This window comes from Benincasa hispida, chromosome 5, assembly GCF_027475165.1.
Source record: "Benincasa hispida cultivar pf3 chromosome 5, pf3_genome.v1.1, whole genome shotgun sequence".
Classification (NCBI taxonomy): domain Eukaryota; kingdom Viridiplantae; phylum Streptophyta; class Magnoliopsida; order Cucurbitales; family Cucurbitaceae; genus Benincasa; species Benincasa hispida.
Genome location: NC_143482.1, coordinates 13,477,669 through 13,549,757, shown reverse-complemented (window position 1 = coordinate 13,549,757; position 72,089 = coordinate 13,477,669). Strand labels below are relative to the sequence as shown.

The 72,089-nt window shown below is 33.9% G+C and overlaps 2 protein-coding genes and 1 pseudogene across 3 annotated transcripts; 1 reads left to right on the top strand and 2 right to left on the bottom strand.

Moving 5' to 3' along the window:
* The first annotated feature begins 32,489 nt into the window (after window positions 1-32,489).
* On the top strand, window positions 32,490-54,531 carry PKP3 (plastidial pyruvate kinase 3). 2 transcript variants are annotated; one of them, XM_039021891.2, is made up of 12 exons: window positions 32,490-33,002; window positions 33,327-33,614; window positions 33,989-34,154; window positions 34,427-34,561; window positions 40,306-40,416; window positions 40,519-40,607; window positions 42,934-42,996; window positions 52,206-52,381; window positions 52,878-52,980; window positions 53,214-53,362; window positions 54,057-54,165; window positions 54,261-54,531. In XM_039021891.2, the coding sequence occupies exons 1-12, from the start codon at window positions 32,784-32,786 to the stop codon at window positions 54,372-54,374; spliced, it is 1,722 nt and encodes a 573-aa protein (XP_038877819.2). In that variant the 5' UTR covers window positions 32,490-32,783; the 3' UTR covers window positions 54,375-54,531. The 2 variants fall into 2 exon arrangements, with proteins under 2 accessions (XP_038877819.2, XP_038877820.1); XM_039021892.2 differs by having other exon boundaries at window positions 32,533-33,002; window positions 33,386-33,614.
* On the bottom strand, window positions 38,208-39,450 carry LOC150035917 (uncharacterized; annotated as a pseudogene).
* A 38-nt stretch (window positions 54,532-54,569) lies between the features above and the next one.
* Window positions 54,570-59,411, bottom strand: LOC120070032 (protein NRT1/ PTR FAMILY 7.3-like). Its single transcript, XM_039021890.2, has 5 exons — window positions 59,251-59,411; window positions 59,003-59,129; window positions 56,939-57,156; window positions 56,275-56,840; window positions 54,570-56,000 (listed from the first exon to the last, which is right to left on the bottom strand). Exons 1-5 carry the CDS (start codon window positions 59,275-59,277, stop codon window positions 55,130-55,132), a joined length of 1,809 nt encoding a protein of 602 aa, XP_038877818.2. The 5' UTR covers window positions 59,278-59,411; the 3' UTR covers window positions 54,570-55,129.
* Between the last annotated feature and the right edge of the window lie 12,678 nt (window positions 59,412-72,089).

Here is a 72,089-nt window from a genome sequence, read left to right as displayed (position 1 = left end):
GACGAGTCTACAAATGTTCGTAGAGATTTCTCCATGTTGTAATTTATGTATTGGTTGCATAACTATTTGTTCTGTTTACGGCTGTAATTGTAATGTTCATACATGATTGTAATTTGGAATGGTCTATTCCGCTGCTCATGGAAATCCTCGGATTTGATTTTCTTCAGTGGGAGGGTTGTAAACCTGCCTATCTGTTATATGGATTTAACAGAAATCCTAGCTATGGTAGCCGACGGAGATGTTGATGATCCATTGTCTTACAAGAAGGCAATGGAGGATGTTGACAAATATGAGTGGATCAAAGTTATGGATCTCGATATGGAGTATATGTACTTCAATTCAGTTTTGGATCTTGTAGATCAACCTGATAGGTAAAACATATAGGTTACAAATGGATCTACAAAAGGAAACAAGGGTGCTTATGAGAAGTTACAAAACTTTAAAGGTTAGACTTGTGGCAAAGGGTTATACCCAAGTTGAGGGAGTCGACTATGAGGAGACTTTCTCACTGTTGCCATGTTAAAATCTATTCGAATCTTTCTGTCCATTGCCCCATATTATGACTATGAAATTTGACAAATGGATGTCAAGACGGCCTTTCTGAATGACAATCTTGAGGAGACCATTTATATGAAACAACCTGAGGGATTCATGACCCAAGGTGAAAAGGAAAAAGTTTGCAAGCTTAATCGGTCATTCTACAGATTAAATCAAGCATCTCAATCTTGGAATATAAGATTTGATACTACGATCAAATTTTATGGCTTTGATCAAAATGTTGATGACCCTTGTGTATACATAGGAACATCAACAGTTCAGTAGCTTTTCTAGTGTTGTATGTAGACGATATCCTACTCTTTGGGAATGATGTAGGACTACTGACTGAAATTAAAAATTGACTAGCGACCCAATTCCAAATGAAAGATTTGAGAGAGGTACAATTTGTTTGGGGCATTCAAATCTTTAGAGATAAAAAAAAAAAACACTAGCCCTGTCTCAGACATCGTACATTGACAAAATGCTTGTCAAGTTTTCAATGCAGAACTCCAAGAGAGGTTTATTGTCTTTCAGGCATGGAGTTATATTGTCTAAAGAACAATGTCCTAAAACTGTTGGGTTTTATATCCTAAAACTCGTGGTTTGTAAACATTATAATTTATTCTGAGAATTCAATAAAGTTGTTAAATATATTATTTTTTAAAAATCCAATAAACCTAAGTCCCTTGACTATTATATGAGTACTTGAACTTTATGTGGAGACATACAAGTGGATCAGTTTCGAGTAAATAGTCAAAATGATCTATAGTATATGAATAAGGTTGGGTACCTTATTCTGGTAACACTATTGGATGCGGCCTACTCTGTAGTTGTTACAAAGCGTTGTAAAGTGCTACATACGAAGTGATCCTAATTCGTGCATGTTGAGACATGAGGAGTGGGGGTGTCTTGTGCAAATGAGTTTTGTACAAAATCGAACCAGGAAACCTGTCACTCTTACTTTATAACATTGTTTACTGTTTAAGACTGACTATTTCAAAGCGATGACCAAGGTAACTTAACCTTAATCCTGAGCTAACTATGAACTCCTATTTGTTCGGGATTATCTTTTGATCTACAAACGGTGAGAGTAGACCAATTGCCTCTGCTCAATAAACTTACCATTTTGGGGATAATACCGGATGAATAGTTGGGAACATAGGGTGCAAAGGGAATTCATTCCTACCCGATTAGGGTTAGTAGAGAGGTTGTTCCTTTCAAGTGCTGATTTTGGGTCTTGAACAAGAGGCCTCACCCTCTCATTGGCCTGAGAGGGATTCAATTTGTTGATTGGATCACAAATCAATTGTTCATTAGGGGATCAGTGGAACTTAAGGAACAAGAGGTAATTTCGGGGGTAAAATAGAGATTCGACCCAGTCATTAGTACGAGCAACCTGTGAAGGGTTAACTTACTAATCATGGTTATATTGAGTGGACATAATATATTTACAGTGAGGGGAGTTCAGTTATGGGCTTTAGTGGAATCACCCATTAGTTAACGAATGGGGGTTAGATCGGTCTAATGAGTTTAGCCAATTAATCTCGGATCATTGGAGCCCATGATCTGTAGGTCCGCGAGGTCCCCCTACTAGCTCGTAAATGGGTAAGCTTTAGGGTAGCTTGAGAAATTAATTTAAAACGTTCAAATTAAATGGAACAAGAGAATAAATATTTAAATATAAGAAGATGATTATTGTGCAAAAATTAATTTAATATTTGATATTAAATTAATTAATTTTTAAAATTAATTTATGAAATTAATTGAAGAAAATCAATTTTTGAATTAAAATGATTTAAAAGTCATTTTGTATTTTAAAAAGAAAATGGAAAAACATTTTGTATGGTTGCACAAAATGGAAAAAGAGTTTTCTCCATTATCATCATCTTTATGCTCACACACAAACCATTATCTTCTTTACTTTGATTCTCTAAGCATGAGCTAAAAGTCATGCACTCCATCTCTTTGCATGTTCATCTAAATATATAAAGAAGATTGGAGTTGTTGGAGAATAAGAGAATATAGAATTCGGAGAGAAAAACTACGGTGAAGAAGAAACTGTCTTCTTCAATTTGCTACTGTGAGCTTTTCTTGTTTCTTCACATCTTCAAGTTGTTCTTGAGTCCCACAACTCTGCCTAAAGCTCCAAGAGCATAGTAAGGAAGACTTTGAAGTGGTTTACGTTGATATCAAGTGAAGACAGCAATTGAACAAACGTTTTCTTGGAGAGTTCATCAAAAGTATGTTCTGAAAACCCATTTTTATGAAGAACATGCTTTAGTTTTTGCCAAAATTAGTGAATTAAAATGCTTATGGGTCCTTGATACTTCTGCTGCATTTTGTTAAACTCTTACAAAAATGCCTCAAGATGTTGAGGAAATGAGATAGGTCCCCTATGCATTGATTGTTGGCAGCCTGATGTATGCGATGTTATGTACTACACCTGACATATGCTATGCAGTGGGGATAGTCAGTAGATATTAACCTAATCCAGGATTTGATTACTGGACCGTCGTTAAAAACATCCTCAAGTATCTACGGAGAACAAGGGACTACATGCTCGTTATGGTTCTACAAGATACATGGACTCTGATTTCCAGACTGATGAGGATTCTAGGAAATCCATATCAAGATCAATGTTCACTCTTAAAGAAGAGGTAGTAGTCTGGAGAAGCACCAAACAAGGGTGCATTGTTGACTCCACCATAGAGGCTGAGTACGTAGCAACTTGTAAAGCTGCTAAGGAAGTTGTATGGCTCAGGAAATTCTTGACTGGTCTAGAAGTAGTTCTAGACATGTCAAAACCCATCACCCTTTATTGTAATAATAGTGGTGTTATGGCTAATTCTCAAGAGTCTCGGAGTCACAAACGCGGGAAGCACATAGAGAGGAAGTATCATTTCATCTGAGAGATTGTGCATCTAAGGGACGTAATCGTCATGCAGATAGCTTCGGAGCACATCGTCGTTGATCCATTTATAAAGGCTCTCACGGCTAAGGTGTTTGACAGTCACTTGCAGAGTATGGGCCTATAGGACAAGCCACGTTCAGTCCAGGGCAAGTAAGAGATTTTGTATTGGGTGTATAAATCCTAAAAACCAATAAACTAACATTCAAGGTTATCTTTTGTAGCTTAAATATGTATGTAGAGACATACAGATGGATCATGTTTAAGTGATAACCTAAATAGTCTGTAGTAGATGAATAAGACTGGATACCTTATCCTGGTGACACTACAAGTACGACTCGCTTTGTAGATGTTACAATTGTTGTAAAGTGCTACAAATGATCTGATCCTGATCATTCATGTGGATACATGTGATCGGGAGTATTTTATACAAAGGAGTTTGTATAAGACCGAACCACAAAATGAATAGTCTCAAGTTCATAATAGAGACTTACATTTCACCAGGATGACCATAGGTGACATAACTTGAATCCTGAGTTAGTTGTGAACTCTTGCCTATGAAGGTGGACCTTTGATTTGTAAGGGTGAGAGTGGCCAGATCGCCGACTTAACAAGCCTACTATTTTGGAGATTCGTTTGATTGGGGAGCTCGGAACACAACTACACAAGATGGAATTCACTCCTTTCTCAAGGCCGGGGTAAGTAGATAACTTGCTCCCCTAAAGGCTGATTCGGGGGCTTGAACAATGTGATGCCATACCCTCTTCTGGCTCGAGAGGGGTTTGGTCATAGTCTGGGGAGCTAGAAACATAGCTACACAAAACGAAATTCTCTCCTTCCCCGAGGTTAGGGTAAGTAGATAAATTGCTCCCCTAAGGGCTGATTTCGGGGCTTGAAAAATGTGGTGTCACACCCTCTTTTGGCTCGATAGGGGTTTAGTCGTAGTTAAACTGTGATTTATTGTTTATTAGAGGGATCGGTGGTACTTAATGAGTTAGATGTAACTATAAGGGCAAAACGATAATTTTGGCCTAGTTGTACTTTCGAGCAATTTGTGAAGGGTCATCGAACTGTTGATTGGTTATGTCCAATGAACACAAAAATATTTGTAGTGCAAAGAGTACAACTGTCAGTCTTTAGTGGAGTGCCCGACAGTTAATGGATGTTGAATAAACTAATTAAAGAGTTTAATTAATTATTCAATTACCATTGGAGCTTCAAATTACAGGTCCATGAGGTTCCCTCTATAGCTTAATGGGGATTTATGAGAATCAGTATTGGTTTAATTTGAAAATTTTAAATTAATTGAGGGAATTAATTATATGTAATATAATTAATTTAATTTAATTATATATGATATAATTACTATAATGTATTTGATATATGATAATATAAAGTTTATCTGAAATGAAATAAATATTTGAATATAACTCAAATATTAATTATATGAATTAGATTCATATAACTAAATTTAATATAAATGAGATTTATATTAAATGCCATTAATGAGATAATTAAAACTATAGGGCATATCGTATTTGATACAATATAGAAACTATAGGTTATATGTCACACCCTGTTCTAGATTACCTTCTTAACCTGGCTAGAGTGGTGACTACAGTAGTTACCAACCCTTTTGTTGGCACTTACCGCCTATCTAACTTGTTAAATTTGCTCAAACCCTGAATATGTACATTTCATCAATATACTGAACAAATTAACTCAGAACTTAATACATTTACATTACAGGGTTTCATAGCATTGTTTATACATGAATATTACAACTTAGTGAGCCTCATCAAGAATACTAGTCCCTATCTGACAGACACATATGTACTAACTAATACAGGTCTTCGATTAAGCTTCCTTCAACCTGACTCTTCGAGTGGCAGAGCAGCAGCAAAGAAGTCATTTGGGAACTGACCGCTACCTGGAAGGAAAACATTTGAAAACATGAGGTAGAAGCCCAGTGAGTAACTAACATTTAAAGCATAACTTTCATACATAAATATGATATTAGAACTGAAAGCTTTAACTAAAAACATAAACTTAGCAACTATTATTCACGTCATCATTACATCACATAGCACTATTTCATGCTTTGTTGGACTATGCCTTGGTCTATTAGTCTAGAGTGGCTCTTTTGCTCACTCTTTATCTTGCTTAACTACATTACTACTTAACTGGGAAGGAACCCTTTTGTTCACTTCCTAAAAACATAATTTGCATCCTTAGTTGAGTCTACTCAATTCCTGAACGTCAATCCATAGTTAGTGTGGAGTGATCTCAACACTACCAATAACAACTTTTCTTACATTCGTATGATTCTAGTTTAAGTAGCGTCATACCTTAGGTACTACTACTCAGATACCTTCTCCGTGTCCTTCAGTATCGAGCTGCTCGGATACCTTCTTCGTATCCTTCAGTATCGAGCTATTCAAATCTAAGACTAAGCTTCAGTACCTTTTCATCTAGTTCTTCAATACTGAGCTATTCAAATCTAGGACTGAGCTTCAGTACCTTCTCATCTAGTCCTTCAATACTGAGCTACTCATACTGAACTTGCATATTCTTTATCTCTTAATGACTTAATTGCCCAAAAGCATTCTATACTAACACATCCTCATGTTCATTGAAAAGCATAGCATAAACATAACATTAATGTGAGATGCGTTACTTGGAAACTATTTGAGAATAGTTGTCATAAATAGCTTTCAGTAACATGCATTGCTAGACATTCATAAGCATTAGCAATTTACTTAAAATATTTAAAGTATTTAGAGTCACTCATAGTCTTTGGCAATCCTCTTAACGTATATGCTCACTATGCATTGAACACTTAGCCAAATTCTTAGGCCTTAACTTGACTAGGAAGCAACTTCATTACCATGCATCCATGGCTTGCATCCATACCTTGCTTTAGGCATTTAAGCCTCGTATGCGACCAAGCTTTTAGCCCACGCCTACTGCTCATCGCATAGCAACCTTTACGCCCATCGTTTAGCTCATGTGCCCGTCTTGTGGCACATCAACGCATGCCCCATGCGTTCGTCTGGTCGTGCCCATGGCCCATCGCATAGCAAACTTTGCACTCATCGGTTAGCTCATGCGCCCGTCTTATGGCATATCAACGCATGCCCCATGCATTCGTCTGGTTGCGCCCATAAACTCCAATGCAACCTTGCGCCTAATACCTTGTGCGCTTGCCTGCAGGATCCAATGCCTACACAGCACTTATGCTTATGGCTTCAATATGCGTTGCATGGTCTAATGCTTCTCAGCGCATCCTTGCGCCAATTCGTCCTTCAACGCATGCGCTCAGCATCATCGTCAAGCCCTTCAAGTTGTTTGCTTATTCAACCTAAGCAGCTGCCTACTTGTTCAAGATTCCATATTTAACTTACAATTTTAATAACTAATTTTTCAGGCCTTTTCTCAAGAAATTTCCTTTTACAAACATTCTCTAAAATGTCTTAGCAAGCTTGCATTAAAATTTCAATTCCGAATTTCTCGTGGTTGAGCCGGAATCCTCAGATCATCTAGACTTGCCCAAACTTACCTGAGAATTTGATCTTCAGCCGGATTCTTCACTTTCCAGCTTAATTCCACTAGAATTTCCTTCTGGCATTTTAACCTCAGCAACTAGACATACTTAAGGTTTGAATGGCTCTGAAATTACTCCATTTGGTCGAGTAAATTTCTCCCAACCTCTCTTTGAAGTCAAACTTCCCCATTTAAACTAGCAGTTGCATGTTCTCCTTTTAAGATCAAGTTGCCACCTCATCCTTATGGGATAATATCAAACCTGAGTATGACAATTGGCTTAGCTGATCAATCACTAAGATGATTCTTTCCTCATGATTATCAATGCAAGGGTCAGCTCCCAAGCCAACGCTTGTAGCCACATGTTTGCATGCCTCCTTCACAATGCATCGCCCAATCTGACTAACACATAACTTACTTAGAGGCTATTGCATCCCTCCTTTGGTTGCATACTCCTAAGCCAACGCATGTCCTAGCCCACGCATAGCTTAGTCTTATCATATCAACTAATCGTTAGGCCTTCGCTTCATAGCATAACTTTAGCGTGCATCGAGTTTCAACGCCTTGCGCGCATCGCATACTCCATCGTCTAGTACCCAACGCCTATCGTCTAGCGCTTGTCGTGCAGCTCATCGTCTAGCGCTGATTCCGATCGTGTAGTGCCAATGCCCCATCACTTCACTCTATTGTCCAACGCATAGCGCTATCGTTTAGCGCGACCATTTGTATCGTCTAACGCTGCACTTTACCGCACGATCGCCTCTGCATCGCTTAGCTCCGTGCATTTGCTACAGGATCGCCTACTTCATCGTGTAGTGCCACTCATCTGCTAGACAATCACCTACCTCATCGTGTAGCACCACTTATTTGCTACACGATCGTCCAACGCGCACATTTCCAACGCCCAAATACCCTCGCAAGCCCCTTGGTTGTCACAAGCCTTATCAACGCATCATGCCTTTCAACTCATGCTTCGTCCTTAGTACCAACGCATAATTTATCCTTGCCTTCAACACTTAGCCTCTACAAGTCTTGGTTGCTACACACGCAACCTCATGCGTCCACACTTCTCCATCAATGTATGCCTACACTTGGCTTCCATACTTAGCCAATTCTCACTTGTTATACTATCTAAAACTCACCCATGACTAAGTATTTCTAACACTTAGAATTTTCTTCCTCCATCATCCTACTTTCTTTACCTCCTTTCACAGCTTTACTTAGCACGCCTTTACTCACTTATGTACGAAAAATGGAGTACGGGGTTTACATTATATCTTATATATGATATAACATATAGTTATGTATATATGTATGACAAATTAGTTATATAATCTATTCATTTATTAAAATTAAATTATTTTATTTTATTTTATTTTATTTTAAATTAAATTAAAGGGAGGGAAATAACTTCCTTCCCCTAATTTTCTCTTGCTCCCATGTTTCAGAGAATGTGGTTTTCTAGGATTGTAGTGGTTTTTCTTCATACAGAAGATTTGAGAGAAGAGTACTCTCAATATGTTTTGAGTTGTTCGGAAAATCTCCCCACACAAATTTTATCTCCTCTCCTCTCATCTATAAAACGTTTTCCTCACCAAAATTCCAAAAGCCCACAACTACTTGGATTCTCATCTCAGAGAATACAGAGGACTCCAATTGGTGGTGTCCTATTGGTTTAATTTTGTTCGTGACTTCGGTTCGAGGGATTTTGAAGAAAAGTTCTTCAAAGGTAAGGGTTTCATGAAACCCTAAATAATTTCTCTCTTATTTTTGTTTATAAGCATGTTGTAATTTCTTGATTAAATGCATAAATATTTTGTACTTTTCTATAGACTTTTTTAACCTGTAAAATTTGGGATTTGGGTCTGATTCCAGTTTTCGTTCAAGGACCTTAATCTGTTCCTTCAATGTTATCACGAGGAAGCCTGATACTAAAGGTATGAAGGTATCTAGGACCCCTGGTACCTAAGGTATGACGATATTCAAGATACTCCACATGCACGTAGGTGCATTATTATCGATGCTGATTGTAATGAAATTACTCTACATCAGCTAAGGGTTGACATTGAGGGATCGAGAAAAAGGGTTCTCTCTCAACTAAGGTTTAGTAAAGAGAATTTTGAATGAAATGTTGATACTTGAGTTCCATGGTTTGACTGTTTTACATGTTTTCGTATGCTTGAGAATAATTGTTTTAAATCTTGATGTTTAAAGGAAGTTGATGTTTTAATGATGCTTAATAAATATGTTTTAAAGTAGTCACTCACTGGGCTAGTAGCTCATTCTTTTCAATGTTTTCTTTTCCTCAGGTAGTGGTCCACATCCCAGAGGATAGTCGTTTTGCGAGTTTGCCACTCAGCATTCAAGGGTTGAAGAAAAGTTAACTTAGGTTGTTAATGATTGTCCTTCATGTACATATTAGGGACCTGGAGTAGTATTGAGGTAGGAAAACAATATGTTATTGAACATGTTAATTTTTTTTTTTAATAGATTTGGCATTTGTTAAATCTACTTTGGATAGTTGTTAAAGTAATTAAATTTCATAACTATTATCAGGTGTTTAAGTTTCTGTTGACAAGGTAGAGAGATGAGGTTTCGCAGTTGGTGCCATAAGAGGGTTGACATCAACTGTCTTCACATCTTTTCCTAGGATAAAAAGGGTTTTTGGGAGGGGGTGTGACATATCTTGCCCTTTATTACTGCTTTTACGCGAGAGTTGACTTACGAGAAACTATCATTAGGTTCTCTACAATTCAACCTCGCCTTCTGCTAAAATTACAAATATTTAGTCTTAGATCGGTACTATAAATTTCATTTCGTAGTTGAAGGCTTTGACAACCTTCGACACACCAAATTTTATTGCTTTCTCTTATTTGCTCTTTTTTTCTTCTAGTTTATTATTATTATTATTATTATTTTATCTTTTGTAAGTTGTCCTTTACCTAAGGGGGAAAGAAGTATTTGGAAAACCGAGAGTGAAACCACCACCCATGACCCCATAAAAAATAATCTTTTTAGAGGAAGTTTTTTGTTTCTTTGGGAACAATGTATCATTTTAGGTTCGAGGTGGATATATGTTTGTTAAGTCCTTAAGCACCTAAGCTCAATGTTAGCTCTAAAAAAGAGCTAATATTCCTAGCTTAATTCGGCTTTTTTAGGGGATTTTATGTGTTTATTTCCCTATTTTGTAAGAATCGAGCAATCAAGAGGTAGAATTAACCATTTGGTGAAAAACAGGGTTAATTTGAAGCAAAACGGAGTTACTTTGAACATTCGGACTTCGAAAGAGTTGAAAAGACCAAAATGTCATCGAATTTCACCAAGTATGAAGCACCATCGAGTAAAAGACCGTCGAGTAATCAAGAAAATGCTATTGGGTGTCCGAGGATCGAGTATCGAGTAGCGAGTTTCTGGCAGTGGGCACAACGCTGCAACGCTATTCCAAGCGTTGCGACGCTTCGAGCTGAATCAACGCCAACGTCCCAACGCATCTCAACGCTAAACTTCAATGCTTGAAGGCAGAAGCATCAGTATTGCAACGCAGCGAAGAATGACAGACACGGAGTTGAGCGCGCGTGCAACCCAGGGTTACAACGTCATTCCAAGCATTGCAACGCTGTGATGAATCCTATAAATATATCTTCTCAGCCCCATGTCAGAGGAGACTAAATATTGGAGGGTTTAGGCCGACTCTTAGAGCTAAAGCATGGAGGCTAAAGTCAGGCTTCCTTTCTTCTTCTATTCCCTTTGATTTTTAGTGTCTTTAGGTTAGATTTATTTTATTTTCGGATTATGATCTTGTATTAGATTGTATCTCGTTGGTTTGTCCATGAATCAATGAGGTCATCTTTCATTTAGTTCTTGGATTAAGCATTCTTGTATTTCGACGAGTTTCCAGTTCAAATTTTATGCTTTAATCTAGAGTTATATTTTTCTTAAATATTGTTTAATTTAGATTTGCTTTTATGTGTGGATTGACGCCCCTATCATGAATGCACATCTTTGCTAGTTAAGTTCAAGCTTGCACGCGTCCATGCTTTGAATTTACCCTTGTAGCACAGAATAGATTAGGGGTGAGCATTTTAGACTAAAAAACCGACACAGTCGGCCGGAATAGGGTCGGCCGATCGAAAATCTGAACATAACGATCGGGGTCGATTTTCAATTTTTTGAACCAAATAAACAGTCGGTTAAGCGCACAAGGGGTCGGGACGAGATCCAACCCGATCGAAATATTAAAAAAATTATATAAAATATAAAATATAAAATATTCTTTCACTCCGCACGGTGCACAAGGACACGAGTTAGGGTTGACTGCCGAGACTCCGTTTTTCTTCCTAGCCGCAGACTGTAGAGGACGTTTTTCTTCCGAAGAGGAAGTTTTTCTTCCTAGCCGGCAGCCGTAGAGGACATTTTTCTTCGTATAGAGGACATCGCCTCAGAGGACGTTTTTCTTCCGAAGTTCGTATTGGCCTTTTGACCCTTAATCTCAAATTAATTAATTAATCAATGTTTTGATGATAATAAACTCAATTTTGAATTACTGAAAATCTTAGTGTTTTAATATATCCATAGCGTAGAGCTTGGAACAACGATTCCAATACCTCTTGAATCACTCAAATTGGAGCTAAAACGAAGATGATATGACCGAAACAAGTCTATAGAGAAAATACCGTGGTGGATGATGTGGCATAACCAAACTATCTGCATGTAGACATGTGGCAGTATATTGGTTGAATGGTGGATCATTAGGAGATTAACATATGATGGACTTTTGATTTTTGGATTGATTTAAAAATAAAAAAAATTTGAAATTTAAAAGAAATTTAAAAGGAAAATAAATTTAATATTATTTTATGTTTATGTCTGACGGCTAGTATTTTACTCATGGTATGTTTTTTATTTTTGGATTGACTTTAAAGAGAATGAATTTAAAAAGAAAATGAATTAAAAGGAAAATGAATTTAATATTATTTTATGTTTGTGTCTAAGACTCTAACGGCTAGTTTTTGACACATGGTATGTTTTTTTTTTTTTTTTTGGATTAATTTTAAAAAGAAAATGAATTTCAAAAGAAAAAGAATTTAATATTATATTTTGTTTGTATCTAACTACTAGTTTAGTTTAAAATCTTCACCATTGATTTTTCCTTTCCAAAATCCAGTCCAAATTAATTGTGGTTTCTAAAAAATTTTCAATCTCTATATAAACCATATTTCTCTCCAAATTTTAAATAAACAAATTTTTCATTTCATAATTCTCCAAAACTCAAAAGTTCCATTGTTGCTCTCTCTAAGTTCCCAATTTTTTTTTTCTTTTCATCTTATTCTTGAGAGAGTGTTATTGTATTGTGAGGATAAACTTGTTGAGTGCTTAAACTTGTAAATCCACTCTAGTGAGAGTTGTATTGTGTCCTTCAAAAATTCCAATATTTGTAACGGTTTGATCCTAAACTGTGGAAAGGATCGGGTTTGCTCTTGAACCCGTAAAAAGAGCGGTGGTGTAACGGTTGGGCTCTAATCCGTGGAAAGAGTCGGAAAGATTTTATTCAAATTCCCAAGAGGCGCTTGTGGAGTGGAGTAAGTCGAGTTTGACCGAACCACTATAAAAATTATGGTGTCTTATTCTCTAACTTTTTCTTTTTTATTTTTGCAATTAATTTAAGCAATTTATTGTATGTTTTAGTTTGTTCTTATTTATTTGTTAAAATTTGATAGAATTAAATTATCACATTTTTGTCATCTTATTTGTTGCATAAATTGAATATTTCTTATTATTTATAAAAAGTGTATTAATTAGTTTAATTTGGTTAATTTAAAAAAATAATAATTAAACCCTATTCACCCCCCTCTAGGTTGCCATATCGATCCAAAAATTGGTATCAGAGTAGGTTGCTCTTCCTGAAATATTTATTTCTTGATAAACTTAATTGTTTTTTAGCTATGGCAACTTTAGGTTTTATCCCTTTTACTGATAGTCAATCTATTATAAAGCCTCTTTTCTTTAATAGTACTAATTATAGTGTCACACCCCGCCCTAGATCACCCTCTTAGCTAGAGAAGAGCGTGACTGCAACAGTTATCAACCCTTGGGCTGACACTTACTGCCTAAAAACTCTTGCGGAATAACTCTGATACCAAATATAAATTATATGCAACGGAACGTCTTTAGGCCCACAATTTATTAACTTAGAAACTTAATATGTCTAGAGTATTTATAACATTAGATTTACAAGTCCCAAAACCCACAAACCCTAGTCCCTATATGAACAGTAGTAACATGTGTTCAATATTAACCGTAACCACCTAGCAAACGGTTACAAGTCTTTTAGTCCTTTAGTGGCAGAGCAGATACTGAGCTGTCTTTAGAGGATTTGACCGCTACTTATGTGTGTGTGTGGGGGGGGGACAAAAACATTTGAAAATGGGGTGAGCTTATGCCCAGTGAGTGACCAAGAAAACATAGTAAATTCTCATGCATAATTTCAGAAAATAGTTTTATCTGAAATATAAACTTTTGCAACATAAATATTTTCCAAGCGTAAATTATATAAAGTTGTTTTAAACATAAAACAGTAAAATCATTTCTTAAATCAAAGTATTGTATAACTGGTAAAATAATCCCAACACCAACTACTAGTCCAGAGAGAACCCTTTTGCTCAATCTCTGACTTTATTCACCTGTGGCCACACTAAGTACCTTCACACGTTAGGTACTACTGCTCAGATACTTTCTTCTTGTACTTCAGTATCGAGCTACTAGGATACCTTCTCCAACGTACTTCAGTATCCCGTTGGCTTGGTACCTTCTCAAACGTACTTCAGTACCAATAGATACCTTCTCCTTGTACTTCAGTATTTAGTTGGGTGGATGCCTTCTCCTTGTACTTCGGCATCGCATTTTACCAAAACTATTATAAACAACTTTTCTCTTTAAAGCATGTATAGTATAACACATATAAAACATGGCTTTAAAGATGGTAACGTATGCTAGATAAAATCAATACATATACCTATGTAAATAGTTTTTCAACAATATGCATGCGTTCAAATCACAATTCAAACTTATTTGGAAATCACTTTAGAAAACTAGTAGGTATGAGCATTATTTTCGTAAAAATGCTTTCTGTAAAACGTTTGTAATCAAAACAGTTTAAAAACGTTTTAGTTCGAAAATATTTTAGCCACTCACCTTGAACTCTTAGGAACTTTTCACTCTAGTAGCTCCTCGGGTCCCTTTTTCATCCTTAAAATCCAAATTCAACATACAACTTAGATTACTTATTATTCCGAACCTTATTTGGAAATACTTTCTTCTACAAACTTATTCTAAAATGTCTTATAAATCTTACCCTAAACTTTCAGCTTAGAATTCCTCGTGGTTTGGCCGGAATCTCAAAATCTTTAAGACTGGCCCAGACTGATCCTACAGTCTGACCCTTTTGCTTTCTTCTCAACCTTCAGCCCAGTTCCTTTGAGCTTTTCCTCCGGCAACCCTATTCTGAAAACTAGACTTCTAGATCTTTCAGATGGCTTTAGAATCACTCCAAACGCACGATTAAATTAGAAGATCTTCTCGTCCAAAGTTGACACATTCCTCTGAACCCTCACTGCCCTCTACTTTCTCTACGAAATTTATGATTTTTGTGTGATTTGAAAATGAAATCCCAACTCCCTATTTATAGGCGTTCAAATTGCTCGTGGGATTGACAGCATCTACTTGGCTGCATGGCCAAATGTTTAATCCTCCCTTTATCAACGTAAGCTGACTTCACCTTGATTCAATGTGTTCTTCCCAAACGCATCCAACACAATTTCTTAGGGTTTAAGAATTTCTCTTAATCGGACACCTAGATTTTAATTGACGTTTTCCCTTACGTCTTTAAGCTTTGTTTGTATTCAAATTAGGGTTTTTAAATGCATAATCCACCCCAACGCGTCCAAATACATTGCCCAGAAGCTTGCTCAACCGTTCAATGCATAGGCGAGGCGTGGGCGTGACGTTCGAATCAAACAAAACAAGGCTAACGCATAGGCACTCTCGCTCTTTCTACTCTCAGTAGTGTCACTCTCTCCACTCTCGGCAGTGTCGCTTTCTCCCACTTTCTCGCTAGTCTCGCTCTCTCCAGCAATCTCGCTGGTCAGCTCTCTCCAATCTCGCTCTCTCCAGCTTTCTCTCCAACTTTTCTCTCCACTCTCGTTCTCTCCAACTTTCTCGCTGGTCTCGCTCTCTTCTATCTTCTATCCAATCTCGCTCTCTCCCATTTCCTCTCCAATCTCACTGGTCTCGATCTCAATGATCTCGCTCTCAACGATCTCGCTGATCTCACTCTCAAAGATCTCGCTCTTAGCTATTGCAAAGATTGTTCTCCGTACACGTTTGCTTACCACTTTGTGATATTTTTACACGGATTTTCCAAATTTTTCCAAAATAATTACCCATATTTTTCGCATTTCACATAAATTCCATATTTTTCTCAGTCCTTCAGCCATAACGCATTTCACATAACTTCTCTATACTTAGCCGAAATTTCACAAACTCAATTTCCATATTATTCCACACTAGCTCAACCTACTTATTATTTTTCCCCAACTTTCCCAGCTCAATTCCATATTTTTCTTTTCAAATTCCCATCCCTTCTTCACTATTTCATACTAAATTTCTCATCAACCTACTCAACTTATTTATACAAATTTAAATAGAGATACACAATTAAGTGGAAAATTAAGACAATTTAAATAAAAAACACACTTAAGTGTAAAATTGGGATTTGGGGTTCACATATAGTTATTGAAAAAATAGAATGAGATTTTTCTTGCTTTCTATTGATTATGATTTATGGGATATTGTTGAGGAAGGTTTTAAAATTCCAACAAAAGATGTTGATGGAGTTAGCACTATAAAACCTAAGGAAGAATGGTCAATAAATGAAAAGAAAGCATGCTCTTTAAATGCCAAAGCTATTAATTGCTTATTTTGTGCTTTGAATGAAGTTGAGTATAATAGAGTGTCTATTTGCAAAACCGCTAAAGAGATATGGGATAAATTAGAAATTACTCATGAAGGAACTAGTCAAGTAAAAGAAACAAAGATTGACATGTTAGTTCATCAATATGAAATATTTAAAATTGATGAAAATGAAGCTATTTCCGATATGTTTATTAGATTTACTAACATTGTCAATGCTTTAGAAGGACTTGGGAAAAAGTACTCAAATCTTGAGAAGATAAAGAAGCTATTGTAGTCTTTGCCTAAATAATGGGAGCCTAAAGTCACCACCATTCAAGAGGCAAAGGATCTCAAATCTCTCTCCATTGATGAACTCATGGGCTCGTTGTTGATGCATGAGATAAAGATCAAGAAAAACATGGAGGATGAGAAGAAAAAGAAAGAAAAGAATATAGCTTTAAAGACCATCTCTTTAGAAGTTGACTCTCAAGATGAAGATGACTTTGATGAAGATGATATTGCCTATCTTTCACATAAGTATAAAAACTTCATCAAGAGAAAGAAGCAATTCAAGAAGCATCTCTCCAACCAAAAAGAGTCAAAAGGTGAAAAGAGCAAAAATGATGAGGTAATATGCTATGAATGCAAGAAGTCGGGTCATATTAGAACCGATTGTTCTTTTCTCAAATCATCCAAGAAATCCAAGAAGAAAGCAATGAAAGCTACTTGGGATGATAGAGATGAAAGCGAAAGTGAGAGTGATAATGAAGAAGTGGCCAATTTTTGCTTCATGGCTCATAGTGACAAAGATGATGAACAAAATGATGAGGTAACTCTAGAACCTCTTTCTTATAATGAATTGTTCGAAGCTTTTGAAAATATGCAAAATGATTTAGAAAAACTTAGTTCTAAGTATGTTGTGCTTAAAAAGAAATACAATGTTTTATCTAGTAAAAATAAGTCTTTACTTGAAGAAATTGCTTGCTTAAAAGAGAATGAGCATGATGCTATGCATATTGATGAAATGAATATCTCTTGTGACAAGCATGCTTTTGATTATGATGAGAAAAATGCCTTGCTTGACAAAGTTAAATTTCTTGAGCATGATAGTTGTGAAAAAGATAATTTGATTAAATTACTCAAAGAAAAGTAATTTAGTGCTTTGCAAGAACTTGATAAGGCTAAAGAATCTATTAAAAAGTTGACAATACGTGCTCAAATATTAGACAAGATAATTTAAGTAGGCAAGCCTTTTGGTAATAAAAGAGGTTTAGGCTATATTGATGAATGTTCTACTCCTTCAAGTTCTAAAACTATCTTTGTTAAAGCATCTCATGATATGCCTAAGCTTAATATGCCTAAGGTTGTGTTAAGCATGTTAAATCTAATTTTGTGCCTATATGTCATTATTGTGGTGTTGAAGGCCATATTAGACCTAAGTATTTTAAATTGAAATATGCTCATACTACTTCTCTAAGAAGAAATTTTTCTCAAAGGGTAAAGTTTCACAATGCTCCAAGGAATAATTTCTCCAAGAAAAGTAAAGTGCATAAATTTGTTGTAAGAGATAAATCTTTGCATAATGTTGTTTGTTTCTCATGTGGCAAGTTTGAACACACAACTTATTCTTGTTACTTGTCTAAATCCAATGCCTTAAATGTCTATGCAAAAATAAATGGATTCCCAAGTTTATCAATGCTAACCATCTAGGACCCAAACAAGTGTGGGTACCAAAGAATCAAACTTGAACATTTGTGTTTGTAGGTTTGTTTGAAAGCCTCTAAGAAAAACAAGTGGTACTTGGATAGTGGTTGTTCGAGGCACATGACGGGAGATCCATCCAAGTTTGTCTCTCTCTCCAAAAAGGATGGAGGTCTTGTAACATTTGGTGACAACAAGAAAGGTAAAATAATTGGTAAAGGTAGTATAGGTAATGAATCTTCTATTTTAATTGAAAATGTACATTTGGTTGATGGTTTGAAGCATGATTTACTTAGTATTAGTCAATTGTGTGATAAAGGCTTTAGAGTTGTGTTTGATAAAAAGAATTGCATCATTGAAAATGCTAGTGATAGAAAAGGTATATTTGTTGGAAATAGAGATGAAAATGTTTATACTATTGATTTGAAAGATTGTCCTATTAATGATAAATGTTTATCGACTTTGCATAATGATTCTTGGTTTTGGCATAGAAGACTAGGACATACTAGCATGCACTTAATTTCAAATATTTCCAAGAATTCTTTGATTAGAGGTCTTCCCAAATTTAAATTTGAAAAAGACAAAGTTTGTGATGCTTGTCAAATGAGTAAGCAAACAAGTCCTCTTTCAAATCTAAAAATGTAATCTCTACAACTAGACCCCTTCAACTATTACACATGGACTTATTTGGCCCTTGTGATAGTTGATAATTTTTCAAGATTTGGAGGGAACTTATGCCTTTGTGATAGTTGATAATTTTTCAAGATTTACTTGGGTTTTGATGCTAAAACATAAGGATGATGCTTTGAAAAGCTTTTCTAGTTTTGCAAAAAGAGTTCAAAATGAAAAAAGTTTTTTGATTTCTAAAATTAGGAGTGATCATGGAGGAGAATTTGATAGCAATGCTTTTGAAACTTTTGGTGAAGAAAATGGTTTTTCTCATAATTTCTCCGCTCCAAGAACTCCTCAACAAAACGGTATAGTTGAAAGGAAAAATTGTACTTTGCAAGAATTTGCTAGATCAATGTTACATGAGTATGGTTTACCTACATACTTTTGGGCAGAAGCCGTTAACACCGCTTGTTATGTTTTAAATAAAGTTTTAATTAGACCTTCTTTGGATAAAACTCCTTATGAATTTTGGCATAACAAAATTCCAAATATTGGGTTTTCAAAGTTTTTGGTTGTAAATGTTTTATTTTGAATAATAAAGAAAAACTTGGAAAATTTGATTCTAAGATGGATGATGGTATTTTCCTTGGCTATTCCTCTACTAGTAAAGCTTATAGAGTTTTCAATAAAAGAACTTTAGTAATTGAGGAATCTATGCATGTAATATTTGATGAATCTTGCAATGTTATTTCTAATGAGCCTATTTATAGTGATGTTTTAGAAGGAAATTTTGGAGATTTACTTGTTAGTGACGAAGGCAAGGAAATTGTTTCAAGTAAGCAAGAGGAGAGCTTAATCGAAAAGATTGAAGTTGGTTCTTCATCCATGCTTAAAGAGTGGAGGTATGCTCCTTCCCATCCCAAAGAATTAATTCTTGGTGATCCCGATCAAGGTGTGAAAACTCGTTCCTCTCTTAATATGTTTAATAATCTTGCTTTTGTTTCTCAAATTGAACCAAAAAGTTTCAAAGAGGCCGAAAATGATGAATTTTAGATTTTAGCTATGAAAGAAGAATTAAATCAATTTGAAAGAAATAAAGTTTGGGAGTTAGTCCCTAGGCCCTCTCATGCTTCTATAATTGGAACTAAATGGGTCTTTAGAAATAAAATGGATGAAAATGGAAATATCATTAGAGATAAAGCTAGACTTGTAGCTCAAGGCTATTGTCAAGAGGAAGGAATAGATTATGAAGAAACTTTTGCACCCGTTGCTAGATTAGAAGATATTAAAATGTTGCTTGCTTTTGCTTCTTATAAGAATTTCATTTTGTATCAAATGGATGTGAAAATTGCATTTTTAAATGGTTATATCATGGATGAAGTTTATGTAGAATAACCTCTGGGGTTTGAAAGTTTTGATTTTCCTAATCATGTCTAGAAGTTGAAAAAGGCTCTTTATGGCTTAAAACAAGCCCCAAGAGCTTGGTATGATAGACTTAGTACTTTCTTGCTTGAGAATGGATTTAAAATGGGTAAAATTGATAATACTCTTTTTATTAAGACTAAAGAAAATGATATGCTTTTAGTACAAATATATGTGGATGATATTATTTTTAGTTCTACTAATCCATATTTGTGTGAAGAATTTTCTAAGTGTATGCATAGTGAATTTGAGATGAGTATGATGGGAGAACTTAGCTTCTTCCTTGGACTCCAAATCAAACAACTCAAGGATGGTATTTTCATAAGTCAAGAAAAATACACAAGGGATTTGCTCAAAAGGTTCAAATTCAATGAAGATAAAATTGCAAAAACTCCTATGAGCACATCTACTAAGCTTGACAAGGATGAAAAAGGTAAGTGTGTAGATATAAAAACTTATAGAGGTATGATTGGATCTTTACTTTATTTAACCGCTAGTAGACCCGATATTATGTTTAGTGTATGTCTTTGTGCTAGATTTCAATCTTGTCCTAAGGAATCACATTTACATGCCGTTAAAAGAATTTTTAAATATTTGCTTGGTACTATTGATTTAGGCTTATGTTATCCTAGAAATGTTGAATTTAATTTTGTAGGATATTCCGATGCGGATTTTGCGGGTAGTTTACTTGACCGTAAGAGTACTAGTGGGACTTGTCAATTTCTTGGTAGTTCCTTAGTTTCTTGGTTTAGTAAAAAGCAAAATTCGGTTGCCTTATCCATTACCGAAGTGGAATATATTGCAGTTGCTAATTGTTGTGCTCAAATTCTTTGGATAAAACAAACTCTTTGTGATTTTGGATTAAAGTTTGATAATGTGCCTATATTTTGTGATAATACTAGTGCTATTAATTTGACTAAAAATCCTACACATCATTATAGGACTAAGCATATTGATATTAGACATCACTTTATTAGAGAGCATATGCAAAATGATAGTATTACTCTTGAATTTGTAGGCTCTAATAATCAATTAGCGGATATTCTTACCAAGCCTTTGAATGAAGAAAACTTTTGCAAAAATAGGTTTGAGCTCGGTATTATTCGTTGTGATGCCTCTTGATTTTATAATTTTACTTGTTAAATCTTTTAGAAGACATTTTGATAGGGGGAGATATGGAAAGCATGTGTTAATATTCTTAGGGGGATTTGTGCTAAATTTATGTTCGTGTTTTTAAAGGAAACATTTATGTAGTTCTAAATTTTTCTTAATTATTCTTTTTGATGATTCCAAAGGGGGAGAAGTTTAAGAAAAATATGCTATAAATTGTGGTTTTGATTGTATTAATTAGGGGGAGAATTTATTTTTTTGAGTGAATTTCAATAATGATGTTTATGGTGATATGTTGAATTTTATTATGTGCCACATATGGTTTACATGTATTTCAAGCTATTTTTCTTGAATGGTTTGTCATCATCAAAAAGGGGAGATTGTTGGCTTTTTGGCCCTTAATCTCAAATTAATTAATTTTAATTAATTAATTAATCAATATTTTGATGATAACAAACTCAATTTTTAATTACTGAAAATCTTAGTGTTTTAATATGTCCATAGCGTAGAGCTTGGAACAACGATTCCAACACCTCTTGAATCACTCAAATTGGAGCTAAAACGAAGACGATATGACCGAAACAAGTCTATAGAGAAAATACCATAGTAGATGACGTGGCATAACCAAACCATCTGCATGTAGACATGTGGCAGCATATTGGTTGAATGGTGGATCATTAAGAGATTAACATATGATGGACTTTTGATTTTTGGATTGATTTAAAATAAAATAAAAAAATTGAAATTTAAAAGAAATTTAAAAGGAAAATAAATTTAATATTATTTTATGTTTGTGTCTGACGGCTAGTATTTTACTCATGGTATGTTTTTTATTTGTGGATTGACTTTAAAGAGAATGAATTTAAAAAGAAAATGAATTAAAAGAAAAATGAATTTAATATTATTTTATGTTTGTGTCTAAGATTCTAACGTTAGTTTTTGACACATGGTATGTTTTTTTTTTTTGGATTAATTTTAAAAAGAAAATGAATTTCAAAAGAAAAAGAATTTAATATTATATTTTGTTTGTATCTAACAATTAGTTTAGTTTAAAATCTTCACCATTGATTTTTCCTTTCCAAAATCCAATGGTCCAAATTAATTGTGGTTTCTAAAATTTTTTCCATCTCTATATAAACCATCATCCTCTCCAAATTTTAAACAAACAAATTTTACATTTCATAATTCTCCAAAACTCAAAAGTTCCATTGTTGCTCTCTCTAAGTTTCCAATTTTTTTTCTTTTCATCTTATTCTTGAGAGAATGTTATTGTATTGTGAGGACAAACTTGTTGAGTGCTTAAACTTGTAAATCCACTCTAGTGAGAGTTGTATTGTGTTCTTCAAAAATTCCAATATTTGTAACGGTTTGATCCTAAACCGTGGAAATGATCGGGTTTGCTCTTGAATCTGTAAAAGGAGCGGTGGTATAACGGTTGGGCTCTAATCCGTGGAAAGAGTCGGAAAGATTTTATTCAAATTCACAAGAGGCGCTTGGAAGTGGAGTAGGTCGAGTTTGACCAAACCACTATAAAAATTACGGTGTCTTCTTCTCTATCTCTTTCCTTTTTATTTTTGCAATTAATTTAAGCAATTTATTGTATGTTTTAGTTTGTTCTTATTTATTTTCTAAAATTTGATAGAATTAAATTATCACATTTTTTTCATCTTATTTGTTGCATAAATTGAATTTTTCTTATTATTTATAAAAAGTGTATTAATTAGTTTAATTGGGTTAATTAAAAAAAATTAATTAAACCCTATTCACCCCCCCTTCTCCTCTAGGGTTGCCATATCGATTCAACAGTTCGTAGTTCTTCTAGCCATTGGTCGCAGATCTAGCCTAGCCAGATCGTTCCACTTTTAGGCTTAGTCGTAGTTCGTTCCAGCCGGACATCGTTCCACTTCCAGCCGGCAGCTGTAGTTCGTCTTCATTCTTTCTTCGTAGTTCCAAGCTTCCAGCCGCAGATCTAGAGCCTCGGAAGTTTCAGCCATTCTTTCTTCGTAGTTCCAGCTACAGATCTAGAGCCTCCATTCTTTCTTCGTAGTTCTAGCCACAGGTCCATATATTCGTAGCTTGATATCTTCCATTCCAGTCGTTTTAATGCATTGTAGAGTGTAGATTCTAGCCTTTTCAATGGAAATTAGTTTGATTTATGGATGTGGCGGATAGTGATTGACTTGACTGATTGTAATGTATTGTAGATTGTACACAGTGGCCAAAAAATGGAAATTAGTTTGAAAACAATGGATATGGAGTTTGAAAACAATGGAAATTAGTTTGACTTTGATTTATGGATGTGTGGGTAGTGATTGACTTAACAATCTTGTTGAGTTTATGTAAAGTTGAAATTCTTTGAGTTTTTGTGAATTGTGTGATATTGAAGACGTCTGTCATGTTGTGGTTCAACTACATGGATTGAATGAATATGGAGTTTGATAGAACTACAACTAATGCTTCAAAAAAAATGAACGAGATGCAGAAGAAAAGAATGCCAATACAAATATCGTTGATGTTGATTCAACAAATGAGACATCAGATGTTCCAAATCCACCAAAAAAAAAGGAAGGCGGTGAAAAAATCCATGGTTTGGGATCATTTTTAGAGGCTAAAAGGTGATCCTAAAGACCCTCATGCTCAATGCAAATACTATGGAGTTATCTATGCATGTCATTCCAAATGTAATGGTACTGTGACTATGAAGAATCATTTGGAAAATTGTAAAAAATACCCTTATCAGAAAAAGAGAGATCCAACCTAAATGACATTATCTTTCAAAACTAAAGTCAAAGACAATGTTGGGGATAATACGTCACAACTTGTATGTGAGTCATATAGTTTAGACAGTTGTTGGGAAACGTTGGTTAAAATGGTAATTGTTGACGAATTGTCATTCAAGTTTGTGGAGAGTAAAGGATTTAAGAAATTTGTCAATAGATTAACATGTTCAAGTCAATCTAAATTTGTTGTTCCGTCTCGGTTTAATGTGGCTAGAGATGTGTTTAAGTTGTATGTTAATGAGAAAAAGCGTTTAAAAGACATGTTTGTGAATAAGAAGTATAGAGTTTCTCTCACTATGGATTGTTGGACATCGGGACAAAATATAAATTACATGGTACTAACTGCCCATTTCATAGATTCTAATTGGAGATTACATAAAAGAATACTTAGTTTTTGTCCAATTGAGAATCATAAAGGTGATACTATTGGTAAAACCATTGAAAAGAATTTGAAGGATTGGGGCATTGAAAGGGTAATGACTTTGACTGTTGATAATGCAAGTTCGAATGATACTGCCATTACTTATCCTTTGAAAAGATTCAATAAGGGATTATTGTTTGGTGGAGAATTTCTACATGTTCGTTGTTGTGCTCATATATTAAATCTCATAGTATGTGATGCTTTTAAGGAACATAATGATTGCATTGAAAGGATTCAATATGTTGTATGGTTTATAAGATCTTCTCTTGCACGTTTTTTGAAATTTAAAAAGTGCATCGAAATTAAAAAAAAATCTTGTAAGAGTTATGTGTGTCTTGATGTTTCCACTAGATGGAACTCTACATATTTGATGCTTGAGGTAGCTGTGAAGTTTGAAAAGGCTTTTGATAGATTAGAAGATGAAGATGCTTCTTATAGACATGATTTGTCACCAAATAAGAAAGATTGGACAAATGCTAAGATGTTGATTAGGTTTTTAAAGGTCTTTTATGATGTGACATTGAAAATTTCAGGGTCTTTGTACACCACTTCGATTATGGTTTTTCATTAGATTACAGTGGTTCAGAATTGTATATGTTTGAATGCTGGTAGTGCAAATGCAATGCTAGTTGGAATGGTCAATAGCATGAAGGCCAAACTTGAGAAGTATTGGGGGAACAATAAAAAAATAATCTACTTGTATGTTGCTATTGTGCTAGATCCTTGAAAAAAGCTAAGGTTTGTATCTTTTTGCCTTAAAATTTTTTTAGACCAGAGGTTGCCAAATCTATGGGAAATGTAGTAGAACAATATTGTAAACGTCTCTTTCATGAGTACAGTATTACTCATACTCAGAGTGGGAATGAGAGTGGGAGTGGGAGTACTACTATTAATACACCAATTGTCTCAGCCTCGGAGACCATGATTGATTGTGATCCAACTGAAAAGGTGGGTGAAGACTTTGTCTATGATACAATCGATCTTGATTTTGAAGGCGATGAGACTACACCTTTCGAATAGGGGTCAGAGATTGATATTTATTTTTTGGAAGCGAATGCTAAGAATGAAGGTGATTTTGACATACTTCAATGGTGGAAGAGGAACAATCATCGGTTTGAGGTTCTTAGTCGTATGGCTAGAGATATTTTAACAATTCCAATATCTACTATAGCGTCTGAGTCGACTTTTAGTACAGGAGGATGTGTTGTTGATTCATCACGTTGTTCATTGGCTCCAAAAATAGTGGAGGCTCTCATTTGTACTCAAAATTGACTAAATTTTGGTCCAATAGATCTTGAAGTTCAACATGACATGGAAGAAGCTTCATTATTTGAAGAAGGTATTTATTCATCATTTGTATTTTGTAGTTGTAACTTGTTAGATTAAAATCTTAATAAGGTTATCTTTCTCTTCTTAATCTTAATTATATAGGATCCAGAGTGGTTATGGACAATGAAAAAGACATTCAGGACCTTCCAGATTTTGCAAAGCTGTCCATTAATGATTAAGCATTTATCATTTGATTTTATTATAATTTGGTTGTATTTGACAATTGACTTTATGTTTTATTGTAATTGGGTTGTATTTGAAAATTGACTTTATGTTCTATTGTAATTGGATTGTTTTGACAATTGACTTCATGTTGTAATTTCTAGTTTGATTGTATTGTATGTAAGCGTGACAATGTGTCATGTGACATTTCTATTTGTGACGTACACTCTCGACCCTCACATTAGTATTTTTTTTAATTATATATGTAATATGTATTAAAGGTTCTTTAGGCAATTAAGCGAAGCGAGCAATAACACAATCCCAAACAATGGACATGTTAATTGTTAAATATTAAGGGTTTCAAATCAAATCATATCAATGTCTTATTTTTAATACCTCTAAGCTAGCTCTATTCCATAAGTAAAATAATAAAAATGTGAAATAGTATCTTGAATTCTGACTCACGATCACAAATTAAAAGAGAAAACTAAACATGATTGATAAGGAAGTTAATAAATAGTTGATTTTTTTATTTGTATTAAAAAAATTACTATTTATAACGATAATGATTTATAATTAAATATAACTTGTACCTAATAGTAATTTTTCTTAGAATTGTAATAAATAAATATAATTTCTTTTAAAGGAAGAAAAAAGGCAAAAAAAAAAAAGTCAACAAAAAACCTAGCCCAACAAAACCGACCGACCGGTCGGCCGGTCATGTTTTCGTTCAGTTGCCGGTTAGGACCGGATTGGACATATTCCAAACCGATTCTGGTCGGTTCGGGATCGGTCTGGTTAGAAAACTGACCCCGACCAACCGATGATCACCCCTAGATTAGATAAGCATGTTTGGGTTTTTTTTTTAGGTTGTCCATGAATCTTTGCATTGCATGTTTAATCTAAATTTAAGAGAAAAATTGATTATTTGAACATGGCTTTCCTAATACTTAATCAACATAGTTGAATCCCGAATTATAATGCATGTGTTTCTAGTTCTTTATGGCCATTGAGGACCCAATTACATCTAGGAGCATGTAGGTTAGTTAAAGTATGATTTTCCAACCTCAACTACGAATTAGGACGCTTGATCAATTTAGATTAATTGATTTTCAGGTTTATAGGGATTAGTTAATTCACATCGATTGAGTAGCTATGCATGTATAATTCGAATATATGATATTTTAGCTGAAAACAATGGTTTAACTTACATTGAATGGCTATTTGATCCGAGAACTAAATGACTCTATTATCGTTTCATATATCCATTGCACTTTACTTTTTACTTGCATATTTTCAATCTCAAAACTATAAACCAAAACCCAATTTTACTGTTTTTCTACGGTCAAATCTAACACAAAAGAAATTAATTCTTTGCTTCTCTGTGATTTGACCCTGCACTTACCACTGTTGCTACGTTTTAGTAGTAATAGGAGTAGTTCGGATATTTTACAAATTTTCTTTTGTTTACATTCAGAGTCGAATTAACGACATTGATTCTCGAATTCGAACACTCAGACTTTGTTGGCCGCATGTTTTGTGATGATGACAATTTTTTATAGGCCTTAACTAGATAATTTTCTATTCACATGGTTTTCTTATTCATGAGGATGCATGTATGACTTGGAGCCAAATTAAAAACTTTTCTCTTGATTCCCATATATTTATTATTTATTAAGCATATAAAGGCGGACCCGTAGAAATACATAAGTTTTTTACTTGTGCAAAGGAATACTTTCTTAGAAACTTTGGACAACTTCTCACGATATTAGTCCAAGATGTTTATTGTCATTACGAAGCACACTACTAATTAAAGAGTTTTCTTGCATGATAGTTGTAATGTTTTAAGGAGAGAAATGAGAAATATTATTATTTACCTTTCTTTAAAAAAATTGAGCTTGAATTTACCATTGATTAGGTGCAAATTATGTGAGATTAGATTTGGTAACTTTTTATCTTCATTTTAAGGTGAGGATTGTGAAAAAGTAAGTGAGGAGAGGACTAAAAGTCTATTTGGTATAGAATCCATATTTTGTTTTTATGTTTTTAGAATTATTGAATTCAACAAATATGTGACAGACAACTTGGGTTCTATTTTTTGGAAATCGTGTTTCGGATTCTGTGATCAAAACAATGCAAATCGTGAAAATAATATTTTTATGTTTTCTTTTTGACTTTTGAATTTTAAAATGTAAAATTATATTAAATAAAGATAAAAACACTTAGAATTACAATATGTCATGTTATAAACTTAGTTCATTTTTTAAAAATAAAATATGTATTATAAATTATTAATATTACAAAATAATAATTATACAAAAAATTTAACATAAAATATGTTCATAACTAAATTAATAATAACTTATGTCGACTAATATCTAGTTGGCAACTACAACAAGATTTATGATTTATAAATATAATATCAATCACATATTAAACCATTATTTAAATTAAAATGCTATCTCTAAATCTCCTATCGACCATAAATCTAAAAACATGAAATACAATTCTCATGTAGTGAAAAGAAACTCAAATTTGTGGCCGTTGGATGAATCTATTGACACGTGGCAATAGTAAAGCCGGAACCGAAAAATATTCTATGTTATATTCGATTTTATTTTTGAAAGAATCTGCAACGTACGAGACATGCGAGTCATTGTTGTAATAAAAAAAGATCTTTCTAGCAATGGGTCTCACTCGCTTATTGGCGCGTACATTTTGCTAGATAAGGACTCTAGGTTTTTGCATTGCTTTAAAACTATAAATGACAGATTAAAAAATTAATAATCGTTTTCAAAGCAAAAGTATTCAAGGTGGGTACATAAAACGGTTACATTACAAATTATTGGGCAAAGGGCAAAATCCACCAAAAAAAAATAGGGTAAATTTTAAATAGTAAAAATTAGCTTAAACGTTAAAATTAGACCATCAAACTTATAGAAATTAGACCTCAAATGATAAAATTTGAACCCTCAAACTTATAAAATTGTTACAATTTATATAATTATGTAAGTTCGAGAGTCCGATTTTAACGCTTATATAAGTTTAACGACTCAATTTTAACCATGGAAAGTTTGTGGATATAATTGAAATTATCACCCTATTTTAGGGTTTTTTTTTGCAATTTGTCCTAGTTTTTTTTTCATGTATTTAATTCATAATGTTTTAGAATTATAAATTTAATTATTAAATTTTGATATTTAAAAAAAAATTATAGACCTTCTAGACATAATGTTGAAAGTTTATGATCAACTAGATTATTGATTAATTTTTAAATTTATAAATTTGTTAAAGATATATTAGACATAAAATTTAAAGTTAAAAATTTATTGAGTATGAGTTTAAAAATAAAGAAAGAGATGTTTTTTAAATATATGAAAATGAACCAAAATATTTACGAATTTAACAAAATTTCATTATCTATCGACAACGATAGACTACTATCTATGTTTATCTATATCATGATAGACATATATAGTAGTGTATCGTAGTCTATCATAGATAAACAATAATATTTTTCTATTATTTGTAAATATTTTCAGCAATTTTGTCATTTAAAATATTTTTATAAGGAAATTTAAATTTTTTAAAAAATGGAAGAACGACACAAGTCTAAAAATTTAGTGATTAAATTTGTAATTTAACCTATATATTAATTATGAATTAAGAATCATTATACAATTATTTAATTGTTTTACGAATCATCTCGAATACGTGAAAATTACTGTTAAACTCAAAATTTTGAATTAATTAATTCAAATTTATAATTATGGAGGAATGAAGTCAAAGAGAAAATTATATGATAACAAAAATGAAATTATAGAACAATAATTGACCCTAAATTGATCTAGCTACAATAGATACAATGAGGTTTAAACTCAATAATGTAAAAGTTTAAAGTTAAAACGGGTTTGAATTTCTTTTTGGAATTTATTTGTTTTATGTTTTGAGTGTATTTAAATTTTGAGTTGAAATTTAAAAGGTAGAATTACATTATATTTTAAATAAAATAAATATTTGGTAAATATATAATATTTTTTAAGTATACGTGAAGTGGAGTAATTAAATCTTTAACTTTGAGATTGATGGTATAAATTTTATATCAATTTAGTTATATTTATACCTCGAAGTATACAATAAACTCATTCATTTTTTAATAAAAGATATTTAGTACAATATATAAATGATATGATATTGGAAAATGATAATTACACATTGTTTCAATCATTATTTAATAATGGTTGAGATTTAACCTCTATTTTTTAAACTAAAAATAGTTTTATAGTTTATAAATATGTTATCAAACCCAATTTTCAACAAAATTCTGAGATCTAGTTTTTGAAAATATGCTAACACAATTCTATTCTTCATTAAACCTTTTATTATCGAGTCACTAGTCAAGTCAAATGCATCGGTAGGAACCGATAAATAATATGCATGTGGTATTCATGTAGGGGAGGGAGTGAAAGAGGAAGTTTTGGGTCGTTTGGTCGACCTTGATTTGAAAAAATAAAATATTTAAATATTACCTCGATCTATATACTTTTGATTTTAGTTCATTTTGATATTTGTATGGTTAAAATATTCATTTTGGTTATGTACTATTAACTTTGGTTTATTTTAGCTCATATACTTTTAAACTATTTATTTTGATCCTTAAACTTTCAACTTTCGTTTATTTTAGTCATACTTTTAAAATTTGTGCACTAAAAATTAAATGAATTGATCAAAATGGTAGCTTTTTAAAATTACAAATACCAAAATAAACATTTGAAACAACAAAAATAAACTAAAGTTAAAAATACCAGAACTATAATATGAAAGTTAAGAGAGTTCTTTTTATTTATATTATCATAGTATTATATATATATATATATACTATGATAAATATATTTTTTTAATGATGTTTTGGTCGATTTAACTATATTCAAATTAATATTGTATCACTATTTGATTACGCAAATAAGTAAATAGTTACGAATTATGTTCGAAAAAACTTGTTACTTTTAGGCAATAAAATAATTCTAAGTATCGATATCATAATTCTATTGAAATGACAACGTTCGATTATATATATATAAGTAAATAATTCATTATAATTACACTTCTGAATTATTTAATTTCAATAAATTGATTACATTTGGTCAATAAAATAATTCATATACTTGATAGATTTTATTACGGCGTACAATGCAAGAGATATTTCTTTTTCTTTTATAGAAGTCGGTATGTAATTTTTTTTTTTATATATATATATATATTATATTATGTTTTATGTGGTAGAGTTCATTTTCAAATATATTCTTGTCTTTTATATATATTATAGCTGAGTTGTGTGGAAAATTATATATAGATAGATATTAATAGTTTATAAGTTTGTAAATAATTGATTAAAATGATATATCATTTCAACTAAAATTTATATTTTGTTTGCTTTAAGTTCTTTGCTATATGGGAAATAGTTACAATAAAATATAATATATACATTTTTAAATGGTTGTATTCAACTAATTGATTTGAAAAATTAGGATGTAACATCTGTGTGAGAAATACATTAAATATATAAACTCGGTAATAAATTGAAAATTTATTAAGAATTAAGATTGATTCTACTCAAAAGCTATTTTAAAAATTTGTAGAAACTAAACCCTAAACCCTAAAATAGGATGCATTATTTATATCGGTGATTTTACAAGATTCATTCGACAAATCGTACATGGAAGCCATAATTTAATAACATATTTGAGAGTTAATTTTGAAATAATTAAAATCGCGTCTTTGTAAATACTTTTAATTATTTAAAATTAATTTTAATTGTGTGAAAATTATATTTAAGAGTGTAAAATTAAACATTGAGTCGATGATAAAAGTGATTTTATCAGTTTTAAAAATCACTCCCAATCATACACTAAATATATTTCTTTTAGTATAAATGCTAGGGCCTTTTAGCTCACCGACTTAAGTTCAATAATAAACACTATCATTAAACAACTTAAGTTCAATAATAAATACTATTGAAGTTTGCACATTTATTGAAAAACTCAATTTTACGACTCTATGCCTCAAACACAAAGCTTCCAAACTCCAACATATTAACTTCATTTGATGGGCTAAACACACCTTAAGTATAAATCATCGAGCTCGAAAGTTAAAAAAAAATATATATATATATATATATATATATATATATATATATATATATATATATTTTAAAGATTTTTTTGACAATTATATTTTTAAGAATTGAATTACGATCACGTGTATCTAGGTGAAACATAATAAAATCAATGATAATATGAAAAGTGTGCCCAATTTGTCTATGTTTGGTGTTGTTTACTTGTTTCGGGCTTGTATTGGGTCCACTTCCAAATCTACAATAAAAAAGTGCAATTTGTTTAAGGGATAGAGTGATCAATTCAATCACATATGAAAAGTACGCTACCATATCGTTAGTTCTATCATTACAATATAAGAAGTATGAATATGTTACATTTACTTTTATCATGATTGGAACGATAACAATAATTGTGACAAATTAATATTCCAAGTAAACGTAGTAAATAACAACCAGATTACGTTTGTGATTGTGGCCCACTATGATGAATCTATCAATAGAATCCTATTACGATTACATCAATTAAATGGATATACGACCTATCTAATTGAGGTAATCGTGATCTATATTGTTAAAAATTAGAATTCAAAAATTAATTTCCACAAAAAAGAAAGATATCCAAAAATAGAAAAATAAGAAAAACTATTTATACAAAATATGAACATTTTAATATTTTTTGATAGAGGTTGATAGAAGTCTATTAATATTTACAAATAATAGAAATGGATAGAAATATATTATTGATAGACACTAACAGAAGTTTATCCGTGTATCAGTATTTTTTTAAAAAAATAATTTGATACATTTTTTTATTCATGAAAATTTACAAAAATGAAAAGGCTAATTATTTTTAATAGTTATTTGAAAAGGAAAATAAATATATGGTGAATAAGCGCGTGAGGGAGAAGAGAGAGTATAAAATATGTGAAAGAGAAATCAGAGTAAGAAAGTTGTCAGACTCGGACCCCTAACTGTCCCCAAAATCTCCGTCCTTCTGTGTCATAACAGAACTCCACCGCCGCCGCCTCTCTCGCCGGCCGGCGGGAGTGAAACCACCGCCACCGCCACCTTCTTCCACCTCTCCCGTTTCTGTTTCAGGTGGAAACTTCTCCTTCTCTTTCAGGATTTTGTCAAATTCTCTGGCTACACACATTTTCTTCTCTGTCTCTCTTGTTCTGTTCGAGATTTTCTTCTATGGCGACGTTTAATCTCTCTACTGGAGTGCCTCTGCTGAAATATGATTCTACCAGAGTCGCCGACCGCCTTGCGTCGTGTAGAATCGTCTCTGATGCTTTTGGTCTTGAAGCGAAGAGTGGAAGGATGTGTTTGCAATCGAAGCAAATCGCTTCGGTTAGATGCTTGAGAATAGCCGAGCAGCGGGAAATTGCGTCGTATAATGGCTCTTTGGATACTGTGAGTTTCTTTTCTTTCTGTTTTTTTTTTTTTTTTTTTTTTTTTTCTGCTGCTTACTTTGATTCTCGTTATTGACTGATGTTGATGCTTCTCTCTGTTTTGTTCTGGATATTTACTGGCTCTTCTACGGGCATTGAGTTTTTATGGATGTTATGAGATTGTTGTCTTCCTTAGTTTCTTTTTGTGTAACTTTAATTTGCTATTTTTGAATTGTGCTGGAAAGATTAATGAATCTTAGATTCTGGAGTATGGAATGTTTTGTTCTTGCTCATTGCTATTTTTGATGCATCACGGTCTTAAGAATGAGGCTTTTGTTTGGTTCAGGATCAGGACGTTTCAAACTCTACCTTTGAGCTTCAGTCTAATGCATTCCCTCTTAGCAGGACGAAGTTAACTACAAAATCTCGAAGGAAAACTAAGATAGTCTGCACCATTGGCCCTTCGACAAATTCACGGGAAATGATATGGAAATTGGCAGAGACTGGGATGAATGTGGCACGTTTAAACATGTCCCATGGGGATCATTCTTCCCACCAGAAAACCATTGATTTGGTTAAGGAATATAATGCCCAATTTACGGACAAAGTTATAGCCATTATGCTTGACACGAAGGTATGCTTTCTACCCTCTATATGTTTGTTGAATGCGGAATTATAACAAGTCCAGAAGGGACCAAAGTTAAAACTTCAGATTGATCCAAAGCTCTTAACTATACGATACCTGAATTAAATGGTTATGCAAGTTTCTAGAACCTATTATTGATATGTAAGCTTTCATATATCATGAGATTTTTGAAGCTTAATCTCAATTTGATCGTTCATATAAATGTTCATTAATGTTGAATCAATTTGCCTACTGGTACGAAAAATTTGTTGAATCTTAATCTTCAGTTTATATCACGCTCTTCTACTCTAGGAAATATGATTTAATGATAGATGATTTTGATAGTATAATTACCGCATCATATTCCTATTTGTTTCATTCAGGGCCCTGAGGTTCGAAGTGGAGATGTACCTAAACCAATCTTGCTCAAAGAAGGACAAGAATTTAACTTCACAATCAAAAGAGGAGTCAGCACAGAAGACACTGTTAGTGTCAACTATGACGACTTTGTAAATGATGTAGAAGTTGGAGATACTTTACTTGTTGACGGTGAGTATACTGCTCTTGTTTCTTTCACATTGGTACTGCAAATATATAATATATCTTTTCTCACAGCGACTTGTTTTATGTAATAATCAGCTTCTTTCAGATTTCTCAGAAAAAAAAACTTAAATATACCAAAGCTTCAATCAAACCCAGTATATGCTTGAATATGTTTAAGTATGAATCTAGTTATTTATATCACTCTTAGCTGATGAGTTATAGAACTGCAGTTGACTATTTTAGTGTCTCAAAATAAAACTTTATTTTCCATACTCTAGGTGGAATGATGTCATTGACTGTTCAGTCGAAGACAGATGATTTGGTTAAGTGTGTAGTCATTGATGGCGGTGAACTCAAATCGAGGCGTCATTTGAATGTTCGTGGAAAAAGTGCGACATTGCCTTCGATAACAGGTATGATCGGTATTTAACTTCAGTGTTGCATTATAGAATATAGGTTAAATTGCAATTCGTGTCTTTCTACTTTGACACCTTTAATGCTTGTCTTCCTTTATTTTCATTTTAGTCTTCATACTTGTATAACCATATCAGCTTAGTCTAAGTTAATTATCTTGTCAAAGAGTTGCCTAAATTGGTATGATGAATGTAGAAGTTGAAGTGATAACTTGATATGTTGTATGGATCTATGATAAGAATCCAAATCGGAAACAATTTTGTTGAATCAGAAAATGTATTGCCAGTTACAAGATGAACAATTACAAGAAAGAAGAATTCATGGAAAGGAATCCCACATCTACTGCTCCCTCTCACTCTCGAGAGAAAAGCCCTGCCCTCGACTAAAAAGAAAACAAAGACCCTAAAATCCTCCTCACGCCTCCCTCTTATACTCTCTTTCATTCTTCTAACTAACTAATAGTGGTCTCCCTTTCCTTCATTAGAAACACACTCCCCAGTTTCCATTTCCCTTTATTACCCCTGCTATTCCTTCTATACCAAAATATTATCGGTGGCTTATCATTACTTCCCTGCTCCAAATTTACCTTGAATCTGAAAACTGATGTTTAAAGTCACTCACAGCTTCCCAAGTCGCCTCATGGCTTGGTAACCCTTTCCATCCCACCAAAACCTCCCAATCATTCGTCAAAGGATTTTTATGATAGCCCAAGATCTCATCAGGTTCAGTCATCCACTCATGTGAATCATTCAAATAAGGATCCATTGGACCACGGTGCTGTCCTAAAACCCCTTTTAACTGGGAAACATGAAAGATAGGATGAATCACCGTTGAAGCAGGAAGTTCCAGTTTGTATGCAACCGGTCCAATCCTTTCCACAACCTTGTAGGGACCAAAGTACTTGGGAGAGAGTTTCACATATCAACGCCGTCGCATAGAAATTTGTCGATATGGCCGGAATTTCAAAAATACCAAGTCACCCACTTGGAATTCAACATGACGACGCCTACGATCTGCACTCTTCTTCATTTTATCTTGAGCCATGCGTAGATGCTCCTTTAGAGCGCGCAAGGCCTCATCTCGTTCTTTCAATTGCTGATCTAGAGTTGAATTAGACGTACAAGAATCTCCATAATAGATCAATGGTAGGCAAACGACCATACACAACCTGAAAAGGAGTGACGCCAATCGATATATGTTACGTGGTATTATACCAAAACTCCGCCCAATGCAACCAGTTGACCCATTCTCTCAGTTGCTCCTCACAAAAACATCGTAAGTAAGCCTCCACACTACGGTTAACCACTTCAGTCTGCCCATCCGATTGAGGATGATAAGCTGTGCTTCGATGAAGTTTAGTCCCCGATAGTCGGAAAAGTTCTTGCTAGAAATTACTCACGAACACCTTGTCTCTATTCGGATACAATCGTTTTAGGAAAACCATGTAGCTTAACCACCTCCCTAATGAACACATTAGCTATTGTCTCTGCATTAAAAGGATACTTCAAAGCCATAAAGTGACCATACTTACTCAACCTATCTACTACCACCAAGATAACGTCATAGCCTCTAGCCTTAGGTAATCCTTCAATGAAATCCATCGAAATATCATCCTAAATAACTTCAGGTATCGACAATGGCATCAATAATCTTGTAGGTGATAGGGCTAAAGTTTTGTTTCGTTGGCACACCATACATTCCTCCACATATTTCTTCACATCTCCTTTCATTCCCTCCCAATACAATTCACCTGTCAAATGTTCCTACGTTCTCAAATATCTAGAATGGCCTCCAAATTTCGAGTCATGATAGGTATGTAACACTGTTGGAATCAAAGACGAAGACTTAGACAGTACCAAGCGTCCCTTGTATTTCAACACACCCTGCTGCAAAGAGAATTTAGGAACACTATTAGCCTCCTCTTGTAACCGAGCCATGATATCCTGCATCTTGGGATCATTCTCCACCTCTCTTTGAATCACCTGGACATCTAGCAACGTAGGGGCTGACAGAGAGGCTAAATGCACAGTAGAAGTTGCCCATGATAACGCATCAGCTGCACCATTCTCTAATCTTGGTCGATAGATCACTTCAAAATCATACCCGAGCAACTTAGCAACCCATTTTTGATGTTGTGGCTATATGATCTTTTTCTCTAACAAAAATTTTAAAGCTCGTTGGTCTGTCTTAATTACAAATCTCCTCCTTAACAAATACGGTTTCCAACGTTGAACAACCATTACCACAACCAACAATTCCCTTTCATATACTGGTTTCACACGATCCCTCATAGATAACGTATGGCTATAAAAAGCAATTGGACGTTTCTGTTGAACCAACACAACCCCTATACCATACCCTGAAGCATTCGTCTCCACTTCAAATGGTAAACTAAAATCAGGTAGTGCCAGTACTGGTAAGGTCATCATGCTTTGCTTCAACTTTTCAAATGCCCCTTGTGCTTCCTCACTCCACAGAAACGTTCCACCTTTCAACACTTGACTTAGCGGAGCTGCAATACTTCCATAATTCTGAACAAATCGTCTGTAATATCTGGTCAACCCAAGAAACCCCTGAACTTCTTTGATAGTAGTGACAATTGGCCATTCAAGAATGACTTGCACCTTTTCCGAATCTACCCCCACACCCTACCCAGAAATTATGTGTCCCAGATATTCAACTCGCCCTCGCGCAAACTGACATTTCTTAGGATTGGCATACAATTCGTTTTCCCTCAAAACAGATAAGACCACCTCCAAATGGTGGAAATGCTCTTCCAAATTCTTGCTATACAACAATATGTCATCAAAGAATACCAATATAAATTGCTGCAAATACAGCTTGAAAATAATATTCATTAAAGCTTGGAATGTAGATGGAGCATTGGTGAGCCCCAACGACATTACTAGAAACTCGTAGTGACCCTCATGGGTTCTAAACGTTGTCTTCTCCACATCCCCAGGGTGCTTTCTGATTAGATGATAACCCGATTTCAGATCTATTTTGGAGAATAATTTAGTCTCGTTCAATTCATCAAACAACTCCTCCACTATCTGGAATGGTAACATTATTAAGAGCTCTATAATCAACACAAAACCTCCAACCTCCATCTTTCTTCCTTACCAACAAGACCGGATTGGAATACGGACTAGTGCTTGGTCTTATAACCTCGATGCTAACATCTCCTTAACTAACCTCTATATCTCTTCCTTCTGTTGATGAGCATAATGATACAGTTTAACATTCACCGGGTTTGTTCCCTCCTTTAAATGTATATGATGCTCAGTACTCCTCCTCGGAGGCAGCTCAACAGGCCGATCAAACACATCTACAAATTTATCCAACACGCATAATAGATTCTGGTATCGTATAAACTTCTTCTATCCCATACCACTGCCAAAGACACCCCACCTCCATCACCCTGCATTCTATTAAGAATCCCTAGTCAGATTTAGTCCACGATTTCAACACTCTTAAAACTCACTCGAGCTTTAGTCAAGCTAGGATCCCCCTTCGGTACCACTCTTTGATCCCCTTGTTTGAAAGTCATGGTTAAATTTCGCCAATCAACCCCAGTTACCCCTAGCGAATGTAATCACTGCATCCCTAGAATGACATCTACTCCTCCCAACTCCAAAGGAAGAAAACTATCCTTCAACAGCCATTCCCCAATCGTCAGCTCCACTGTGTTACAAACTCCTTTCCCTCTGACTGTTGAACCTGAGCCCAAAATAACTCCATAGTTCGAAGTCTCAACCATTGCCATTGCCAGCTATAATCGATTCACTAACTTATCAGATATGAAGTTGTGAGTTGCCCCACAATTGATCAACACCACCACCTGCTCCCCTTTAATTTTACCCTTAAGCTTCATCGTTCCCGGATTTGTTAACCCTACTACCGAATTGGTTGACAATTCCCCCACTGTTGGTAATTTTTCTTCTACTTGAATCATCTTCAACTCTACTTGTTCCGCTTCTAAATCGTCCTCCTCACACAATTCCATCTCCTCTCCATTTGCATGTACCACCAGTAGGCGCAATTCTCTTTGTTCGCGTCCGTTACAATGATGTCCTACTGTATAATGTTCATCACATCGAAAACATAATCCCTTCTCCTTCTTAGCCTGAAATTCGGCGTCAATCAACCGCCTAGATGCTCCTTCATGTCGATTCTCTCCCGCCGCCACTCCTTGCAACGTAATCGTATGCATTGGAGTTGGTTCGATTGATTTCACCCCTTCCTTTGTAACTCCCGTACTATTTACTTTACTAACATTATTATTATTATTGTTCAGAGGTTGGGCCTTACCTTCGAGTGATTTGGCCCAGCCTGATTCTGATTGTGCAATCTTGCGGTTCTCCACTTGCTGGGCCAATTTCATTATTTGTGCAAGCCCAACGGGCTCCCAGCATTCTACTTCAGCCTTGACCTAAGGAGCCAGTCCATTCATGAAGGTTTCCTCCAATACCTCATTCGACAGATGTGGTAATGGCGCCACTAACTTGTCGAACAGGTTGTGATATTCTTCCACCGTCATTTCTTGCTTGATCGCCAAGAACTTGCCGCAGATTGATCATTCCCTTAATGAACGAAATCGTATTAATAACCGTTGCTTCAAATCCTTCCAATCTTTGAATGGTTCTCGTTCTTCCTTAGATCGGTACCAATCTAAGGCCGCTCCGTCAAAACTTATTATCGCCACATTCATCCTTTCTGTCTCTGATGGTTTATATCTGAAAATATCGATCAGCTCTGAACAACCACGGTTAGGATAAGTTCCATTGAATATCGACATCTCCACTTTCTTAAACTTACTTCGATCGCTCAACACATCCTCGATTCCCGTTTTTGCGGTGTGATGTTCAATTCGTTTGTTTCTCCTGGACCTTCCTTACCTTCAGATCCTTCAACCACTTCTAGTGTTGTCGTTCTACCTTTCGCCACTTCAGCTACGTATGACATCAACATCTTTTGGTGTTTCTTTGCTTGCACTCCTAGTCGATCTATACTCTTGGCCAAGGATGCCAAATTCTCTTCGATTGTAGGTAATTTCTGCATCTCCACTTGAAGACCAGAGATCTCTTGGTCAAGTAACTCTAACTTCTCTTCAAACCTCTTCTGAGCCATTTGTTGATCTTCCTTCCCAGGCTAAGCGCACCGATACCAATTTGATAAGAATCCAAATCGGAAACAATTTTATTGAATCAGAAAATGTATTGCCAGTTACAAGATGAACAATTACAAATTAATGGAAAGGAATCCCATATCTACTGCTCCCTCTCATCCTCGAGAGAAAAGCCCTGCCCTTGACTAAAAGGAAAACAAAGACCCTAAAATCCTCCTCACGCCTCCCTCTTATTCACTCTTTCATTCTTCTAACTAACTAACAGTGGTCCTCCTTTCCTTTATCAGAAAAACACACCCCACTTCCCATTTCCCTTTATTACCCCTGCCTTTCCTTCTGTACTGAAATATCATTGGTGGCTTATCAGTCTATTGTTCTATATGAACGAAAAGAAGAGGTGGCAACATATCAGTAATCCCTTGATGCTATGACAGCCTTTTGTTACTCTATTTAAATGGATAATTAAATGAAACAAATGCAAGGATAGAGACCAAAATGTAATAAATGGTAAAATATGAGGACCATAAGATAACTATAATATAACCTAAAATTTAGTAATCTAAATGTATTTATATATATTATCAGATTTTAATCTATTAATCTTTCGTGGTGCAGAAAAGGACTGGGAAGATATAAAGTTTGGGGTGGATAATCAGGTTGATTTTTATGCTGTTTCTTTTGTGAAGGATGCTAGAGTGGTTCATGAGCTGAAAGACTATCTGAAAAGTATATTCTTGTATATATCAATTAATGGCCCATTTTATTACCAGTTCAGGACATCTATGGTTCCTCTCATTCTCATAGCAAATATATATATACTTTTTGTAGGCTGTAATGCAGATATTCATGTGATTGTAAAAATTGAAAGTGCAGACTCAATACCTAATCTTCATTCGATACTTTCAGCATCAGATGGGGTTAGCTTTCTACTTCCTTGGTTTAAATTTTCTAATCGATATTTCATTGTTCTTCACAATTAGGATGGCAATGAGATGTCGTATGTGCTATAACTGATCTGTGACTCTCATTTTGTTTAAAAAAATGTCTAAGAGCTTTAGAAACAAGTTTCATCCTTTCCTTTTGTTTGTCATGAACGTCTTTGATTATGATTTTGATAGGTACTACTATCATAATCTTTATTGAAATCACAGAAAGTGCACTTAGGCAAGTTACATACACACACTTCCTCCCATTCTCAAGAGAAACCTGCTTCTAGACTAAAACTTCCGTACTCTCCTTTCTCACCGTCCCCAGCATTTAAAGAACTTCCCTAATAACCATCTCCTAGAACTACCCTTGGATCATCATCCTTTCCTAACTATTGGATGATTCTCCCAACTCACTAATAACCATCTCTTTGCCCCTTTCTTCCCTTACGAACATAACGATATATAATAGGGGGCCTAACAGATTTATGCCTGTGAAACTGATTGAGATTTTTGTATGACTATGAGTGTTGCGTTGACTATTAATGTCACGGTGATGGTCAACTTGTAGCACAGATACTAAAAGTGGCCTCGATGCTTTCTCTTAGTAGACATGACATTAACCTTTAGGTAGTGAAACAAAACTCAATTGAACAGAAATCATATAATTTAAAGGCTTGTTTAGGGATTGGTTTTTCTCAGTGTGCTTGCATGAACGATTGTTTTTCTTTTAAATTACATAAAGTTACTCTTTTGAAAATTAAAAATTTGTGTACAATGGTTTTAATGTGTTATGTGCACAAGATTATTAACCTTTGCAAGTCCCCAAGGGATAGCTTCATTGGCTAAGGCCAATGGTCTTTTCATAACACCTACCCAAAGGATGTGTGTTTGAATCAAACCCCTGATGTCTCCAAAGTTTTAGCCTTAGTGGGCGCACCCACATTTCTTCTACATCTTCTTCTCTCTCTCCCTCTCTTCTTCCTTTTTTTTTTTTTGGTAAAAAAGAATATTAGCTTAAGCATTAGCCTCCTTTGAATAAAAAGATTTATAGGCCTTGAGACATGAGTTTGTATCTCATCTTGAGGTGAGCCTCAAGAACCTTTTGAAACATCACTTTCTAGATCGCAAAGAAGCCATGGACCACGTGGCTTATAAGAGTCTAAACACTCACGATAGAATACCAAGAAGAAATTTCTATCATTGTATCTCCCCACTGATTTGAAAAGATAAGAAACTGAACCCCCTAACTATTCATTATAACCTTACTGTTAAGGGTCTTTTGTCCACGCTGAAGATGTTTGGGCTCTTGTTGTTTTCTAGAGGATATTGCAGTTAAGCATTAGCCTCCTTTGAATAAAAAGATTTATAGGCCTTGAGACATGAGTTTGTATCTCATCTTGAGGTGAGCCTCAAAAACCTTTTGAAACATCACTTTCTAGATCGCAAAGAAGCCATGGACCACGTGGCTTATAAGAGTCTAAACACTCACGATAGAATACCAAGAAGAAATTTCTATCATTGTATCTCCCCACTGATTTGAAAAGATAAGAAACTGAACCCCCTAACTATTCATTATAACCTTACTGTTAAGGGTCTTTTGTCCACGCTGAAGATGTTTGGGCTCTTGCTGTTTTCTAGAGGATATTGCAGTTTTGCAGATTGGCTCTAGAGTTGCTTGATGATTTTTGGCTAAATGTGCAGTATAAAAAGTTGTATCGGGGATTTTTATAACTACAAATCCTTAACTATCAGAACTTTTTGGCTGACTTAGAATGAGGAGATCTTTTTGGCCTTCTTAGCAAATTTTTCTTCCTCTGATCTTTAGGCTCTTTTCCCTATGGCTGTTTATATTTTCTCTCTTATCAAAAAAGGAAAAAGGGAAAAGGGAAGAAGAAAATTAAAAAGACTTACAATATTCAATAGAAAAGGAACCAGAACACACATTCCACCTGAAAATGAACGAAACTTCCTTTCTGGAAAGGTTTGTTCACTGCTACCATTGAAGATCATTAACATGAATTGGAAATTTTAGTAATTTGGACGGCATAGAGAGTTATACGTGACTGTTTGTTTACAGTGTAGAATTGTAACGGTGTACTTTTGTCAACTATTTTCATGATGTAGATTTGAACTTATGCATGACGGTTTCTGGAATTGAGCTGAATAGTTATACCCTGTATTCTGAAGCAGCATTTACTTATTCATTTCTGCAAATACGTTCTTGGCTGTCTCTTATTTTTTTTTGTCACATATGACGTTCATCCTCATCGTGGTGTTTTGAATTGCAGCTTAATTAGTTTATTTGACTTTTTAGGCAATGGTCGCACGTGGAGACCTTGGGGCTGAACTTCCAATTGAGGAAGTTCCTTTATTGCAGGTAAAAATCTTAACGTTTTTAGAACTCATCTATTCCTCTTCCAATGTGGGTCTCTAGTTCCATATCAACCTTTTTTTAGTGACTTAAATGGTTTGTGTCTTGACATAGAAAAGACTACGATTGTCATTGATCGCAAATTAATAATAATTTTACAGAATTTTGAAAATATACTAGTTAGAAGGCAAAGCTAGCTTCCAAACATCCTCATGATCTCTTGCAGTATATCTTCTAAGTCTGACTGCTCTCTACCCCATCTCATAAAAATACCCTTGACAGCTGGACCAGAGAGTTTTAGTTTTTTTTTTTTTTTTTTTTTTGAACATCTATGTCCACAAAGTCGTTGGAGTTGGGGTTCTCAACTATTATGCAAAAAACACTAATGCAAAGTGAAGCAACCTAGCAGCTTGATCGAACCATTGCAGATAATAGGGCAGTGGAAAAAAGGGTGAGCGTGGTCTTCCAAGGAGATTCTTCCGCATAATATACTAGTTGGGGGAAAAATGATCCACAGGAAAATTTCCATTGAATTCAGTTACAGATGATAAAATGAGCCAAAAAATAACCCAAGAGCGTTTCAAACTATTTTTAAGATATCGAGTAAGGTTTGTAAAACTTTTAAATACATGCATGTAATTTATGTATCCCTTCTCTATGTTTGTTGAAACTATGCTGGATGTCTCGTAGTGGAGGTGAATCAGAAGAAACTTCCATTACATGCATGTTCAATTAAACTCTGTACTTCCAATGGTATGTCATCAGAGTTATGCGTGATTCTTCTTCTTTCATTTTTAATCCCAAAATAACATTGTCTACTTGGGAAACAAAGTTCTTACACATTTAGGATAGTAAAAAGTTGGCCCTTGGTATTTGAATTTTTGACCTTTTTATCCATATTCATAGACATAGGTTGTAAGACTAACTTCTTTCCGATCCACAAAAATTCATATGTGTTCTCACGCCCTTTATGAATAGTTTTCAAATCAAATTGCCAAGGCCATCCAAGAAGTATGTGACAAGCATCCATCTCAAGAATGTCACAAATTACTTGATCTTTGTAACTATTCCCTATGGATAAAGGAACTGTACTTGTTTCTGAACTCGTGCTTCCGCTCCCTTGTTAATCTAGCTTACCTTATATGGATGGGGAGGATGAGGATTTGTTGATAAATTTAGTGTAGTGACCAATTTTCTTGATACTATGTTCTCGTTGCTACTACTGTTAATGATGACGCTACAAATTTTCCTGTTTATCATACATCTTGTTTTGAATAACTGTTAAAATATACAAAACAGAGAACACTAGGTTTACGTGGAAAACCCTAGAACAGGAAGAAAAAACCCATAATAGAGAGTCTCTTTTATTAATTTTTAACACACAATGAAAGTTACAATAGAAGTCATATTTATAGGCTATAGCAAGCCCTAAAATAAAAAAGGAAATAAACCTAGGGTAGAATAAAATACTAGAATACACTTGGGGCTATAAACTATCGACAAAGCCTCTTATTTCCAACATTCCCTCAAGTTGGGGCGCAGATGTCAATTAGACCCAAATTGCTAACACATGAGTCAAAACATTGCCTGAGTACCCTTTGGTGAGAACATCGGCAACTTGTTGACTAGATGGAATATACGAAATACAGATACTGCCATTGTCCAGTTTCTCTTTTATAAAGTGTTTGTCAATCTCCACATGTTTCCTTCTATCATGTTGTATAGGATTATTGGCTATGCTTATAACTGCTTTATTATCATAATAGAGCTTCATATGTAGAACATTGTCTTGGTGTAGATCAGACAGAACTTTCTTCAACCAGATTTTTTTTACAGATTCCCAAACTCATAGCTCTATATTAAGCTTTAGCACTACTTCTAGCTACAACACTTTGCTTCTTCTCTAAGTAATTAGGTTATCCCACACAAAAGTACAATATCCAGAGGTAAACTTTTTGTCAATAATTGATCCTGCCCAATCAGAGTCGGTATAAGCCTCAATGCATTTCCTGTTAGTTTTTCTGAACATCAGACCTTTACCTGTTGAGCTTTTCAAATATCTTATAATCTGATTCACAGCTTCCATATGTTCTTCGTAGGGTGCCTGCATAAATTGACTAACAACACTGACAACATAAGAAATATCTGGTCTAGTGTGAGATAAGTAAATCAGTCTTCTCACTAGACGTTGATACCTCTCTTTATCAACAAGAACTTTGTCAATATAATCTCCTAGTTCTGCATTGAATTCAATAGGAGGGTCAATAGGTTTACATCCAGTCATACTTATTTCTTTTAACAGGTCAAGAGTGTATTTCCGTTGTGTGACAGAGATCTCTTCCCTTGATCTTGCCACCTCCATTCCAAGGAAATACTTTAGATTCCCTAGATCTCTGATCTCAAACTCATCAACCATTTTCTTTTTCAGCCTAGTGATCTCAGCAGCATCATCTCTTGGTAGGACAATATCATCAACATACACAATTAGAACAACAATTTTCCCAGATATTGACCTTTTTGTAAACATGTGATCAGAGTGTCCCTAAGTGAAACCTTAGGACTTAACAAAGGTAGTAAACCTGTTGAACCACGCTCTCGGGGACTATTTCAAACCATACAAAGACTTCCTGAGTTTACAAACCTGATGATCAAACCGAGCTTCAAAACCTAGAGGGGCCTCATATACACCTCTTCTTCTAATTCACCATTCAGAAATGCATTTTTCATGTCAAGTTGATGGAGAGACCAATCTTTATTAACTGCAACAGAAAGAAGGACCCGAACCGTGTTTAACTTCACTACAGGGGAGAAAGTCTCAGAATAATCTATCCCATAAGTTTGAGTAAACCCTTTTGATACAAGTCCGGCCTTGTACCTATCTAGAGTTCCATCTGATTTATATTTCAGAGTGAACACCCACTTGCACCCAACTGTTTTATGCCCTTTAGGAAGAGCAACAAGGTCCCACGTATTATTCTTTTCAAGAGTTCTCATTTCTTCTATGACGACAGTCTTCCACTCAAGAATTTCCATAGCTATATATATGTTTTTCGGTATTGTTACTGTATCAAGGTTGGCAATGAACGCCCTGAACCCATAAGACAGATTACTGTAAGACATACAACTACTTGGTGCAGGATCTGATGCCCTTTCTCAATGCAATGGGCATGTCAAGAGAGATATCATAATCCTCTGGTTTGCCTGATTCCTCATCTGTAATGGGATTTTGATTACATTTTCCAGTCGAATGAAGAATCTCACCCTTTTGTGTTTCTGTCGAAGTCTCATCACTGCTTGCAACCCTGCTATTCTCTGGAACTAACATATCATTCCTGTCATTCTCAGCAAAACTCACAATATCATCCTCAAAATGCAATTTAGTATTATCAGGGCCAATAGTACCTCGAGCTTGTGTTGGTTTAGATTCATGGACCGGAGTTGGTGGATCAGTAGTGGACACTATTTCCTTTATGAGATTCTCTTTGCAGTAGGTTATCCAAGGAGCTTGTTTAGTGGGTAGAACGGTGTCATGGACACTCAGGATGTGTTTAGGAAGGAGTTCAGGAAGGTCAGTAGGGACTAAAGATGTGGACTAGTTAGTCTCTTCACTAGTACTCTCCCCCTGAAGATGACTAACGAGAAAGAAAGGTTTATCCTCAAGGAATGTTACATCCATGGAGATGAAGTATTTTTGGGAGAAGGGTGGAAGCATTTATAACCTCGTCGGTGAAGGGGATACCTAACAAAGATACATTTCTGAGCACGAGGGGTAAACTTAGTTTGGTTAGGGCCATGACTATGAAAAAAAAAACAGTGCACCCCCAAAAACTCGAAGAGGAACATCAGGAATAAGCCGCGTCGTAGAGTATGACTCCTTGAGGCATTCAAGAGGGGGTTTGGAGTTGGAGGACACGGGAAGACATTCGATTAATAAGATGAGTTGCAAGAACTGCATCCCCCCATAAGTAAGATGGAAATGAAGTAGACAACATGAGAGACTGTGCAACCTTAAGAAGGCGACGATTTTTTCTTTCAGCCACCCCATTCTGTTGAGATGTATAGGCACATGAGTTTTGATGGACAATGCCTTTAGAACACAGAAAATCACGAAGAGTATTCTTAAGGAACTCACGACCATTATCACTACGAAGAATAGCAATTTTGGTGTTGAATTGAGTCTCAACAGTAGTGTAAAATTGTTGAAATACTGATGAAATCTTAGATTTATCAGTGAGAAGAAAAATCCATGTAAGACGGGTATGGGCATCAATAAAGGTCATATACCACCATTTTCCCAGAGAGGTGTTAATACTTGAGGGACACCAAACATCACTTTGAATAAGGGTGAAGGGTTGAGAAGGTTTGTAAGGTTGAGACGGAAAGGTGATCATATGCTGTTTTTCACGAATGCACACGTTACAAGATAAAGAAGAGACATCAACTTTATTGAATAAATGAGGAAATAAATATTTCATATAATTGAAATTTGGATAACCAAGGTGAAAATACCACAACATACAATCCTTTTTTTTTAAGTTGAAAAATAAGAAGACAACAAACTAGTCTTATTAGTCTTATAACAATTCCTAGAGAAAGCTCATCAAGGACATAGAGTCCCATATTGTGCCGAGCAGTGCAAATCGTCTTCTCTGAGCTCAAATCCTAAAAGAAAACATTATCTGGTGAGAAAGCAACTCGACAATTCAGATCTCTAGTTATCTTACTAGTAGATAGTAAATTGTAAGATATTTTAGGCACATGCAGCATAGTATGTAAAGTTAAACTATCAAAAGGAGAAACAACCCTTGCCCACAATTGGAGCAAATGATCCATCTGCAATCTGAATCTTTTCATTACCAGTACTCAGAAGATATGATAGAAAATTATTAGAAGATCTAGTCAAATGATCTGTAGCCCCTGAATCAAGTATCCACGGTTTCTTACCATTTATGCTGAGGAGACTTAAAGATTGAGAGGTACCTGATTGAGCAACAACCCTAAGGGAAGAGACACCAGGGTCACTTTGTTAATTTACCTGAGGTTGTGACTGGGGGGCATTCGCAGATTCACTCATAAGAGCCCGACTAGGATTGGACTTGTCATTTGGAGGACGTCTTCTACCATTCGGTGGTCTACCATGTAACTTCTAGCACTGGTCTTTCGTATGCCAGGGTTTTTTGCAATGTTCACACACCGGGGTCTATTTCCCATTTTGTTTGTCACTATCAGAACCAGATAATTTCGTACTAAAAGCAATAGAATCAGTAGCAGATGTAGTCGTGATGTTCATAGCAGCAACTCTGTCTTCCTCTAGACGAACCTCAGAATACACTTCCATAAGAGAAGGTATAGGCCTCTATCCTAGAATACGACCTCGCACTACATCGAACTTGGAGTTCAAACTAGCTAGGAAATCATAGATACGATCGACTTCCTCAATCTTGGAACATTGAACACCTCTACAAGGGTAATCCTAGATAATTTCACGATAGGTCCATCTTCTGCCAAATTAAAGACCATTTGTTAAAGTATGAAGTGACATCCATCGTCCCCTGTTTGCACTGTGAGCCTGTTTACATAAAGTGTAAAGACGAGACGCATTCTGCCTCTTTGAAAATTTTTTTGCCTCTTAGAATATAATCTTTGAACTGCATCCCAGATATCTCGAGCAGTTGTAGCATACAAAAACGGTTCCCTATATGAGGTGCCAAACTATTCATCTCGAAGCAGGAAGTCTTCTCCTTTCCGAATGTGCTCCTGAGGATCCATTGGTCTCGGTCTTGCTATCTCACCAGTTAGATACCTAAACTTGTGACGTCCCTCAAGAGTCATTTTAATGGACTGAGACTAGGAGAAATAATTCTGGCCATTCAACTTTTCTCCTGCAATTAACCCTATGGAATTTCTCATAGATCCAGATAAATAGTTTTTAGTAGTTAAAGCAGGAAAAGAGGTTACCAAATTCTCTGGATAGGAATATCATAATTCATTGTAGAATTTAAGTTTGTGGAAGCCCTAGGGCTGCCCCAAAAGCAGCGATTTGTTGCTGAAAATTTTCCTGAAGATTAGCCAACTATTGTTGAATCATTACCGAAGATAAACCAATCGAACCTTGATGTTCATAACTAGGCGGCGCATGATGAGGAAGGCTCGATGGCTGTAGATAGGTTGCTTACGGCTGAAAGGGAAGGGAGTCGGGGATTCCCGACATTTTTGCAGCCAGGGATTTACCTTTGTGGTAGGCGGACGACTCACCAATCTCGGCTTCAAGGTGTAGGTTTCGGCTACTGGCAGTGAGGTTGTAGGGATAGGCAGTGACAACTCTCGGTAACGAGGGAGGAACGTCGGCGGCATTGTGAAAAAGGGCGGCGGTGCTAGGGTTTCCATCAAAGGTTGCGGTGGTACTAGAGTTGGACAGATATGTAAGGACTGAAGGTATCGATTAACTGTGAGTCTGTGACTTGGACAGCAGTAATAGCGACGGTATCGACGGCGGCAATAGCGTTAGTTGTTAGAATCGGCAGTAGCAGGGCTGGTGCAGAACTAAGATTATCTTGCATTGGTTGGTTTTTCGCCAATGGCGGCTAGGGTTTGGTCACCATGCTCTGATACCATGTTAAAAGATAGAAAATAGAGAACAATAGATTTACATTTCTCCCTAGAACAAGGAGAAAAAACCACAATAGAGATTCTCTTTTATTATTTTTAACACAAAATGAAAGTTACAATAGATGATATATTTATGGGCTCAAGCAAGACCTAAGATAAAAAAGGAAATAAACCTAGGGTAAAATAAAATACTAAAATACCCTTAGGGCTATAAGCTATCAACAAAGCCCCTTATTTCCAACAATAACGAATGTTGTTGAAGTTTGAGTTCTGTCTTAGGTGCAATAAGTAATCCTTGTAAGACACAAGATCGCTGATCCCCTTCATCTGGTACAATATATGTTATATATTCCTCAGAATTGTCGCTTTCTTCAAGATCTTGAGCTTCCTCATCCAAGATTGTTAAAGTTTTCTTCTCAGGACACTCATTTGATAAATGTCCTAAACCACAGCGAAAACATTTTTCCAGATTTGGTCTATTATACGGATTAGTTGTCTTTTTTGATGTGTCTGGAGGTTTTACGTCTTTGCCAAGCCACTGTTTTTCCTTCTGCGTTTCTTTATCATATTGGCTCCTAGGTGTAAAATTTTTGGTGCCAGAAGAAAAAGAATTTTGATAATTATTTGGACTAGATCTCCTTGCATCCATTGGGAATACACTTCCTTGAATCGGCTCTCATTCATTTCTTCAAGTGTTGTAGCAAGTGTTATTGCATCCGACAAGGATGCTAAAGGCTGAAGGTTAACTTTTTCTTTAATATCAAATCACAATCCTCCTACAAATCTTGCGATCAAATGCTGTTCATTTTCTGCCAGATTAGTTCTTGCCCAGAACCTATGGAAATCCTCCACATAGTCTGTGACTGAACGATTAGCTTGTCTGCAATTTTGATATTGATGTGAAATTTGCTCATAATTTGTTGGTAAAAATATGTCTTTCATCATTCATTCTTTCCCAAGTCTTGATTGGTTTCTTGCCACATCCTCTTCGGTTAATTTCTAATTGTTCCCACCAAGCCAAAGCTCCTTTTAATTTGAACTCTACTAATTTAACTTTCTTTCTTGCTGGTGTATTTGCATATAGAAAGAAAGTTTCAACATTTTTCACCCATTCCATGAATGTTCCAATATCCATCCTACCGTTAAAAGTAGGTAAATCAATTTCATCTTGTATTCATTATCATTCCTCCTATCTTCATTATCCAGGTCGCTTAATTCTTCATCACTGCTGGTCCATTCCAATTCTTGGATTGCCCTTCTATGATGTAATTCCTCCCTGTGTTCTTGATTAATTGGTCGCAAACCTTGGACTAAATCTTGATTGTTTCTTGGAGGTCGCTGTTCTTGAAATGCTATTGGATCCCTTTCTTGAATTCTGAGAGCATTGTTAGTTCTTTCTTGATGGCATGGGAGGTCTCTGCTATCTCTCATTCGGGCTTGATTTTTATTGATCGAGTTGTACCATTTGTTGCTTCATTGAAATCATCATCTGGTGTATCTCTCCAACAGCTTTTTGTAAATTTTGACAATGATCTTCGACCATCAGCAAGCGGTTGGCTATTGACTTTGGGGAGAAAATGATTGGTAATGCTTCTTTTCCACCTCCTCCGGTGTTGTCTCCATCAGCTGAAGTACTCACTTCTTGGCAGCCATGAATCCAAGTATCTTGAAACTCTGATAACAAGCTTTGTGTAATCCAAATCTTGAAGAATTTTGATTAATGAATGAATGAGCTTACAAGCAAAAGTGGCTCCCTTTATATAGAAAAAGCCAGAATAAGACTACAACCAGACTTAACTAACTAACTAACTAATCATAAGCAAACAACCATCGTAAAAACAAATTACCCGTAGTAACAACAACAAAACATAAAACTTAAAAGTTAAAACAGAGATACTTAAACTAGATCGCTTTCCTAGGTGAGAAATTGCAACGTCTTGTTCTCAGTTAAAAATTGCAATTTCGATTCTAATTTCTATGTATTTCTCGGGGGTGAGGATTGGATAAAAATCTTCGAGAAGTTCTTGGAAACCAAGATGATTGGAATCAAAATCTGGCAATAAAAGGATATTTGTTTTGAGTAGTAGTAACGAAACCACGCTAAGGGAGTGTCAACCTAGTTGAGATGCCCGGGTGCGTCTCCTAATCCCGTATCTTGTATCGCTCCTATTTAAGTACACATCTCTTGTACTTTCTTTTTATGCTTTAATAAAAAGTATGGTTTCCTTTTCAAAAAAAGTAGTAACGAAACCATTTTACAAAGTTTAAGAGTGTTGGTTTTCATGAGGTACATCACTTTTACTTATTAAACGTTAATACACAAAAATAGGAGTCCATCTTTTTCCAAATTATTGAGTTTCTTTGGAAAGGAGTACAATCCAGAATTAAATAAATTGGTGTTAGAGATGTGACACTGAGCTTTAATACTCAAACAAAATAAAAGGATTATACATATATTTTTTTGGGTAACAAACCAAACTTTAATTAGGTACCAAAAAAAAGAGTATTGTGGTGGAAGGATTGTAGAATTAATAGGATAATAGGATTAACATTCTATCATATGTCATCATATAACAGTACATATTCACACATTGCTTTTCTGTCAGGAGGATATTATCAAAAGATGTCGAACCATGCAGAAACCAGTTATTGTGGCAACAAACATGCTGGAAAGCATGATTGATCATCCCACGCCAACTAGAGCCGAGGTTTCTGATATTGCTATTGCAGTACGTGAAGGTGCTGATGCAGTCATGCTTTCTGGAGAAACTGCTCATGGAAAGTACGTTTCCTAGCCCATTATCTGGGAGGCTTTTGTTTTTGTTTTTGTGATAGCGATTCTGTATGCGTTTTGATTTCATTCAAGATTCAGTTTACCTTTTTGGGACCTATGGGTAGGGATTGAGGCCCTTTGATCTCTCAACAACGTATAAGACAATAAGTGTGAAGATGTTTTTGTTTCTTTTCTTGTTTTGTAATTGCAATTTGCAAATATTGAAATACGCCATGTCCTGTATGGATAATGCTTATGTTCGTTTCTCTAATTTGATTGGAAGGGATGAAAGATTTCCTTCATTCTTGATGTCGCAGCATCATTTCATCTTTTTGTGCTACTAGTTCTGCAATTGAGCTTCAAGTTATTGACTTATTGCTAACATTGAAAAAAGTTCAGGCTGTTTCTGTTTGCTCATGCTATAAAAATGACCCCCTTTTCTCCCTCTTTTGACTTCATTTTTATATCAAATTGATATTTTGATCCATAATGGTAAAAACATTAGGTATCCATTGAAGGCTGTGAAAGTGATGCATACTGTGGCTTTGAGGACGGAATCTAGTCTGCCAATTAGTCCTACTACTCCAAATCCTTTGAGTGTCCACAAGGTTCGTATTATTGTCAGTGACGTGTAAGTTTTCTAATACAACGTTTCTTCAATGTTCCTTCTTTTATGTTTGTTGGGACACGGGATGAAGGCAATTGTTTTGACAGGGGATGAAGGCAGTTGTTCTGTCTAACTGGGTTAAAAGTCTTATCGTAACGCCCAATTTGAATTTGAAGCGTAACAACTTAATAATTATTTCAAAGAATCTGATGTGTTCGTCATATTCTTTGACAGAGCCATATGGGAGACATGTTTGCTTTCCACGCCACCACTATGGCCAACACCCTTAGTACTCCTATCATTGTTTTCACAAGAAGTGGCTCCATGGCAATACTCTTAAGTCATTATAGGCCCTGCTCTACTATCTTTGCCTTCACTGATGAGTAAGTTCAGAAGTAGTGTAACATACTGTAATTTCCTTGAGTGTCATGTATGATTAGGATATTTTCTAGACTCCAGTATATGCAGTGGTGTCAATTACGATTAGTTTGCCTTGAAAATGTAGAGTTTTCTATTGATATATATGTGAACTTTTTTTTGCAACTATGATTTGTGGCATATCTTTGCCAGTCGGTAGGCGTTTATGTATTCCTCTGGCGTCGTGGGATGTCTCGTTCCCCTTCTATACATGCATTTTGGATCATTATATTTGCGGTTTGTTATTTTTTTAAAAAAGTAGTTATGGTTGGAATATATCAGCTTTCTGGATCCAGGATGAAACCTACGGATATCTTCTCTGTGTTTTAGCTCTAGATGGTGATAAAACAATGCAAGATGCACCACTTACTGCCTGGTTCATATAAATACTACCCTTACATATCACGTATCAGCCGAGTCTGTTTTTCCCTTGAAAAAGACTATTTACAGGTCATTTATGTGAAGTCCCAGATCTATGTTTCTTTGGTTGGGGTGTAAACACTTGAATTCGCTGATTGGAGGACAATTCATTTGCATATTTCTGCACTTCATTGAATTCTTCTTTTAAGTTCTCGACGACTTGAAGAATATCTGCTAGATTCATTTGATTTTGATCCAATCATTTCTTTGAAAAGGAAACTAAATTACGTTCTCATGCAGCGAAAGAATTAAACAAAGGCTGGTGCTTTATCATGGGGTCATGCCCATCTACATGCAATTTTCAAATGATGCAGAAGAGACGTTCTCCAGAGCACTCGAACTATTGCTGGTTAGTTCTTTTTAGTGTCACCTTTCTTTCTTTATTTTCTCGTATTTTGTTTATAGATCCTCGAGGATATGGTTTTAAATTTCCCACGTTTGCAGGATAAGGGTCACGTGGCAGAGGGAGACCACGTTACGCTTGTTCAAAGTGGAGCCCAACCAATTTGGCGGAAAGAATCTACTCACCACATTCAAGTACGTAGGATCCAAGGTTGATTTTGCTGGTAAAAACAGGTTTTATTGTTTAGTTCTTTCTTCTTTGTAGAGATTATTATTGCTTACGATAAGTAATAGTTCTGTAACATCTTGACTTAATTGACCTATTTATTAGACATTTCTTGTCGATTGATAAATATATATTTCGTTGCTCAAAGCATCGTCAGTTTTATATCTTTCCCATACCACCGTATGTATTAATCAAATGTCACACCAGTCCATGGGCATTGAATTGAGGACATGCGATGAGATACAAAAATTACCACAAACAAGGCCAAAGCGTAGGAAAATACAGTTACGTTCCTTCTCTTGATCTTTTTTTTTTTCTCCCCGCCATACCAATTTCAGAAGACAAAGGACAGAATCATTTTCATCCACAACTTGATAGATAGGAAAAAGATGGCTCAGTGATCGTACATACTAGCTTCCCCACGCTTCCCCACATAGAAAGGAAAAACAAAAGAGGAGAAGGAAAAAAAAAGTCGAAAGTCCTTTAATGAATAAAGGGAGGAAATTTACCAGGTGCGGAAATGGAAGGTCTTGGACAAGAAATCTGCGGAACACCCCACCCTTTCTCTTTCAGTAACATGGCTTGAAATTATTTGATCAGATGTTGTAGAAAAGGGAAAGGGTTGGGCATAAAGAGTTGAGCCAAGAATAGGTTTCTGACTCTTTAGGCCCCATTCCTTTTATTCTTACACAAACTGATAGAATATTCATCAAACAAGTCTTGGTTTTGTTTATATTTCTTCAAATCAGACCTTGATGTGCCCCGGGTCTTCATTTTCTTGACACTTGCCCTCCAATTTGATACATTTGTACCATTTAGCACACATAATATACACTGCAAAGTCGATTGCAGTCAATCCAGCTAGGAGGAAGTAAAATCTATCTAGATGACCTCTATTCAGGTTTCCTGGAATCCATCCTGGCATGTGGTCCTCTGTTGATATTTTCATAACCATAGTGACCAGAAGGCTACTGACATAATTTCCCAAAGAGATTGATGTCATACAAAGTGCACTACCAAAGCTTTTCAATCCATCTGGGGTTTGTGCATTGAAAAACTCCAATTGTCCCACGTACATGAAAACCTCGGAAGCTCCTATAAATGCATACTGTGGAACCTGCCAAAAGATGCTCAAGGAGCTTGAACCTTCACAGTGTGTGCAGTCACCTTTGGCGTACTTTAGCCTATAACACTCTACAATTCCTGCTGAAACCATTGCCATCACTGCTATGATGAGACCGATTCCCATTCTCTGGAGCTCAGTAAGCCCTTTAGAATCCGACTTTCTGAGTTTTCCTGCAAGTGGTTCTAGGACTCGTCGGTAAAGAAAAATGAAAAATGCCACACTGAGAATGTCAAAGCTGGACATGCTTGCAGGTGGGATATGGAAGTTTGAAACAATAGTTTTCATGGCAGCGCCTTGCTCGACAAAGAGGGAAGCCATTTGAGTGAAGACCACAGAGTAGATTATGGTGCAGAGCCAAATAGGAAGTAATCTTAAAATGCACTTGACCTCTTCCACTTGTGTGATCGGACAGAGGCGCCAAGGATCGTCAATTCCTCGGCCTTGGTCATCTAAATCTCTTGATGAGATATATGCTGCCCTATCCAGAAACCTACAATATATAGAAGAACAAGCATGAGTGACATGCAGACTATAATGGCAGCTGAATTAGAACCATGATTTTCTTTTTGTTGCGTGTTTAAATGAAAAAAATGTTTCTGAGAGTTCGGAAGAAGTTAACTAGATAGGATTTCTCCAGATTTTCCTTTAACAATTCAGAAGAATATGCAGAATGATTCTGAAAGTGGAAACCAGACATGATGTGAAAAATGAATCTGTTTGTCAGACTTGTTCAAAGGAATGAAGCTGAAATGTGATGTCCTTACTTGAATCCATGGGTGTGAAGTATCTTCCTACCGCGATTCATTGAACAGTCCTCCTTAGCATCAACACTGTATAGGTCATCTTCACTCGGTGGCATCTTGACCGTTGATTTCTTAGCTGCAGCAACAATGACTTGGCAGAATCTTGAGAGAGGGTTACCACTTGGCTTGAAGTGCCTGTACCTTGGGGTTCCACAAAGAAACAACAACAATGCTGCAAAAGCTGAGCCAGTTGACACCCAGAAGCCCAAAGCCCACACTCCTACATCTTCAAAGTACCCTAAAATGGTGTTTGAGAAGAGAGAACCCAAGTTAAGCGCCAAGTAAAAGTAGCTAAAGAATGCCACTTTTGAGTGCCCCTCTGTGGAGTCCTCTTCATCAAATTGGTCTGCTCCAAATGTGGCGATATTTGGTTGATATCCCCCGTTTCCCAGTGCAATAAGGTAAATGGAGAGGTAAAACAATGCATTCCCCAATCTTGAATGTGACTCACATGGAGTATCCTCATCCCCACAACCTTTTGGTTTGATCAGGAAGAGCTGTGATGTTATGGAAAGTGAAACCAGGCCCTGTAACCAAGAAAGGTGAGCAGGAAGCAGTTGAAGAGAAAAAAACGCGTCTCTGTTGGTTAAACCGAAATCTTTAAGCTTTTTAGTACCGTACTTACAATGACAAAGATGATCTGAAAAATGGCACAAGTTTTGTACCTTCCCCAGTATGAATCACTGAGGAAAGCCCCAACAAGAGAGAAGATGTACACTGTCCCGGTCCATTTGCTCACACTGTTGGCCGCATCGGCATTGTTTTGCTGCAAAACCCTTGTCAGGAACAGCACCAAGTTCACACCAACCCCAAAGAACGCAAGAGTTGCAAGACCTTGATTCACTATATTATATTGTGAGAAGAAAGTCAGGGTAGAACTAAATTTGATGTTAATTATGTTTATTTTGAAAATTCCCCAAATAAAGGCTGATTTTCCTAGTGGTTGGCTTTTCTCATCACATTGTTGTCTATTGAAAGAGCTGAAAGTGCTTTGAGAAGTGAAAAGGCAAGTTAAGCAGACCCAGATTTCAATTCAGACCCACAATAGATTCCATTCCATAGTTATCTATGACTAGGATTCAAATTTCTTAAGGGTGAGTTTTTGTTATTTTCTCAAATGGACTTTCTCTATAAATCATTGAAAATTACACTCTAATGAGTGCATGCTAGGTAGCTTGTTATATACTCTTTCTCTACAGTAAGTCCCGTAAAAGTGGTATTTGTGTAAAGGAAAAGAGCACGCCCGTTGTGAATTTCACTACTGGATGGCTTTTGGACCCTTGGATGAAGGAAAAGGTCTTTCCTCTTTGGTATTCCACTAAAAGGAGCCGTGTTTCTTTAATCTCCTGTTTCTTCTCATTATCAACCAGCTTGCGAAAGATTTTTCTTTGATGATATTGGGGGATGTAAAGCTACATGCTTTAAGTTTTCTTCCTTCCCTTTACTTCTAGAAGGATATTTGTGATGTCAGAATTTCTTGTGAGCTTTAAATTCAAACGATAAAGTTATGGATCCTACTCTATCACTTACCTAAGCGTTTCTGTTCTTCAAAAGAAAAAAATAATAATAAATAATAAAAAAGAAGAAAACTTACCTGAGTTTCCTGCTCTAGAACATTTTTACTATTTTCAAGTCCTTATCTGTAAATTTTTGTAGAAGTGACTGATAGGGAGGAGGAAACTAAGGAGAAAGGAGAAATAGAAAAGTGGTTGTGTGGATGAGGACACTCCATACGGATCGCACATACTTCCTCTAGGTAATTGAAACAACACGTGGAAAATCCACGTCATGCCATGAAAAAATAGTTGATTACGTGTCAGACACGTTTCTTATTAATGCATGTCTCTCTCTTCCTCGGTGAGTGAATGAGGTAAGATAGCATAGTTCTTAGGAAATCTCTTTCTTTCTCTCACCATTTACGGGTTCTTGTCTCTCTCTCTTGTCGTCCAGCTCTCATGGAGTCAATGAGGCAAATAAAACATAGTCCTTAAGAAATCTCTCTCATCATTTTTGGGTTCTTGCCTCTCTCTCTGGGCCAAAGATTTTGATTATAATATAGCCTGAAATTTGGTGGAGGAGAGAGTAGCATGCAAGGAGGCTACAACACTCGGCTCGTTGTGTAGTGCCAAATGTAAAGCAATAAAACCATTCCTATTTCTCTCTCATTTTCCCATCCCTTTCTGTATATTAACAAAATCAGGTGAGAAGCTCTTTCACATCTCTAGTATGTACTTCCACTTATCTTTTTCAAATCCAAACAAAAACTTAACAAACATTTCTCTCTCCCTCTAACGTACCCACCCACACCCACCAAAACTTCTTGATTTTTCTGAAACCACTTCCCACATAACCTTTCGTCGTCGTCTTCTTCTCTCCTAAACTAATAATGAAGGAAACAAGTTGAGACTGAATCTTGGTTTGAAGTGCTCAATGTGGAAAAAATTACTACAGAAGTAAAGGGAAGGAGTAAAAGGTCATAAATTCAATCTATGATGGCCATTTAATTAGAACTATATCCTACAAATGTCTTTGACACTCAAATATTATATATGAGTATTAATCGAGATGCACGCAAACACACGATCAAATTAGAAAAAATTAAAGAACCAAGTTGATTGAGACTAGGTCATTTTTGTTTTGTGTGAAGAGAGAGAAATAGCTTGATGAAAGAGAATTTTTGGGGTCTTACAGAGTATGATGATTCCCGCAACCCATCCTCCAGATTTTGATCTGATTGCTGGCTGGCCATGCCAATCAATAGTCCCATCAAGAGTACAAATTTCCCTCTCTTCTTTTGTCTCCCCACCCTGCAAACTCTGTACCCAAAAAACAAAATACACTATGAAATGTGCTTCTTCTTCTTCTTCTTCTTCTTCATATTCAAAACTCAAAAGAAAGAAAGACAGGAAAAAAGGGTTGGTTTCATTTGGTACAGACCTCATTACAAATCTCCAAGCAAGCCATTGGTAAATGATATGTTGAAATATATTTAGCAAAGAGAGCAAAGCAGATAGGGGGAAGTTGGTGAAGTAATGCTGATGATAATAGTTGCAGAAGAAAGACACAAGTCTTGAGACTCTAAACAAAATAGGAAGTGTGTATAAATAGAGAAAGGGAAGAATGGGTTCAACGGTTGAGATTGAGAGAGAGAAATGTGGGGTCACCCAAATGTCCAAAAATCTTTTTTTTTCCTCCTTTTCTTTTTACAGTATTCATCACACTCTTTGGGATGTAAGATGGACTTTAATTAAATTCTATTTCTTTACTCCTCCTAAGGATTTCAAATAAACAAACAAATAATAAAGGGATTTGTGTTTGTATCTGAAAGGATAAAAGTTAGGCTCTTTTGCTTTAGATGTTATTTTCTGATAATTTGTAGTTAAATGAATAAGTGGTTCTCTTTATTTTGTCCTTAAATGTTTTATTTTTTTGATAGAAAGAGAGATACGACATAGATTCTTTTGATTAGTCTCGTTTTAAATTAATGAGGCTCTTGTAATATCCACTTTGCCTCACTTAGTGCCCATACATATATTTTTGACATTGACAGCATAGAAATTAAGTCACTATTATTTGATGAGTTTGTTGCCAGGTGCCACGCTTTCATTAGACAGTTTAAAACATTTTTAATTTCTTTTTGTATATATCTAGTAGTTTTTGACTGTTACATTATTTTAGCTATGTTGGCTATAGTGACTAATTGCTTAGGATAGGATAGATGATTAGCCTTATCAAAACCTAGAACCCGAAGCTTGCAATTGTTTGGAGAACACATGGTATTTAGACATCATGTAGGAACAAACTCGAGATTACTCTCTTTGAATTTATCGAAAAAATCTTTTATACTATCGTCTATTAAGTAGTTGTCACATCAACATTCTTTTAAAATGAAGTGGAGTATGCTTCTATTAAAAGAATATTTATGAAGATAAAACAATAGTATGAACAAAGGTGGTACCATATAGTCTTGTAGTATTGGAAGTTCTAGAAATTTTTTCAAATGGACCGACAAATGATATCCTTTAGAAACAAAGATCGGATAAAAGGAACTAAGAAAAGATATGGTGACTGAAACTTTATTATTTTCTTCTACACTACCTAAAGATCAAACTTAAAAGTGAAAATATTTTGAAGAGCATAAACATTAAGGGGATGTTTCGTGAAAATCCAAGATTCTCATAGAATATGTATTTGGATTGCCCTTTTTTTTGTGCTGTAATATAAAATGTTTGGGCATCTACATCCTAAGATGCTCTTACGAAGGACGTTTGAGGATATCTTAAAAGTTACCCTCTTGTAATATGAGTTTTCTGGATTTTCGTCTTGAGGGCATCCCTTTTTAACTTCTCTAACTTTATTTAGTTATCTGTCTTCTTTGTTTTTATTTTATAATTAAAATAAGTATCTGTGAACTATGTATTTCACTCTTTACCTATAATTTTTTTATTTTTATGTTTTTTTGAAATATATTCAAATTAAAGTTAATATTTATTCTATAAAAATCTTAAATTAATATATATTATTTTGTTGAGAAAAATAATAAATAAAACAATAAAACTATATTAATTTTTTAAAAATGAAATTAATAAAAATAAATATGTTATATAAGTTCAAAATATATTAAATTAATTACAAATTAGTGATTGTAAGGGCATTCTTGGATATTATGTAAATTTAAGAAATTTTTTAGTAGAAATCATACAAAACAAACATAGTCATCAAAATATTTTCATATAACTTCAAAAATATTCCTACAAAATCATCTGTAATTTCAGATATCTAAATATTTTATTTATCTACATTTCAAAAAACAAACGACCCTTAAAAGATATAGAGGTTATTGTAACAAATGGGCAAGAAGACGATTCTATTAATAAATATTTTGGCATAGTAATTGGTTGGATTATTTAACCTTGCTATATTATTATATAGGATATGTTTATGTTATATTATATTCATAAATTTTACATAAGAACTAAATTATAATTATTGTTTATAACTTAATTAGTTTAGACATGTACCCGATCACCAATATTGGTAGATGTGAATCTCATATTGGTAGATGTGAATCTCTAAACTTTTGATCGAGGGTACGTGTCTGTTTTTTTAACACTTTTATTATATATATTTTCCAAATAAATGATGGGAACTTTTTACAGTATTAAAGTTTATAAACTGAATATATTTTGTTATATTTTTCCTTGTACAATAATTCATTGTTCTTTAGGGTATGTTTCATTTTGTTCTCAAAGGAGTTATGAGTTAATTTAGAAGTTGCTTTCACGTTAAGTCCATGTTTTGGCAATAATTTATGGGAAGTTTTATCCCAAAAAGAAAAAACAACCCCTCAAGTTTGTATTTATTCATTTTGGTTGAAGTCAAAATTTTGAATCTCTCTCGGTGTGCAACTAGAGTGTGTTTTATATTGTACAACATTTAGATTGGATCCCCATGTTAAATAACTTAAAAACATCTTTGGTTTAAATTATTATAAATATTATGATAATAGATGTCTATTAGATGTTCATGCTTAGTATTCATTTACTATGTGTTATGCTTCCATTTTCTAAAGTGTTGTCCATGTGTCTCAATATCTCACATTATTAGTGTTCATGTAATCCATCTTCTATTTACCAAATTACTTATAAATAGTGTTATTTGGTGAGTTTTGGAAGATACACACATTGGATAAATTTCATGAAAATTGGAGAAAGTCGAGAATTTTCTTATTTTTTATTTTGTTTACCTATATATTATGGTATCCATGTTCACTGTTGTTCCTCAAATTCACAACATAAACACATTTGTTCACCTAACATTGTTTTTTCAATTCATGAAATAAAGAGATATTTTTATATACACAACTTTATTTATGAATAATATGTCATTTACATTTCAAATCTTACGAGATAGTGTTGTCACTTAATTCTTGTCTCACGACTTTCTAACTTCATATTATTGGAAACGACAGGAACCCAAAAATAGATTAAAATGAAATAAGAAGTTTTGGAGTGAAGTTGTTAGGTAAATCACTTGTTTTTCCTAACCTTTTTAGGTAAGATGGCGAAATTGATTATGATAGTGTTTGGCAAGTGAGAAAGTTGAAAAGGGAAAGATACAAATTAGAGGTAAAATAGAAAGATCTAAATAGCATTAAATGAGAAATAATTATAACCAACTTATATAGATTATACATATGGTCTAAGTTAGAATCTCATCTCCCAAATTTTAGGGGTTTATTTATTTATTTGGGTCTTCTTGTTTCTTGTGAGTCATTATTTTAGGGTTAAACGTACTTATTTCCAAAGTATTGTTAGGCTGTCTTTCCAATGAAATACATATGTTTCCAATAAACATCATTTCATATCTAATGTTCCTATAATCTTCAAACTGATTTCTATTCAAACAAGAAACTCAAAGAGTATTCAATCAAATCTCTATTTTTATTGGCCAAAATGATTTTCTAAAACTATGCAATGCTTCTTATGAAAATAGATGGATCTCCAATTCTGGCTAACTATCTATGGTATAGAAAATTACAGTTAAATCAATGTAAGTTATCTCTATAAACAAGCAAAGGTTACATATTAAAGTGACTTTTGTCATTTTTTAGAATCACTCAAAAATACTTTTTATTATTTAAAATTAATTTTAATATAATGAAAAATGTATTTAAAAATGTAAAAATAACAGAAAGGGAAATAGCATGTAAACTTTTACAAGTCACCTAAAAGTTACAAATAAACACGAATTATAGAACCAAAAGGGAAAGAAAAGTTAATTTTCACTAGAAAGTTACGAGTTCATTAGAAGTGATTTCAATGTATATAATAGCATAAACTTTTACCAGTCACCTAATCACAATTAAATTCTAGAAACACAAGCTAACAAAAAAAAAAAAAAAAATTATCCTTCAATGTTATTTCCCATCTTTTCAACTTTATTATACCTCTTTATCTTTCAATTTTAATAAAATGCAGAGCAGCACAAGAATGAGATCCAGCCAGCCACATTCACAGGCAAACCTAAAAGTTGAAAAAAGAAAAGAAAAGAAAAGAAAAAAAAAGAAAAGGAAAGAAAAGAAAGCATTGAAATATCGCACATACATAAAAAAGACTATAGAATTAGGTCAATCCTAACATATATGTTCATAGTGGCAATGTGTGTCATCATAAATATGTAAAACTGTCCCAAAAGAGAAAAAGGAAGCCCAAAGAGGCTAGCTATTGCATATTTGGAACCCCATATATATTTCAAAGGGTGTTATTATGAGCTGAAATAGAATATTTGGTGCAAGGTGGCTGAGAAATCAATTCAATCTATAAAATAGAGTATATTAAATGATATCTATATATGTGTGTATATATATATAAGTATATAATCTTCTCACTCATTTGTGGTTTTAAAAGTTGACATATGATCTAATATGTGATTGTTTATATGGATCGAAGAGTGTAGACACTAGAACCATTTAACCTAAAAGTTTAAAGTTGATGGATGGAAGGTCAATATGAATATATTTCAATGGATAGTGTTGCAGTGACTTATATATATTTTCTTATGCTCTAAATGATCAAGCACGGGATCTCGTTGTATACACATTTATGTAATTTACGATTTTGATCTTAAGGTTTAGAGGAGTGTGCTATATATAAACTCTGTCAACTTACTGGTGTCTTTGCAATCTATATTATCTGATATTCCTTCTTGTTAATAGAATTAATCTCTCTGCTCGTGGATGTTGTTAATATATTGTTAATTAACCATGTAAATCTTTGTGTCGGTCTTTCCTGTCTATTTTTTTCACTTTTTTTTTTTTTTTTAAAAAAAAATTAGTTTCGCAATTTCATAACAGATAGGATAACAATTATCATCTTAAAAATTGATATTTCAATCCTCTTTCTTAAAATTGGATAACTTTTGATAGTGTTAGAGTATGTTCCATCTTTTATATACATACTTGGTAGTTTAAAAACAAATCAAGGAAATTAAACTCTTTAAAAAGGAAAAGAAAAGTAAAAATAATAAAATTATTAAATGCATAAGTTTGTTTGTAAGTTTTGCTTAATTATGTACATATATGCACAACTATTTGAAAATAATAATTAATTTTACTATATGTTCAAATATGAGAGGTATCAATATGATTTTTATTAGTTTGTTTCAACTTAAAATCAATATATTTTAGAGAATTTTTTTTTACAGATAGAAAAAATGTCAAATTATTTATAGAAATAAAAAAAAAAAAAAAAAAAAAAAAAAAAAAGAAAAAAGAAAAAAAAAGATACTAATAGACTTTTATCAGCATTTTTAACTTCTATCAATCTCTATCAATTTTTATAAAAAAGATTAAATTTTATTATTTTGTATAAATAATTTTCCTTATTTTTCTATTTCGAAAATCTCCAAATGTTTTATGTCAAAGTATTAAACTTAAAAGGATTTTAATCCAATTCCTTTCAAAAGAAAATGGATGATATTCATCTCTTTTCCTCAAGGGAATACAACTGTTAAGCATGATATCAACAAGTAACAAAAAAGTGTTAGAGGGCAAAAATTATAGTGTTCATAAGTGGTAATATTTAATATAAACTCCCCCATTTGAATGGCCTTTCATGCCTTGTTTAGACATCCAAGCCATTCATTTAGGTCAGGACAAGATATTTCATTTCTTTTCCTTTTTTAGTTAACCATGAGTGGTAAAAGACTGAATTCTTTATAGGGTTAAGTAGCGTTTCGTTTTGTTTGTAATAAAAAAGTCTTCGGACATTTTATCCTGTTTAGGAGACGGACTTTCTTAATCGATTTTTGAGATAATTAATCAATGTGGTCAACAAACTTTATTTTTCAATATAGATTTTACAATTGATTTTTTAAAATTTTTTTTTTTACTCATGAAAATTATTATTTTTAAATTTTCTATAAAAAAGCACATTTACCTAAAATGTTAAAATTCATACCTTTTTTACTTTATATACTTCTTCCTTCATTAGTTAAGTTCTCTCCACACTTTTTTTTTCTAACTCTTCATTATTCAATTTCTTTTAGAAAATTTTAATTTCCACATAGTTTCTCTCACAAGCTTTTCTCTTTACATATGCGATCTTTTTTTTTCCCCATCAAAATATCAATCTCTCTGTTAACATATGCATTATCTTTTGAATATTTTTATTTTTATGCATGCATTTATCATTTTCTCTATTCAATCTCTCTATACATTTTCTTTCACTAATAATTAAAATTACTTTCTTCACGTTTAAAATAATTTTAAAAAACTCCCAAATATGTTTCAAATCACGAGTTACGTTATATACGTACGTATATATATTCGAAAGTGATTTTGAAATAATTAAAATTAGTTTGGTCAGATTTAAAATATCTACACAATTTCAAAAACACTCCCAAACATATCTTTAATTCATAATTTCCATTAAGTAAGTATACATATATGTATTTGAAAGTAATTTCGAAACAAATTTGAAAAACACTCCAAGATATATCTTAAATCACAATTTACATATATATCACTAAAATTAAAGTGCATTTTTTTAATAATAAAAATACTTTTGATAAGCCACGCTGCACTTGGAAATGTGTCCTGATCAATGCAATAAAAACAATGTTGTTAAAGACATAACCAAACTTTTCTTTACAAAATAATTTTTCCCTTAAGAAAAGCACTAATTATCTAACATGCATTAATATAAAACATGTATTTTGTTTATATGATTATTCTTTGTCAATTTCGTTTTTGGTTGGTTAATTTCTAGATTTCGAATCTCTTTCAAATGTGAAACGTATTGGCTAATCTCATATATATTTATTTACATATATTTCCTTATCAACCCAATCAAACTAAAAAAAAAAAAGAAAAAACAATTAAGTTTGGATTAATACAAACCCATTTTTCTAATCCCTAAAATATTGGTGGGTTTGATTTTAATTTTTAAAAAGTTGGTTTAGAAATCATATTTTAGTCTCTCAAAGTTTCATATTTGTTCCATTTTTAATTTGGTCTTTATGTTTATTTTGTTTGGGATAATGACCTAATATTGAGTATAAAAATGAAATTAAAATTGTTATTCTTAACGAGTTTAAAACTAAAATAGAGATAATATAAGAGTTTAGGGAGCATTTGGGTCACTGAATTATTTATTATAGTTTGTAGATTATTTATAATTATAATTATGTCATGCTATATAGTGGTGTTGTTTTTGGGCTGAGTTTGTATTTATTATTATTATTATTATATAATTTTGAAAATTGAAAGACTTTGTTTGCATGTTCGAGTCAGATCCAACTTATAGATTTTAGAGATTGAAAATGTCTCTTTCCATACCAAATTTAATCACCAAATTAACAAAAAAAGTGAGAACTTATTCATCATCTCAAGATTATATTCACACAATGACCAATTTCTATTATTTTAACCACAACAATTCAACCTTATTGGTTCACTCAAATCATCCATTCTTTTTCCTTAAAAAAAATCAATATTTTTTGACCTAATTGCTGAGAACGAAAGTAACAACCGAAGTCTAGTTTGATAATTATTTTTTTCTTTTGATTTTTGAAAACTAAACCTATTTTCTTTCAATTTCTTACGATAGTTTGCATCTTTCTTAAATAAAAGAGTTGAATTTTTAACCAAATTCTAAAAACAAAATAAGTTTTTAAAATCTACTGATTTTAGAGGTAAAATGGATGTTTAAATGCTAAATATTTTTCAAAAATAAAAAACCAAACAAGACAAAAAAAAAAAAAAAAAGTTCTCTTTTTTGTTTGTTTTTCTCATTAATCACTAGGTTTATAAAAGACCCTTTAGAAAAGATAAAAAGAAAAAGGAAAATTGTTTGTACTGTGTGTTTTATCTCTATCTCAATCTTCAATTTCACTTATCCATTTTCATTCTTATTTTTACTGTGTAAAGTCAACAAAACATTGTACCCACCAACAGATGGGAGAATTAGCTAGATGTTGACATTTTATTTTATTTTTTCCTCTTTTCAACTTTTGTGAAAATGACATACTTTTACCAACACATGTTGGGGGAAATGGTTTGGAATAAATTGGGGTTAGATTATATCTATTTAGTTACCAAATTACTTAATTGACATATGAGTGTGTTAGAAATCACGAGATCTGTAGTTCGACTTTTCCTATATCCAATTGTATTCGTTCGATGGTAAGAATAGGTAGGAGTGAGACCTAGTATATATATGTGTGGTTTTAAAATACTTTTGATTAATTCTTTTTTTTTTTCATGGAAATAGCAATTTAATCTCTAAACTTTAGCTAGTAATGATCCAGTTCGAGTCTTTTTAAATTTGTAACAATATAGTCTTATAATTCGAAGTTTGTATGACAATTCTAGTCCCTATGATCAAATTTTTCATTAAAATGAAGTGTATTTTTATTACACAATAACTTAATCTTTATAGTTAGATATATATTTGATTTTAGGTCAATTTACCAATCTTCACGTATAAGAAATTTCACGAGAATAAAATAGTATATTTTCTTAGGATAAGGACTAAATCATTAGAAATGGTGAAAAGTATAAAAATTAAATCATTACTTATTAAAGTTCAAAAACCAAAATGTTATACATTTGAAAGTATATGGACTAAATTATTATTTTTGTGATAGTTCATGGTCTAAAATTAATTTTTTACCATTATATTTCTATTAATTAATTAAAAATAATCCTAAAATAAAAATAAAAATTTAATTTTAATAGTGATGAAAATAGTGAACTTAACACTAAAACGAAAAGTGAATATTTAGTAAAAAAAATCAAGGTTAAAAATGTAAATCAAACTTAGCGACCAAATTGAAATAAAACTCATATCTCAAGACTAAAATTGTAACGTTTTGAATCTAATGATTAATTTGAAACTAAATTAAAAATTTGAGAACTTTGTTATCCAAAGACCAATAAAAATTATATCTAAATCTTTAGGAATTAACAACTTATTTCCCTAAATTTTGTGGTGGAGATTGCCCTATATTCCATGAATTTAGTATATTTAATTATATAATATGTATAGGATAATATTTTTTGGGCATTCTATGTTTATAGAATTGAAGACAAGTTGCACTATTTGATGATGAATTCAAGCAAATGATTACATGTTTGCCAATAATTTTTTAAGGATATATGTTCTAATTTTATTTTATTTTTTTAAAAAAAGAAAATTCTGTTTTAAATCTATTTTATAATTTTTTTTAAAATAAAAAAGTATTATATAAAATTAAAGTATTGTGAAAGTTTTAGCACTAATGGTAGACATTGACCTTACAAGTCACTTGGGTACTGATATAAAGTCTTATGATCAATTAATTAGGTCATCCCACCAACGAAATTATCTTTTGTGTTATTTTTTTTTAAGAAATATTTTTTTCTTTCTTTATTTTTAATCTTCGGGTTTGGTTCAAAATATGTCTTTTTTTTTTAGATAAAACATGCCCTAATTTCTATGCTTTATTACATTTTGTTTTCTGATTTGATTTTCGATATCACCACGATGTTAGAATCTTTTAGACATGTTTGGTAGAGAATCCAGATTCTGTTTTATATTTCAGATTCATTGAGTTAGTAAATATTTATTTGGTAGATATGCAAATTTTGAAAACAACATTTTTTATGTTTTCCATTATATCCAGATTATGAATTTTGAATTTAAAGTGTGATATTATATTAAATAAAGATAAAAACACTTAGAAATACATTATGTCATGTTATAAACTCAATTCATTTTTTTGAAAAGTAAAATATGTATTATGTAATGTATTATTTATATAATATTGCAAAATAATAATTGTACAAAAAAATTTAACTTAAAACATGTTCATAAATAAATTAATAATAATTTATTGTCAACTAATATTTAGTGGGTAATTACAACAAGTTTTATAATTTATAAATATAATATGAATCACATTTTAAACAATTTTTTAAATTAGAAATCAGTTTCTGAATCTCTTACCAAATACATATCTAAAAATATGAAATACAACTTTGTTTTCATTGGATCTATTTTGAAATTTATGTTTTCAGATTCCCTACCAAACTAGCTTTTACTTTCCTAATAGTTCAAAAAAAAAAAAAAAAAAAAACAGTTCCATGTAATTTCTCTCTATTAAATGCCTCAACTCATAAATCTATTGAGATTATAAATCTAATTATAATCTATATAAATGGAGTCCGAAAGTACAACAAGTAGGATATGAAAATTTAAACTTGTATCTGTATGCGATTTATAATTGGATTATGGTAAACTTTGGCTCCAACTCATAGTCAATAATGGTTTCAACTACATTATCAATCTGTTGTTTGATCATCTCACATCATGCAATTGTTGAACTTAATTTATTATTTTGTGCTCTATAAATTAGTCAAATAAAAACTATCATAACTTCTTAGAAGTTGTTTGGGAACAAAGTTGGTTATGATAGTATGTGATTATTCTAATTTATGGGATTATAATTTAGGTTAGAATAATTTAGGGCATGTATCATTTACTTCATTTACTATTATAGAATATTTTTTTTTTATTAGAATGTAGGAAATATTGGAGACGAACATGAAGAATAGAGAGAAATTACTATTTGATCACGGAGACAGATCGAAGTCGTTCCTGCAAATTCAACCAGAGTTGCAGGTAAAGGAAGGTCGAGAAATAGGACGTGTTGACCCATTTAGAGAAACACACTCTAAAGGTGGCAAGTTCGTGAACCAGACAACTGAAAATGCATATGTAACATTTTTTGTTTTACTTTCGTGTTGTTTTTCATTTCTAACATCAGTCGCTTGTACTTACACATTTAATTAATATGTACAGAATCAAATGTTAGAATTACAATCCAACCCCACTCCAGAAGGTTCTCAACCACTAACAAGGGATGAAATCTGTGAGACGATTTTTGGTAGACGACCCGGATATTCAAAAGGCCTAGGTTGGGGCCCTAAACCTAAGTCAAGAAGGGGTAGCAACTTATCGAGTTCGTCATCTACTTAAGGAACAGAGAGGGAGGTGAGGGAATTGAGAGCCAATTTCGACCAGTCTCAGTCGAGGATTAAGGAACTTGAAAACGTTCAAAAACAAATGAGAGAGGATCATGCAAAACAAATAGAAGAAATGAAAAAAAAATGATTGAAGACATATACGATCACAAAGAGGAGGGCCATTGAATTAGGTATGATTACTTAATTATTTAGTTGTCTAATATGTTGCTATCCTGCAATTATGGTAGCAAAATAGTTATGTCTTATTAGCTTTGATAAAGAATTGTTGGCTATCTTGTAGTTTTGGTGCCAAACAACTGGATTTTGATGTGTTTCTTGTCATTATTGTGTGTGGGGGGTGGGTCGAACTTCGAGTTTTTGTGTATTTATGGATGTTTATGAAGTTTGAACGTGTTGTGGGGGTGCGTCGAGTTTGGTTTAAATTGTTTTGGGAAGAAAGTTTGAGTTTTATGTATGCTCGTTTTTGTTTATGAAGGTTGAATATGTTGTGGAGGTGGGTAGAGTTCGATGATAATCATTTTGGAGTTAAACTTGTAGGTTTTTGTGTGTTTTTTGATGTTTATGAGAAGTTTCATGTTTTTCGTGGGGGTGGGTAGAGTTTGATTATACTCGTTTTGCTCGTTTTGTTGTTGAACTTGGAGTTTTTGTGTGTTTATGAATGTTTATGAAGTTTGAAAGTGTTGTGGGGGGTGGGTCGAGTTTGGTTTAGATTGTTTTGGGGAGAAAGTTTGAGTTTTATGTGTATTCGTTCTTGTTTATGAAGTTTGAATATGTTGTGGGGGTGGGTAGAGTTCGGTTATAATCGTTTTGGAGTTGAACTTGTACGTTTTTGTATGTTTTTTATGTTTATGAGTGTCGGGAATGTAATGGGGGGTGGATAGAGTTTGATTATACTCGTTTTGTTGGTTTTGCCGTGCAACTTGGAGTTTTTGTGTGTTTATAGAGGTTTATGAAGTTTGAACGTATTGTGGGGGGTGTGTTCGTTCGGTTATAATCGTTATTGTTTATAAAGATTATGATATCTAAATGTTTTTGTTTTATTATAGGATGCTGTTCGAAGATGAGGTAGGACGATTGTTCAAGATGCTGTATTCCAGATGTTGCTTTCTTTTCTGTACTTATTGACGTTGTTTTTTTTTAATTTTATTTATTCCATGTATTTCTGAAAATAAATTTCTTTTATTTAGTATCGACTTTGTTTTATTGTAGAATCTTGTAACTTTTCATTTATTTGTTATAGTATGGACTTCGTTTTGTTTGTTTTATTTATTATGTGAATCTGTTTGAGTTGGTTGATAATGCTTTACAGGTTATTCAGATCAAATTTAAAAAAATTACAAATTACAAATTAAAAAAAAAATAAAAGTCAATATTCAACCAATGAAGGAACTCCCCACGCATATTTTAGCATGTCGGGAGTTTTCCTAACTCCCGATGAATAAAATAGGCCGTCGGGTGTTCTTAGAACTTCTGACGCATAGAAGAGCGTGTCGGGAGTTCTAGAACTCCCGATGCATAGAAGAGCGCGTCGAAAATTCCTAGAACTCCCGACGCATAGAAGAGTGCATTGGGAGTTCCTAGAACTCCTTACAACGTATACTAGCTATCGGGACTTCTAGGAATAACTCCCGACACGCTCTTCTATGCGTCGGGATTTCCTCTCCCAATGAATTTTTTCCAACCAAGCTCCCGACAATCTGTTTGTCGTTGAGAGAGGATCTCCCGACGCATTTTCCACTGTCTCCTA

Excerpts from the sequence above, each read along its gene's own strand:
- PKP3 (XM_039021891.2), top strand. The coding sequence starts at position 32,784 with ATGGCGACGTTTAATCTCTCTACTGGAGTGCCTCTGCTGAAATATGAT. Across the intron at positions 40,608-42,933 it reads TACTTTCAGCATCAGATGGG|GCAATGGTCGCACGTGGAGA; the intron begins GTTAGCTTTCTA and ends TTGACTTTTTAG. Across the intron at positions 42,997-52,205 it reads AGGAAGTTCCTTTATTGCAG|GAGGATATTATCAAAAGATG; the intron begins GTAAAAATCTTA and ends CTTTTCTGTCAG.
- LOC120070032 (XM_039021890.2), bottom strand. The coding sequence starts at position 59,277 with ATGGCTTGCTTGGAGATTTGTAATGAG. Across the intron at positions 59,130-59,250 it reads GCTTGGAGATTTGTAATGAG|AGTTTGCAGGGTGGGGAGAC; the intron begins GTCTGTACCAAA and ends TTTTGGGTACAG. Across the intron at positions 57,157-59,002 it reads TGCGGGAATCATCATACTCT|TGAATCAAGGTCTTGCAACT; the intron begins GTAAGACCCCAA and ends AATATAATATAG.